This window comes from Sus scrofa, chromosome 7 (genome assembly GCF_054392235.1).
Source record: "Sus scrofa isolate SSC_HxYL_T2T_F1_AM1 chromosome 7, Sscrofa_HxYL_maternal_Yorkshire_Landrace_v2.0, whole genome shotgun sequence".
Classification (NCBI taxonomy): Eukaryota; Metazoa; Chordata; class Mammalia; order Artiodactyla; family Suidae; genus Sus; species Sus scrofa.
Window position 1 is genome coordinate 126,786,592 of NC_139389.1, and position 72,089 is coordinate 126,858,680.

Consider the following 72,089-nt stretch of genomic DNA (forward strand, 5'->3'; position numbering starts at 1 on the left):
ACAGGTAAAAGAACTGTGGGGTCCATTTGATTAGTTCAAGAGGAGTACACATTACCAGCAAGAGGTTGTGCATGGAAATAAAAAGGCACAGTTAATAATCTAGGACAATCAGGAGAGATTATGTAATCTTGCATCTAACTCATCTAACTCTTAAAAATAAAAAAGAGGCAGGAGTCTGTGTGTTGTCAGGGAAGCCTGAACAGGGCATTCTGAATGCTGGTGTGGGGTTGGGTTCCCTGGGGATGTGGTTCAAGGTTGTGTGTGCAAGGTTTTTCCACGTCTAGGGCAAATTCACTTCTGGCATGGTGGAGTGACGTGACCGCCATTATCTTCTCCTCAATTGCAAATAAAGAGCTGAACAAAATGGACAAAAACAATTATTTCAGTGCTATCGAAATTCACCAAAGGCCCACAACAAACAGATAAGTGTTTGTTCATGAATAGTACTGAATTCTGTGTAAGAACAAAGTGAGGAGTTCCTGTCGTGGCTCAGTGGGTTAAGAATCTGACTAGTATCCGTGAGGATGCAGGTTTGATCCCTGACCTCACTCAGTGGGTTAAGGATCTGGTGTTGCCTCGAGCTGTGGTGTAGGTTGCAGAGGATGCTTGGATCCCACATGCTGTGGCTACAGTGTAGACTGGCAGCTGCAGCTCTGATTCAACCCCTAGCCCAGAAACATCCATATGCCATGATGCAGCTGTGAAAAAAAGTACAAAGTGAGCCTGTGGCATCCTCTTCTGGGGCTGCTTCCACCCCACTCCAGCTCTTCTGGTGGGTAGCGGGGCTGCTGTTGCCAGAGCAAACTCACTTGGCTTGGAGCATTGTCAATTACAATGATGGTATCAGTGACGAGCAAAGTGTGTGCGAGCCTCATGAGGGGCAGTGGTTCTGCAAGCCTGCAGTTGTGTTTGGAACAGTAGATGGACTCATAGGTCAGCAGGGGATTAAACAGGAAGTCTCAAGAGGTGTGACAGCTATAGGTGACTTGATGAGCTCTCTGCATATTTCAAGTTGAAAGGAGGCTCTGTACATGTACAATTGAGATGGGAGCAGGCCCAAATTACTCTCATCTCCCTGGCCTGTGGAGAAGCAAGAGAGAAAGTGGAAAGCAAAATATGGTGGTGCTTGAGATTAGAATGGTTTCATCAGCCTCCACACACAGATCCATCAGCAGAAAGTAGAAACTTTATTGGCTCGAGGTGTTTAAAAACAATTTCTGACCAATATGTGGTTGGAAAATAAGCAATATAGACACCAAGGTGACCTCTAGAAGGCAGGTTTAAAAACAAAATAAAGAAAATCTGAGAAGAAACATCACTGGTCATAAATTTTCAGGGGAAACACACATCACAGATTCAGTCCAAGCAAATTACTAAACCAACAAAAACAAAAGCCCTCAAGAGGGAAGAGTCAGGATCAAGAGTTACTGCTATGTGCTATCTAAAATATCTAGCATTCAACAAAAAATTATGATAAATGCAAAGAAAAAAGAAAGTATGACTCATACTCAGGAAAAAATGTCAATAGAAATAGTCTCTGAGAATCCTCAGATGTTGAATATAGCTGCCAAAGACGTCATAGCAGCTGTCACAATTACATCAAAAGAATTCAAGGAAACTATGTTTAAAGAATGAAAGAAAAATATGATGACAATGATACAACAGACAGGGAATCTAAATAAAGAGATAGACATTATTTTTTAGTGGAAATTCTGAAGTTGAAAGTATAATAACTGAAAAATTCACTAAAGATCTCAATAGCAGATTTGAGAGGGTAGGGAAAAGAATCAGTGAACTTAAAGCTGGAAAAATGGAAATGATCCCATATGCACAGAGCTAGGAAAATAAAAAAATAGAAAAATAAATAAAACAGAGCCTCATTGACCAGTGATGCAATATCAAGCATACAAATATAAGTGTAGTGAGAGTCCCAGAAGGAGCATAGAGAGAGAAAGGGGCAGAAAAAAATATTTGAAGAAATACTAACTGGAAGCTCCTCAAATTTGGTGGAAAAACAAACTACAAATCCAAGAAGCTCGAAGAGATCCATACCTAGATACCATACTTAAATTGTTGAAAGGCAAAGGGAATATCATGAAAGGAGCAAGAGAAAAAAATAACTTATCACATGCAAGGGAATAACAAAACAATTAATGGCTAAGTTCTAGTTAGAAACAATGGAGGGAAGAATGCAGTTGGGTGACAAAGTGCTGAGCGAAAGAAAAATCTGTCAACAAAGTCTAGCCAGCAAAACTACCCTTTGAAAATGAAGGTGAAATAATAATATTTACAGACAAATAAATACTCAGAGAATTGTTGCCAGAGAAATTCCTTTACAACAAACACTAAGCAAGTCCTTCAGACTGAAAGGAAATGACACCAGATGGTAACTCGAATCTACAGGAAGAAAGGAAGAATGATTAAAGTGGTAAATACGTAGGTAAATATAAGATGCTCTCCATGTATTTTCTCATTAGTCTCTTAATTTCTCTAAATTACATAAGATTTTGTAAGGCAGTAAATACAACAACGTGTTCTTGGGTTTATAACTTACACACACACAATATATATGATAGTAATAGCACAAAGGAGGGGAAGGAAAGGAAATTATATTGGTCCCAAGTTTTTATATGTTACGGAAATTAATTCTCTTTTGAAGTAGGTCATGATGTGTATTGTGATCCCTAAGCAAACAAAAAGAACAAAATTTCAAAGAGGAATTAAAGAGATGCACTAAAAAATTTGCTTAACTCAAAAGAAGGCAATAAAGGAGGAACAGAAAAGCAAAAAAGCAAAATGCCATATATAATTCCAAACATCAATAAATCCATTAGTTGTGTATGTACTAGACATTGTAGTTAGGTGTAACAGGTTGTCAGGCTGAATAAAAAAGCAAGACCCATCCATATGTTATCAACAAGAGACATAGCTTAGATTCAAAGACACGAATAGGTTAAAATGATGGGAAACATTATCCAGGATAGTACATATTCTGGTCAACAAAATAGGTCTAACAATGCATTTATAAGGTAGAAATGACAAAAAGTATGCCATCTGACTATGACACATTCACAAAAGAAAGAAATCTGAAAAAGCCATAAATATTTGCAAAATAAACAACACACTTCTACATAATTCATGGCCCAAAAAATATTACAGGGAAAAGTAAAAATATCTTAAACTAAATGAAACAAACAAATAAATTAATATATCAAAATCTGTGGGATGCAACCAAGGCAGCTATTAGAGGGAAATTTATTACTTTAATACCTATATCAGAAAAGGAGTCAAGATAATTAAATGGGAAAGGATTAATAGTTTCAATAAGTGCTGTTGGGAAAAATTGAATATCTATATGCAAAAAATAAAACAAAAAACACATCTTTGCCTCTCAACATATACCGAATTCAACTCAAATAGTCTATTGATTTAAATTTGTGTTAAAAAACAAAACATTTCTAAAAAAAAAAAAAATTATCTTCATGATCTTGGTTTAAAAAAAAACCTGACACCAAAAGCATAAATCGCATAAGAAAAAATTTCATAAATTAGATTCCATTAAAATTTAAAACTTTGGTGCCTTAGATATAATAAAAATGAAACATCTAGGTACACACTGGAAGAAAATTTTTAAATATATTTTATTTTTTTTAGGGCCACATCTGTGGCATATGGAGTTTCTCAGGCTAGAGGTCAAATCAGAGCTACAGCTGCCGGCCTGCACCACAGCCACAACAACGCCAGATCTGAGCCGTGTCTGTGACCTACACCACAGCTCATGGAAACGCTGGATCCTTAACCCACTGAGCAAGGCCAGGGATTGAACCCGCAACCTCATGGTTCCTAGTCAGATTCGTTTCTGCTGCGCCACAATGGGAACTCCCTGGAAGAAAATTTTTGAAAAATATATATCTGATAAGAGACTTGTGTTCTGAATATGTAAATAACTCATAACTCAATAATAAAGAGACAAACAACCCAATTTAAAAATGGTCGAAAGACTCTACACTTTACAAGAAGATATAAGAATCTTCTAATAATCACATGGAAACGTGCTTAGCATCATTTGTCATTAAAATGCAAACAGAATACATGGTGAGATAACATTGCATACCCATTGGAATAGCTGTAATACAAAAGAAAATACCAAATGCCAGCAAGGATGTGGAGAAACTAGAACCCTCACATATTATTGCAGGTTGAAATGTAAAATATTGATCCCTGCTACAACATCAATGAACTCAAATTATTACAGTGTAGTGAAAGAGGCCAGACTCAAAAGGCTACATACTATAAGATACCACTGATATAAGAAATCCAGAAAAGCTAATTTTTTAGAAAGAGAAAGCAGATCAATGGACAGCTGAGAGTAGCTACTAGGTAGATTGAAAGTGGGCTTGAGGGTATTTTTTGGTAGTTTTGAAATGTTCTAAAACTGGATGGAGGGAGGTCATGTTGCAGAATGTTATGAATGAACTAAAAATCATTGAATTACACATGTACAATGGGTGGATTTTATGATATGCAACCTGCGAGCTCAATAAAGCTATTTAAAAAAAAAAAGAAAGAAGAGCAGTGGCAAAAAGCTTTGTGGGAAAGGTGATGAGCCTGGGCTCACATGGACCTGAAGGTCAATATCAAGGCTGTGAGACCACCTTGAGCAAGTTATCCATCTTTCTGAGCCTTAGCTTCCTCCTCTGAATTGAAGGAAATAGTATTCCTTTCGCAGATTTTTCTGAGAGCTTGATGAGTTAAAGTACGGATGCAGTAGGCACTCAGTACATGATGCCCTCCTGGCTGACACCTGACTTTCTATGGAGCTCTGAGTCCCCTGGGGCCAGACACTGTTCCCTGTGCCTGGAACCCTGTCCCCACTCTTTCTCCCTCTTAGGCTAACCCAGCTCCCAACCACTCTTCAGGATTCAGTTCAGATCTCTCCTTGAGAAAGCCTTTCCTGACGGCCACCTCTCTCTCCTTCCACCTAGGCTCTGTGAGCTCCTAGCACACCCTGTGCTCACCTCTCATCATGATGGCTTGCAAAAATCCTTGGATTCACTCCTTCCCACCCTGTGAAATCTTTGTGGGAATAATCTGTACATAATTCATGATTCTCTCCTTTGTGTTGGCACACAGTAGGTACACGAACATTCAGTAAATGAACACATGAGCACATATTCCCTTGAGGGACCCTAACTTCACGGAGAAGCCTCCATTCCCTCCCAAGGGTCATCCCTCTGCCCTATGAGGTGGGCCCCTTAGGGCACTTTGCTCGGGGAGCAGGTGCTGAGCTAGAGTTAGAGGAGTGAGGGGCTGCAGCTTCCAGCCATCCCTCTGCCTAGACCCCTGTGTGCCTTGTACAGCAACAGTGGTCACCCCAGGGCTGAATGGTACTGACTGTCACACTTGATCTGCAGTGTCTCATTTAACACTCACAACAATCGGCTGTATTATTACAGTTTCTGTTTTGGAGATGTGAATCCAGGCTCAGAGAGGTTCAGTCACTCATCCACAGTCACACAGCTACTGGTGGAACAGAACTGGGGCTTACACCCCCATCTACCTGACACCATGACCATAATCCTAACCCACAGTCCCCTGGCCAGTCATCTCCTCTTTCTGGTAATAGATCCTGGATGAAAGGGGTCGTGAGCAAACTTTCAGATATAAGGGCACTTACAAGTTCTTTGAATGCTTCCTCTCATTTTCAGTAATTGCCTTATTTATCAAAAAACAGCAACATCAGCCTCCTTTCTTAAGCAACTTTTATGTTTTTAAGTTTTCTGGTATAGAGAGATTTTAATTTTTGGCTTCAACTAGTAAATACAACCTGCAGTATTCCATTTTAAAGCTGGACCTTTGAACACATTTTCGGTAGCATCTGCTGAGCTGGAGGGGAAGAGGGTAGAGGAGTACTGGAGATCAGCCCCACGCCAGGGATCAAAAAGGGAGCCCGCGAGAAGATGGTCCTGAGCTCTGAGTGGAATGGAGGATGCTGGCCACCCTGTGAGGGATGCTCTGGGGAGAACATTGCGCAAACGCTTACCTGTTCAGCTCCACTCCCGGCTGGGAAATGAGCTGGAAGGAAACACCTTTGTTGTTTGAAAATGTTCCCGATATGGAAACACAAAGAACAATGACATTGATGGCTAGCCTCACTGCGTGTTTACCCACACGAAGCCCCGGTGATGCAGGAGCCCTGGGTTTCCAACTGTGACGGTGAGCTGGAACCACAGACTTTCGGAAATCCTTTTCCCCTGAGCTTCATCCCTCTTGTCCCTGTGCTGTGTGACTATCCCGCTCTGTGGTGGGGGGAGGAGCATCCCTGAATGCCAGCTCCCCAGGCCCAGCTTCTGCTGGCCTCACAACACAGGTGGCCACTCTTTTCCAGGGGGGCAGTGACACCAGTTGGGGTGACTTACTGTACTTGGGGGGCTTTCTCAGGGCTTGTGCCCAAAGTGATGCTTTCAAGTCACAGCTATTGGTTCTCGTCCTCAAATTTAGTGAAGGGCTGTACTGAACCATCCCTCGTGGCGTCTCCCCCTCCCCCACTCCAGATGGTAAACTCTCAGGCAGGATCAGTTCCTCGTTGTACCCCCAGCCTCGGTGCCGTGCCTTGTCCACTTGCATCTGCTCAATTCACCTAAATGCCTGCACATGGATTCGCTGGGGCAGGCGGAGAAGCAACACCCACCCAGAAAAGTGAGATGTTCAGGGTCCTGCCTGGTCATGTTTCTATGATGCCCTTTAAAAGACTCCAGCACAGACATGAAGGGAGTAGCAATTATTTCATCTACAATCCAGGGACAGGTAATAATGGAAGGATCCTATTTACAATCCACACTGTAGGGGGAGTCAGCATTTGAAAGAGGTGGCTTGCCTTGCTCTGGATAACCAGCATAACACAAGGTTAATCTAGAACACTGCATCAAAAATCCACACTAATCAAGCCTAATGGACGGTTTTTTAAAAAGAGATTTTCCAGTGGTGAAATGACTGCTGTGGGAGATGCATGGATGGGCTAGAAACACTGTTTGTCTCTGTATAAAGAACTTGGAAAAGACAGCATGAGGTCGTTGGCACATCTGACGTGGTGTGGGACATTGATGCCCCCAGAATCGGAAAAGGAAGGAACCAGAACTACGTGTCTGCCAGAAGGGGATGGGGAAAGTGTGGCGGGCGGGGGCGGGGGGGGGGGAAAGTGGTCTTTGACTGACATCCCTGTGGCTGTTGCACCATCTGTAGCTCCGGCTCTGGAAATCAGAGTATGGGAGTCAGGCCATTGCCACCGCCCACCAGCAGGGAGGAGGCTGAACTCAAGGGCTGAATGTACATGTGTGACAGCACCAGAGCCAGGAAGGCAGCAGCCCATATGGTAACCCTTCATTTTCCTGTTTGAGAAACTCAGCCACTTTAATGCCCACCTCTGCTCCCCCAAACCCAGGATCCTTTACTTGGCTAATAACACAGTACCTGTACCTGACCTTGATTTTGCCATTCTAGCCACAGAAATGCCCAGTTGTCCTTCCAACACACCTGCTCACTCCTGACTCGGCCTTTGTGCTTGCAGAAAACCCCCCTTTGTCTCATTGCCTTCAAATTTTCCCATTCAATGCCTTCACGCACCGAGTGTAACCTGCAGCAATCACGTTTATTTATAGACTTGGTTTTACAGTTGCGGTGGTGGCCACCCATCACTCCCCCTACCCTTGTAGACCCAGTTGGCCAGGGACATTCTGTCTGGTTCACTGCTGGCACATAGTAGGTGCTCATTATGTTTTTGTTGAATGAATGGATACATAAATTCATGTGGCCACTGAAACATCACATGTCAACCACCCATCCACTGCAAGTCAGCGGATAAATTATTGTTGGGTTAGGACCCTGGAGGCATGTGGGAACACTGTAGCCAGCTGAATCCACAACTTGGGTGTATTGAGTTTATCACTGTAATTCTGCAATAAAGATGACTGACTTAAATGTCACCCTTCCCAGGGGCTCCATGCACTGGAAATACGCCAACCCAGAAATATCTCATGAAACTAGTTATCTGGGATGATTTGCGGAAAGGAGCCCTGCTGGGGGTTAATGCGCTTTGGTGTGTGCCTGGGATCTCTGCTGCTTTTCGATGATTGAGCCAAATACAGCTCTGCCAGGGGCAGGCGGACCCTCAGGACAGGAAGAGGCCCATCCTAAGGTCACACGAGAAGCATCAGGTAACATGGTCTATAATTTGCTGTGCGTTGTCACCTTGTATTCGGATGACAGGGCTTTTTCCACCTAGAACATAGTCAGATTTCCAACTTTGCCTAGGAAGAGCATTGTCTCTGTGGCTTTGTTTATAATCAACAGCAGGAAGGACCCATTGAAGCAAATGGTGGGATAAGAGGGGCCATCCTTTGACTGGACTATGAACTTGGTGGCGGTGGCTGCTGTGGTCTGGGTACCCTCCAAGCTGACGTCCAGCACAGCCTTGTGGGTGGTCTGCCAAGGGAAAAACAAACACCAATAGCTCCCTTCTGACTCCTTTATTTACTGAGTTTGGGTGTTTTTCCTGGGAGTGGGGACACCCCCTCAAGAGACTTCAAAGTTATACCTGGCATTAGGTTGGCTTAGCCAATTACAGCTGTTGTGGCTTCTGGTCAGTTAGCCCCTTAAGTGTGGAGTTGAGTGGTTATAAATATAGATCAGGGGTGGGGGGAGGGAGTGGGATGGACTGGGTGTTTGGGGTTAGCAGATGCAAACTATTACATGTAGAATGGATAAGCATTCATTCTACATGTCCTATTGTACAACGCAGGGAACTCTATCCAGTCTCTTGGGCTAGACCATGATGGGAGTTAATATAAGAAAGTGAATGTGTGTGTATATGGGTCACTTTGCTGTGCAGCAGAAATTGGCAACACAGTGTAAATCAACTATAATTTAAAAAACACACACAAAGATTATAGACCAGAAAGACCTAGTTTGAGTCCCAGTTCTGCCACTTAATTGTTGCAAAAGTTATTTGGGTGCTGTGTGCTTCACTTTTCAAATCTATAAATAGGAGATCATAATTGCATGTCTCAGGAGTTTATCTAGAGTTAAAGGAGGTCATATGAAGCAAGGGTCATGAACTTGCTAGCAACGGTAATTGCTACAATTGTTGCATGGGAGATGTAGGTTAGGGATTACTGAATAGTGGATCCTTCCCTCTTCCTCCGGGGAAGAGTCATGTATTCCGTGGATCCTTCCCTCATCTTCCGGGGAAGAGTCATGTATTCCCAAGCTTCAGGGGGCCAGAGCACCCTGACGATGACAATCACTGTTTTGCACATGTGCAAAAAAGCGTATCATGGGGAAAAGTTCATTATGTTTGTCACGTTCCGGTGGGACCCCTTGGTATTCGTGCCAATGACAATGATCCTCTTTGGTGGCCCAGGGCCACTGCTGACCATTCTAATCTGTTGTCAAAATGAATTTTTAGACACGGGTGGACAGAGGTTGTGCAGGTAACCCACATGAGCTGAGGAGACGTCTCGTAAGAGGAAGGCACACTTGGGGTGATTTTTGGGGATCATGTTGCCATGTGGGAATTGGGCTTGGTGGTTTGTTTCAAGAGAATCACAGTCTAGATTTTTAGGTACAATATCTTACATTTTAGAAGGCAGTGCTTTTCCTTCCTCTTCCTTTTCTCTCCTTTTCTTTTCTCCTTCCTTCCTTCCCTCCCTCCCTATCTCCTTCCTTCCTTTCTCTTTCTTCCTTCCTTCCTTTCTTTCTTTTTTCTTTCTTTCTTTCTCTTTCTTTCTTTCTTTCTTTCTTTCTCTCTCTCTCTCTTTCTTTCTTTCTTTCTTTCTTTCTCTCTCTCTTTCTCTCCTTCCTTCCTTCCTTCTTTATTCCTTTTTTCTTTCTACCAGGTTCAACCCAACACATCTACCAGGCTCTCATGGTCCATGAGCAGCCACATTATGACCTTGGTATGAGCACAGAGGCTTCAGGGAGGAGGGGATGAATGTGGGGGAGGGGGCAGCTGCTTGTCTGCAGTGGTTTGGAGGCAGCAGCACTGCTGGCTGGAGAGAGGCCTGGTTCTCAGAGCACTGTAAGTGGACCTTAGGAGCATTTATTTGAAGAGGGATAGAGATCCCTGTGTCTCAGTGGTGCCGTAAAGCCACAGGCCTGGCACCCATGAGATCCAGCCCTGCTTCTGCTACAGAGAAGTCACTTTGGCTGTGGTCTCTGTTTCCTTACCAGTGAGATGAGGGAGCTGGACAGGCTGGTCTCTACAGGCCCTTCCAACTCATGCTTTCATGCAATATGCTCATTGACCAACTCACTTTGGAGACTTGCAGGGAGTCTCTCTTCGCCATTCCAGAAGAATCCGCACTTTTGTCAAAGGCATCCTGGATGCCCATCTTCGGCAGGATGGTTTCCAGGTCATAGGAGGCAGAAATGGAAATTTTGGGAAAGAACTCCTCTAACCACCTGTGGAAAAGAAGAAAGGACAAGGTGAGCTCACAGGCCCGTGGTGGCCATTCGGAGTGGTGAGCAGGAGACTCTGCCCTTCCTCCAAGCACTGGTTGCTGCTTGAGGCATCAACACATCCCAGACAACCAACCCATGTTGCTCTGGAAGTAAGCCTCTTGGATGCCCAAGTCCAGCTTTGAAGACACACAAGATGAAAAGTGGGCCCCTGATGAAGTGGGGACAGAGCTGAGAAAGGGGCCCAGCAAAGGTGCCTATGGCAGAGGTCAGTGGGAGGTGCTGGGCAGTGATGGGAGTGTGTCTACCCCCCAGAGCATGTCTCCCATCATCCTTCCTGAGACAAACCCTGCTCATCCCTGAGAGAGCAGAACCATCTGATAGAACTTTCTGTAAGTTAGAAGTGCTGTCTGATATGTGCTGTCTGATATGGTAGCTACTTGCCCTATATGGCTGTTAAGCAGCTTAAATGTGGATAGTGTCAAGAAGTAACTAATTTTGAAATTTTACTTAATTTTAAGAACTTTAAATAATAATGTGAGGCTGATGGTTCCTATATTGGACAGCATAGCTCTAGATTTTGGCACAGTTTTTTTTTTTTTTTCAAGTCTGTGATGGGTTTCCTGAACCAAGAGTGAAGAGCTCCCATACTATATGTCAGGCATTGTCTCCTATACTATACTCCTCTACTATATGTCAGGCATTGTCTCAGGCACATTCACCAACATTGTCTCCATTTTACGAGAGTAAATCTTCATTTTAGTGCTTTGCCCAAGGCCATGTACTTGGTGAGTGACAGAAATGAAAGCATGGGCATGTCGGATGAACAATATAAGCTCCTCATTGGTGGACTTCTTGTGACGTCTAGCACAATGGACAGCTCTCTTTTCCCTTCTACTGTCTCCTGCACTGGCTTGGCCATCTCCACCTTCTCTCTGCTCTGCCTGTTATTCTTTAGGGACCCCACACCCCCAGCCTCCATGCTGCCTCCTCTTCCTCTATCCAGCCCTGGTTGCAGTCTGAGTAGAGAAGAAACCTCTGAAACAGCATCCCTTGCATCTTTGTTAGTACTGTTTTCTTTACCAAAAAACGCCCTTCCCAAGCCTCTACGTCCTGTCCATCCTTGTGGCTCAAATGTGCCACCTCCTTGAAGCCTTCCTTCAACCCAGCAGAAAGAAAGTAATCTCTCTGATCAGAAGCTCCTCAGAACTCTGCCCACCCTCCCCTGGGACATTGACCTTTGTCTTTCTTGAAAGACAGTTATCCCTAATGCTCTCTTTTCTCTCCTCCTAGACTACAAGCACCTGGGAATGATGCTAACAATGCCAAGAAAATAGTGCTAAAAGATTGTGCATAAGACTTTGACATGCCTTTTTATCTTACGGTTAAGATCATTTTGGGAAGTTCCTGATGTGGTTCAGTGGGTTAGGAATCCAACTAGTATCTGTGAGAATGCAGGTTCGATCCCTGGCCTCACTCACTGGGTTAGAGGATCCAGCACTGGTCACGGATGCTGCTCAAATACTGTGTTGCTGTGGCTGGGGTGTAGGCCAGCAGCTGCAGCTCTGATTCAACCCCTAGCCTGGGAACTTCCATATGCTGTGGGTGCGGCCCTAAAAAAAAAAAAAAAAAAAAGAGAAAAGAAAAAAAAAGATCATTTGGATACTCTCTACAATAACTACAGAACAATAATAATAGTATTACTATTAACTAACAATTATTAAACGCAGTATCTCTCAGGCATTCTTCTAAGCACTTTATAAATAGTAACTTATTCTATCTTTTCAACAACCTATGAGTTTAATAATATTATTTATCCTCATAGGAGAGTAGCGATGTTTTGTATATATGTGTGAGTGTGTTTATGAAATAATTTTATAGAATTCCATATTGAATTGGCTGATAGAGTGAGATCTGTTAGCACAGAATAGCTCTGGTGACATATGCTTTTGTGATATATTAACTACACGACTTTAGGTAATTTACTTCTTCTCTTGGAGCCTCTAGTTCCTTATCTGTGAATGGTGGTGATAATGCTTCTCATCTCTCAGGTGATTGTGAAGTTCAAGTGAGAGCGTGTATGCACAGCACCAAGCTTACCATCCAGCATACAGCTGGTGCTCAATCTGCAGCATGATTATTCAACAGCTGTTGTTGGGGTCTTCTCCTCATCCTTGGATGCACACGATCCATCACCTGCCTCAGGCCACGGCAACTTGACACCCACCTCTTCTGGAGGGAGCGGCTCCACTTCCCCAGGGTCCTGGCTGACAAGGCCCATTCCAGCTCCCTCATCTTGCTCTGGCCAGGGAAGACAACGAAGGCCACAGTGTCTCCACTGTAGTCCATCTGCAGCACAGAGCAGTTCAGCTCTGGATCCAGCCCAAGAGCAAATTGCTCCACCTGGTGCATCATTGGAACCTGCACAGTGGTCCTCTTGCCCACCAGAAATGGGAAATTTGACTTGTGTATGCAGGGTTAAAGGGCTTCCCCCACTTGGCTAGCACAAAGAGAGAAGAGAGGTCTCGATGTCAAAGTGACATTGGGGAGGGGGAGACAGCAAGAATAGTGAAGTAAGGACCTCTGAACACTCCTTCCTCCAGAAAAGCCATGAAAAACTGCCAACAGTGGTCAGAATTCACTTGTAGAACTCTGAAAATTAACCAAATGCAATTTCATAAAATTGAGGAAAACATTATCAAAGAAAAACAGCTAAATCTTGGCAAGAACAGTGAGCCTCGTGGTTCTGTAACTTGACCTAGTTCCATTCCCCACTCCCTTTTGTAGCCTTAAAAAAATAATAGCCTGCATTTGCAATGAGATATAGCACCCTGGCAGCCATTGAAGGGAAAAAATACATTCCAGAAACCTAGAATAAAGTAGGAGGACCGACACTAACCAACTTCCAGACTTACTATAGAGCTACAATAATCAAGACGGTGTGTTACTGATAAAAGAACAGACAAATAGATCAGTGGAAAAGAACAGGGAACCCCCAAATTGACCCACATAAATACAGTCAACTGATCTTTGACAAAGGAGCAAAAGTAATACAGCGGAGCAAAAAAAGTCTTTTCACCAAATGGTACTGGAACAACAGGCATTGATAGAAACGCAAAAAAAAAAAAAAAAAAAAAAGAGCCTAGACACAGAGCTTACACCCTTGTCAAAAATTAACTCAAAGTGGATCACAGACCTAAATGTAAAATATGAAACTATAAAACACTCAGAAGATAACAGAAGAAAACCTCAATGACCTTGGGTATGGCAATAACTTTTTAGGTACAACAACAAAAACATGAATGAAATAATTGATAAGTTGGACTTCATTAAAATTAAAAACTTCTGCTCTGTGAAAGACAGTGACAAGAGAATGAGAAGATAAGCCAGACTGGGAGAAAAATATTTGCAAAAGATATATCTGATAAAGGACTATTGTCTAAAATATACCAAGAACTCCTAAAACTTAACAATAAGAAAACAAACAACTGGATTAAAAAATGGGTCAAAGACATTGACAGATACCACACCAAAAAAGTACGCAGATGGCAAATAAATGTATGAAAAGGTGCTTCATATCCTATGTCGTCATGGAAATGCGAATTAAAACAACAGTGAGCCACTATTACACATCTATTCAAATGGCCAAATACTGTAACACTGACAACACCAAATGCTGACAAGGATGTGGAGCAGCAGGAGCTCTCATATATTGCTGGCAGGAATGCAAAATGATATTGCCATTCTGGAAGACAATTTGGTGGTCTCTTTCAAAAACAAATACACACTTGCCATATGATCTCACAGTCAGGTTCCTTGGTATTAATTCAAAGGAATAAAAAACTATGTCCACACAAAAATTTGCACATGAATGTTGATAGCATTATTTGTAATTGCCCAAACTTGGACACAACCAAGACTTATCCTTCAGTAGGTGAATGGATTAAAAAGCTATGATACATCCAAGCATGGAGTATTAGTCAGAGCTAAAAATAAATGAGCTATCAGGCCACGGGAAGACAAAAAGGAACCTTTAATGCATATTACTAAGGGAAAGAAGCCAGTCTGAGAAGGCTATATACTGCATGGTTCCAACAGTATGACATTCCGGAAAAGGCAGATCTTTGGAAACGTAAACAGATCAGTGGATTCCAGGATTTGCGTATGTGCCTGGGGGTAGGGAGTGAATAGGCAGAGCACAAAGGTTTTTTGGGGCAGTGAAAATAATCTGTAGTATATCATAATGATGGATACATATTATTGTACCCTTGTTCAAATCCATAGAATGTAAAACACTAAAAATAAACTATGGACTTTGGGCGATCATGCTGTGTCAATGTAGGTTCATCAAACATACCTGTAACAAACATACCTCTCAGGTGCAGGGATGTCACTAGCAGACCTGCTCTATAAGAAATATGAAAGTGAGCCCTTCAGGAAACGATACTACCCAGTAACTTGAATCCCCATAAAGAAATAAAGAGCACCAGTAAAGGAAATTACATAGTTAAATATGGTATAAAGTATTTTTGTTGGTGTTTTTTCTCCTTTTTTTTTTTTTTTTTTTTTTTTTAGTTAGGATGGGAATCTGTGGCAAATGGAAATTTCTGGGCTAGGGCTCAAATTGGAGCTGTAGCTGCTGGCCTACCCCACAGCCATGGCCATGTAAGATCCGAGCCACATCTGTGACCTACACAGCAGCTTGTGGCAATGCCTGATCCTTAACCCACTGAGCAAGGCCAGGGATCGAACCCACATCCTTACAGACACTATGTTGGGTTCTTAACCTACTGAGCCACCACAGGAACTCCTCTCCATCTTATTTAAAAGACAACTGCATAAAGCAATAATGACAAATCTCTGTCAATGACCACACAATTTATGAAGATGTAATTTGTGACACCAATTGCATAAAGGAAATGAAAAGGAACACAACTATTTAGGAGAGGAATTTTTCTACACTACTGAAATTAATATTAATCTAAACTAGGCTGCCATAAATTAAGATGTTAATCATAACCATTATAACCGCCACTAAAAAAATAATTTGACAAAATACCAAAATAAATAAGGGGATTAAAATGACACACTGGAAAATATTGTCACGCAGCTCATCTGTGTTCTGCCTGGGATTCAAAGTCAGGTCTCAGATCCCATGACCCCAAACCCAAATCCCAGATCCCATGCTCTTTGCTTTTTGTGCTTCATAGGTTTATTTATTTGTTTTTTTAAGAAGCAAGACAGTGACACCAGATTGCAAAGTCCCCATCTAAGCTGCTAGAAGTGATCTCTGACCTCTTAGAGATCCCTCCCAACACCCTTTGTCCCTTTTGTGTAGAGCTAATCCTGTTCTCACTTCTCCCCATGGCTGGCTGTCCCCAGAGAGAGGCATTTACTGGTGTGTTGGTGTCCTTCAAAAAGAGGAAACCTGGAGCAGAAGGCTGCCTACAGCTGTGGTTCTTCAGACACCTCCCCTGCAACAGCCCCCAACCCTGGCCCCCTTTCATGGGCCTCACTCAGCAAGCCTTTGGCACTGGGAGGATTTTAGACTAAGCACCCTAATGGCAGTTGGAAACTCCAGCCGTTCTGGAGCAAGTCAGGGTTGGGCTTGTATCAACCCTGATCTTTACGATGGGCAAGTGGACTTCAGCGTCTTTTTCTGCTTTGTGACATAGGGACGATTATCTGTACCCCACAGAATTGTTCAGAGGATTGAAAGCAAAAAGATCACTGGCCTATGTCAGGCCAGTGCTAACGTGATAGCCACGTTTCCAACAGCCTCTTGGTTGAAATGAAATTTATGTAAATTGAGTAACATTTAATCATACCAAATAGGACTAAAATTGCAGGAATCTGTATCAGGAATCTTTTCTGCTGAGTGAGTGATTCCTTTAGGAAACTGCCTATTTAAATGCGTTCAGGACTTGTCCATGAAGACAACCCCCCCCCACCACATTGCCTCCTAGTTATTGCTCAATATCCATCCTCCCTGTCACAACCCAGATGTGTATTCACCACCTCGCCTCCCACTCACTCCCTGGCCCATTCCAGCCTGGTTTCTGGGTCCCCAGAATCACGACCAGCCACGAACATATCTAAGTTCTCATCTTATCTGACTTTCTAGGAGCCTCTGACACTGGAGACCACTCGGCACTTAGCCAGCCCTTCCCCCAGGCTCTGGGAGACCAAATTCTCCTGGATTTCTCCCATCTCTCTGTTCCTCCTCCTCATCCCCTATTTACTGGTTCCTCTTCTCCTCATGTTTCGGCGAGCTCCAGCATCCCTGCTTGGTTCTGGTGCCCTCCTCACCCTACCCCTCCTTTCTCCTCAGCTGATCCCATCACACCCACGGTTTCATTACTAAGAGATGCAAATCACTTATTATTTTCAATCTCCAGCCCAAGCCTTTCCTCTGGACTCCATATAGCTAACCACCTCCTTAATATCTCCTGATGATGTGGCAAAAGAACCTTAAGCTCTACATGACCCAAATGGGACTGACACTTTTTTCCCAAACACCACATCCCCACAAAAGTTTCAACCGAAACTTTCCTTTCAACATCTCTGTCCATGACGCCACCACTCACCTAGTTATTCAAACGTGGAGCTCATTCTTGCACCTCTTTCTTCCTCATTCCCCATGTCAACACATCACTTACCTAGTTGAAGTGTTCCAACAGCCTCCCATTTCCCAGAGTGGAGTTCTTTAGTCCAACCTGTAGAACCCAACTTCTTCATGCATCTGTGGATCTAACTTCATCATGCATCTCAAAGCTCCTTCTCAGATTAGGTCCAGCCATTCTGCGCAATTTCATGATCTTCATAGGCGGTGTCTGTCGTGCCCTACTCCTAGAGTCGTATCTCCACTCTCCTCACCAAATCTTCCCTCTAACTATTCACTGTTTAGGTCCTAGCTTATGATGCCTCTTTAAGGAAGCTCGCTCTGACTACCCAGATAAGGAAAATGCTATTAACTGTTTTTATGGTACCATTAACCTCTTTGTGAAACACCCACCATTGCCATAACTCCACATTTGTGTGGCTGAAAAGTTAGTGAATCAGGGAATTTCTCTTATTCTCCCCAAGCAGCACTGTTTAGCCGATAATAAGGGCTCCGTGTTTGCTGAATGAATGAATTGAAATAAATACAACTGGCAATTTACCTCTGAGGGTTGATACTGAGTAGAAAGGAGCAAAAGAGAACATTTTAGGGTCTTAATTAGGATGATTGTTACACAGGTATATGCATACATAAAAGGTAAGTTAAGTTACACTTCTGGCCAAGACAAAGTAATTGACATTGGACTTGTAAACTGTTGTAAACAGTTAGAAAACTCAACAAAATATATGAAAAAGTTGAGATGCTAAAAAAAGGAAACAAATCAGACACTGGACAACAGGGAAAGAAGGGAAACAAATGTGCTAAGTCCTATGATTGTTTCAATTTTAAGCCTACAGGTACTTTCTGTTTACAGGGAGGGGCACCCAAGGAGAACATGGTAGTTTTGCTGATTAGGAAACAGGCATCAGAGTTTGGGAAAGCTGAGGGAGCTACAATTTGTGCAGCAAAAATGTGTATTGGCTTAAGTTAAAAGCTAGGTGCTAAGCTCTGCATGCACAGCGTGAAATTCCACAAGATGGGCCCAAAAAGAAAAAAAAAAAAAAACAACTTCTGTGACGATGTAAGCAGAACAATTCTTAGAGCTCATATGGTGTAGGATGATATTTAGGTTGTGACCAATCAGAGTGAAGAGACCTCATTGAATGGCTGGGGCATTCAGTAGAGACCCCACAAGGGTTGCATCTTAATATTGAGGCTAAAGTAATGGTTTAAAGTTACTCTAGACAGCCTAACAAAGCCCAAAAATAGGCATGGAGGAGTTCCCGTCATGGCTCAGTGGTTAACGAATCCGACTAGGAACCATGAGGTTGCGGGTTCGGTCCCTGCCCTTGCTCAGTGGGTTAAGGATCCATCGTTGCTGTGAGCTGTGGTGTAGGTTGCAGACGTGGCTTGGATCCCAAGTTGGTGTGGCTCTGGCGTAGGCCGGCGGCTACAGCTCTGATTGGACCCCTAGCCTGGGAACCTCCATATGCCGTGGGAGTGGCCCAAGAAATGGCAAAAAGACAAAAAAAAAAAAAAAAATAGGCATGGACACACTAAAGCAGTTCAGAAGGTAATTCAGTTCTTTTTCAAAACTACTGTCAACACACCACAAAGGAAGACAAAACCCTGATCAAAAATCGTAATAACACAATGTCCAGCATCCAATCAAAAACTGCTAAATAGTCTAAGAAAGAGGAAAATGTGATCCATGTCCAGAAGGAAAAATCAGCAATAGAAACAAACCCAGACATGACTGAAATTGTGGAATTAACACACAGGAACTTAGAAACGGCTATTTATATATGCTTAAACAAGAAAACATTGATCTAATGTCAGAAAAAAACAAATAAATAAAAAAGAAGCAAATCGATCTTTTGAAGAAGGAAAATTTGGTATCTGAAATGAAAAATTCACTGGCTAGACTTACGAGAAAATTTCAATTGCAGAAGAGATCGGAAAGCTTGAAAATAGAGCAATAGGAACTAAGCAAACTGGAGAGACCAAACTGGTGTTAAAAAAAAAAAAAGAAAGAAAGAACAGACCCCAAGGATCTATGGGACAAAATCAAGTGGGGTAACATAGATATAATTGGAGTCTAGGCAAAAAGTGGGGGGAGGAGGACAGAAGCAGCTTTGAAGGAATAATAGCCAGAAATATTGGTGTAATTTACTGTATATAAACTATACCTAAGTGAAAAAGACTAACTACAATAAATGAATGCAGCCCTACCATGTCGCTCCCTAAGCTGTATAATCACACACAATTGCCAGTCTGCAATGTATGACTGGGTCACTATGGTGTACAGTAGAGATACTGTAAATCAACTATATCCTAATGAAAAATAAAATTTAATTAAAAAACTTGAATTAAATATGGAGCTGCAATAAACAATCTAACAAAAGAGATGGGGATTCAGCCACAATCATGAGTGGGTTAGTTTACTCAGGAATGAATGAAATTGGGGGAACGGAGTGGAAATGGAAACCCGTTTCACAAAGAGAAAGGATACCTCGGCCTGATGCTCTAATTGTCACATCTAATTACAACGTGGTGACCCAGGAGGGTGGGAAACACTTTCCTGGCTGGGCTGGAGCCAGAGGAAGCTGGCCATAGGACATGAAGCTCTTGCCTGGCTTTTCTGCACAGGATCCCTGTCTGGCACAGACTCAAGCTCAAAACAATATTTGTTGACTAAATGAATGCATGGAGGAATGAATATGCAGATAAAACTTTGGCGCCAGTTCTGTTATTTCCAATATGAGTGTCATAGTATTGTCCAAGATAGCAGGGCCTTGGGGGACTTCCAGAGCCACCCCATCATGGCACAAATGGGAAATGGAGGCTGGGGAAGAAGGTATTTGCATGAGCCCTAGAGTCAGCGTGCTGGCAGAGCGGGGCCGGGAGGCAGGCTTCGCCCCTGTGATTATCGTCGCCAGCACACCTGCCTATAACTTTCCGGTATGTGACCACAGGGATGACCTCAGCCTGGGCAGACAGGAAACCAGCCTGCTGGCACCCTGCGTGTGCTTGAGAAGCCATCTGCTCGGAAGCTGCACAAAGGCTTTCGGCATTGCGCAGAAGGTCAAGTTGGACCTTGTCCAAGGAGCCTGCCTACTCTGGCACTGTGATCTTGCAAATCTCTATTCTTGGCGGAGGTTAAGCTCGCTCCTCTTGTCAAGGACACCCAGTTGTGAGTATCTCCTGGGCTACAAAGATCCAAAGGCTGATCGTGCATCAGAGACCGTACAGGGCAGAATTCCAGTGGTGTCCTCTCCTCAGCGAGGTCGACCTGACCACCGCCAGCCCCGCCAGTCCCTGCAGTCACTCTGACCTGCTCTACGCGATGTGATGTTCTTATTTATTTGTTACTGCTAATGTTTATCATCTGCCTCTTTCTCCTTGCCTGGAACCCCCACGAGGGCAAGTGTTTTGGTATATTTTAATGATGTGTCTCAGCCTCTGGAATGGTTCCTGGCACAAGGTGGACACTTGGCAAATATTTGTTGGATGGATGGATGGACAGATGGATGGACTGATGGACAAGGTCCCAGAGTCCCAGCTCTGCGGCTCTTTAGCCATGGGATTTTTGGGCAAAGGAAGTTATCTTCTTGAGCCTCAGTTTTCTCATCTTTAAAATGAAATGGCAAGTAGCAGGATATAAGATTAACATTCAGAAGTCAGTTGCATTTTTGTATACCAGCAATGAAATATTAGAAAAGGAATACAAAAATACGATGCCTTTTAAAATTGCACCTCACAAAATCAAATACCTCGGAATACACCTGACCAAGGAGGTAAAGGACCTATATGCCAAGAACTATAAAACTCTAATCAAAGAAATCAAAGAAGATGTAAAGAAATGGAAAGATATTCCATGTTCCTGGATTGGGAAAATCAATATTGTGAAAATGGCCATACTACCCAAAGCAATCTACAGATTCAATGCAATCCCTATCAAATTACCCATGACATTTTTCACAGAACTAGAACAAACAATCCAAACATTTATATGGAACAACAAAAGACCCAGAATCGCCAAAGCAATCCTGAGAAACAAAAACCAAGCAGGAGGCATAACTCTCCCAGACTTCAAGAAATACTACAAAGCCACAGTCATCAAAACAGTGTGGTACTGCTACCAAAACAGACAGATAGACCAATGGAACAGAATAGAGAATCCAGAAATAAACCCTGACACCTATGGTCAATTAATCTTTGACAAGGGAGGCAAGAACATAAAATGGGAAAAAGAAAGTCTATTCAGCAAGCATTGCTGGGAAACCTGGACAGCTGCATGCAAAGCAATGAAACTAGAACACACCCTCACACCATGCACAAAAATAAACTCAAAATGGCTGAAAGACTTAAATATACGACAGGACACCATCAAACTCCTAGAAGAAAACATAGGCAAAACACTCTCTGACATCAACATCATGAATATTTTCTCAGGTCAGTCTCCCAAAGCAATAGAAATTAGAGCAAAAATAAACCCATGGGACCTCATCAAACTGACAAGCTTTTGCACAGCAAAGGAAACCCAAAAGAAACCAAAAAGACAACTTACAGAATGGGAGAAAATCGTTTCAAATGATGCAACCGACAAGGGCTTAATCTCTAGAATATATAAACAACTTATACAACCCAACAGCAAAAAAAACAATCAATTAATGGAAAAATGGGCAAAAGACCTGAATAGACATTTCTCCAAAGAAGATATACAGATGGCCAACAAACACATGAAAAAACGCTCAACATCGCTGGTTATAAGAGAAATGCAAATCAAAACTACCATGAGATATCACCTCACACCAGTCAGAATGGCCGACATTAATAAATCCACAAATAACAAGTGCTGGAGGGGCTGTGGGGAAAAGGGAACCCTCCTGCACTGTTGATGGGAATGTAAACTGGTACAGCCACTATGGAGAACAGTTTGGAGATACCTTAGAAATCTATACATAGAACTTCCATATGACCCTGCAATCCCACTCTTGGGCATCTATCTAGACAAAACTCTACTTAAAAGAGACACGTGCACCCGCATGTTCATTGCATCCCTATTCACGATAGCCAGGACATGGAAACAACCCAAATGTCCATTGACAGATGAGTGGATTCAGAAGATGTGGTATATATACACAATGGAATACTACTCAGCCATAAAAAAGAATGACATAATGCCATTTGCAGCAACATGGATGGAGCTAGAGAATCTCATCCTGAGTGAAATGAGCCAGAAAGACAAAGACAAATACCATATGATATCACTTATAACTGGAATCTAATATCCAGCACAAATGAACATCTCCTCAGAAAAGAAAATCATGGACTTGGAGAAGAGACTTGTGGCTGCCTGATGGGAGGGGGAGGGAGTGGGAGGGATCGGGAGCTTGGGCTTATCAGACACAACTTAGAATAGATTTACAAGGAGATCCTGCTGAGTAGCATTGAGAAATATGTCTAGAAACTCATGTTGCAACAGAACAAAGGGTGGGGGAAAAATGTAATTGTAATGTATACATGTAAGGATAACCTGACCCCCTTGCTGTACAGTGGGAAAAAAAAAATGAAAAAAAAAATGAAATGGCCACACGAACTCGAAGGGCTGGGGTGTCAGGTGTTTGGGAAAGCACGCATGCAATGCCGGGCTCATCAGAGGCATTTAGTCAGGGTTGGTTACATCAATGTCAAACTCATTCATTCGCCTGTGAGGTCCATCCGTCCACAAACAGGTGGCCTGGTGAGGCTTCTTAGAAGCAGGAGTTGGCCTTTTCTGGAAGGATGAGTAATACATTGAAAGGAACTGGTGGGAGGGGGAGTGTTGGGAAGAGGAGTGGGGAGCATCCCGGCAGGTGGGTGTGGGAGCAGATGCAGCAAGGCGGCCATGCAAACCCATGTGGAGATGTGGGCAAGGACAGTCCCTGCGATAGGCCTGCCAGGCTGGCATGTGGCCTTCCCTCCCAGAGAAGGGGAGAGCTCTGGAGGGGGCTGGCCGTGTCTGGAACCTGGGCAATGGCTGGGGCAAACTTTCTTTTCAGCAAACACATACTGAGCATGCTCTCCATGATACGCAATGGCCTGGGCATTGGGGACACAGGGACACCAGTCTGCTGCCATGGGGACACTTATAACACGTATGTTTGTCTGGGTCTGCCTCCAACTAAACGCCTGCTAAAGTTCCCCATAGTCCTTCAGTTAAAGACCAGCATCTCATGGACTTCTATGGTGGTGCTGTGGGTTAAGGAGCTGGTGTTGTCACTACAGTGGCTTAGGTCACTGCTGTGGTGCAAACTCAGCTGCTGGCCCCGAAACTTCCCTATGCTGTGGGTGAGGCCAAAAAAAAAAAAAAAAAAAAGAAAAAATGTAACAAACAAACAAATGACCAGCATTCTCCCTGTGGCCCACAGGGGCCCCAACCTACTCCTACAGCCTCATCGCCCACCTCTTCCTGCCTTACTTTGTCACCCTGGCATAGTCATGCTGTTTCAGTTCCTTGTCCCTGACACCCTCTCATCCCTGGAGCCTTTGTACAGACTGTCCCCTCTGCTAGGTACAGTTTCCCTCTGCTCCCCCCACCCCTTTTCTTTGCGTAGATAAAATTTATTTCTGTAGTGAAAAATGAGAAAAAGGCTGTGATGGTAGGACATCATGTAGAAAACTAATTAAGACCTGCAACAGTCAGTTTAGCATAAAGTTATTTAAAAGAAAGATGAATAAAAGCACTAGAGAGTAAGCTGAATTTCTATTTGAAAGACAATCAGAGTTTTATATATTAACTACATGAGGAAAAATACACCCATATATATCTATTATATATCTATATATGTATATATATATATTTTTTTGCTTTTTTAAAATAGTTCTGCAGGTACAACATATAGAGGTTCCCAGGTTAGGGGTAGAATCCGAGCTGTGGCTCTGTGGTGCTGCCTGTTTGGACAGTGGTTGGGGGAGGTCATGATAATGGGATTAGATTAGAAAGGTTGTGTGTTCTCAATGCCAGTGAGGCCACCTGTCTTCAGCCCCAAGTCCCTGCTGGGTCTGTGCAAGGCAGATTTTCCTCTCAGTTCCCAGAAGGATTAGAAATCCTTCCTATGAAGAGGATGTTATTCATACTGTTGTCGAAAATCGTCAGCAGAAAAGGTCTGTTTATCTTGATCTTTAACCGTGTCTGCATGGGCAGGACCTCCATTCCGGAGCCCGCAGCCCCCTCCGCACCTTGCTCATCCATCTTCAGAGCAGCCTTGTGTATCACCTGCGGGAAACAGGAGTGAGGTCAATGCTTGTGAAGCCCTGTGGAGGCCATGGATAGGTAAAGGGTGGCAAGAGGCCCAGAGAGGGAGAGGCTTCAGCCAAAGTCACCCAGCACAGCAATAGCTTGGCAGGTGCCAGCCGCTCCAGGGCTCCTGGCTTTTCTGCTGTCATGACCAAAGGCCACTCAAACATTAGCAGATGTATTCATTGTGAGGGGAAAATTGAGCAGGGGGACCTTCAGCTCTAGGCAGGGGGTGGGGCTGAGAGCGTGCATGGTGACAAGGACAGAAAGGGTCTGCTGAGTTTTAGCTGATGGAGGGGAGGTGGTGGCATCCTCGGCCCAAAGCCTCCAGCCCCCACCACCCACCTCTCATCCTCCTGACGGAACAGGAAGAGGGGGTCAGACTGCAGGGTAGCCATTGGAAATGACTCAGATGCCACATCTACCCAGAAGGCCTCAACGTCTGGGACTATGTGAGGGACACTGGGAAATTGATGGGCTTCGGTGAAACAGTGATACATTTAATTCCATTCTATAAAATGCTAACAATTTTACTGGCAAGCCAACGGCTGATGTTTACATATAGAACCACAGCGAGCAGCGCACCTAACTTTGGAAGAGAAACTCACTAAAGGCCTATGGGAAAGGGGCAGGGCCATGTGAATGTTTATGCAAAGTCTGTGATGGGAAAAGTTAAAAGTAATATAATTTTGTTAGCTGGGCCTTTCTTCCTCTTGCAAACTGAAACATAAATCTAGGTGAGGGCCTCTGTCAGCTCAACCTGGCACCTCAAATCCCTTCTAAATGTGCTTGAACTTCCCTCTTAGCCCCAGCCCATCCCCCATTGCCCAGGACTCCAAGCCTTCCCACCTCCCAGCCTTAGGCCATGCTGCTCCCCCTGTTGGAAGATCTCCCCCACCCAGCACCCTTCTCTGGGCTTGTTGAAATCTTCACATCCCTCACCCCCACCAATGCCATTTGAACCTGAAAGCAAGGTTGCCAGAAAAATACAGTCTAGTTAAATCTGATTTCAGATAAATGGATGAAAAGTTTTAGCATAAGTATATCCCATGCACTATTTAGGATATACTTAGACTAAAAAAATTCCTTCACTGCATATCTGAAATTGAATTTCACTGGTGCTCTGTATTCTATCTGCTAAATCTGGGCACCCTATCCCCCTTGGGATCCTCTCTGCTCTCCACCAATAGGCAGATGCTGTAGACCCTGCTGTAGACCCCTGGTTGAGGGGGGGTCTTTTGCTTGCTTATCTCTAGGTCACATAGATCATGTTCCCAGCTTACCCCTCACAAGACTGTGAGGCCTTTGAGAGAGAGTCTTGGTCAGTTCTAGGCCTGATGAATGTTTCGGGACTCCATCAATTGTTTGTTGCATGGACTCGACTTCTAAAGTAGGGCCAGGAGATTGATATTTCTGATTTTAAAGACTAGAAACAGAGGTTATGTGATTTATCCAGGATCACATGGCTTTTTAGGGGCAGGGATGGATTTGAGCCTGGCCTGATGGGGAGGGGTAGAATCTTGGCTTGGACAGCTGCAGTGACATCCAATGACAGTGGCTCTGGCTTGGGGCCAGGGACAGCCTCCTGTGCTGGAGGGGGCAGCATCTGGACCAGCAGGCTTACCTTACCCACTTTCAGGCCTTCATGAGGGGAGATCCTGGTGAGATCTCCGTGGTCCTCAAAGATTTTGGTGACACTCAGGGAGGAGAGAGTCTTCTTCAGGTCATACTGACTGGAGATAGACAACCTGGGCACGGACACTTCTGTGACACTGGGGAGGAGAAAGTGACAGAGGTGAGCAGCAGGGCCCTGCCACTTCCCCGGTGGGCCTTAGGACAGATGATGGAAGAGGTTTTCATCTTCCCATCCCCTGAGGTCTCAGAGCTTCTCTCTCCTCTCAGGATGAGGGGAAACGGCAAACCTAGGACCAGGTTTTAAACCATCCGTGCTCAATTAAAAAGGGAAGGAGTTTCTAGGCAGATATTTCTGAGTAGTGAGAGGAAATAAGATCCAGTGCATTCATGGGGAGATTGGCTTTAAAGTGGGAAGGCAGATGCTAGAAAATGGGTACATATTACAGTAAACATGTATACGTGTGATGGGGTGCCCAGACTGGGAGCAGACCCTAGCGCTATTTACCAGGAAAATGGATATTTCTCAGTCATCAGCAGTTTTGTGCCTCCGATACGTGGAGCTTTGTATTTGCCTTTGGGTAAACTGAGCCTTTCCTCTGGAGACCCACCATGGCAATCCTCAAATTACACAAAAATCAAAGCAGGTGTCTGTCTCCCAAACAAACAGGTGTGTTCAGGCTGAAGTCACCCAAGGCCTAAATTCCCAGTGTTTTTTGCACAGACAGGAGTGTGTCTGGTGGCTTGGTCACTTCTCCTGGGGAAGAGCTGAGTTTTCAGCCTCCCCTAGAACACACAGAAGAGCCCTTTCCTTCCCCCACAGAGGACGAGTGCAGTGGTTGGGGGACTTGGCAACTTGTCCTTCGGACCACAGATGAGAAGGTAGGAACATGGGCCTATCATATTCTCAAGCAACAGTTTCCCCTCGGGAGCCATGGGCAAGACCACTGCCCTGCCAGGGGAAATGGAGTTTTCCCCAAGGGGTGGGCATTCCTGCTCTCGGTCATCCTGGAGCCAGAAGTGATGGGGAGGCAGGATCTCAGCTGGGTGAGAAGAACACTCCTCTCCATGGCACTCCTGGCAGGGCCTAGCTTCAAGGCCTGGAGATGCTTGGAGCAGTCCTAGCACAGTGGGAGAGGGAGACCAGAGGCCAGCTGGGAGGGCGTTTTGAAAAAGCCCCTGAAAGCAGCCTGCACTTGGACTCAATGACAAGCCACCTTCATGCATGGTAAGTATCCCTAGGCCCAGACTTGCTGGCCTGCAAGAAATCTCAAAAGGCCCATCCCACACTTGTGTGGAGGAGCAAAGGAAGGAGGGTGAGCCCCTGTCCTGAAACCAGAGAGAAAGCGACAGTCTCCCAGGAATATCTGTGCATGGTTAGTGGTAGCCTTGTGGTGGTCTCAGCTCTAGCAGCGGCAGAGGTGCTGGGTCAAGGGAGCAGGAAGCACCAAATGCTGGCACCGGAGTTTCAGCCCATAGGAAATTGTCAGAAGTCACTTGGGGATGGTGATGGGTGCTCTAAGGATTCAATGCCAGCAATCCAACCGCTGGGTCTCAAGCCACCATGATTTGAATACTAAAGGAGACAGGGTCCTCTAGAGTCTTTGTCTCATGAAGCTGGGACTTCTGGGTGAACTGAAGGTGGAGGACCTGGAGACCTTCCCACCTTCCACCTTCCCCTTCCATTCCCTCAGTCCCCTGGGGAGATCTCCAGAACACCTTTGTGAACATAAAACTCTGTAGAGCACAGGCTAGACATTGTCAGTCCTATCAAGGGCATCTCCATGTTAAGAGAACACATACCTTCACTTTCACCCAATGAGCTGCTGTCCTGGGGTTCTCACCTAAGGGTAGGAGGGCCAGATTGCAGGACACCTGTCATTCAACAAGCCTGAGGTTCAAAAGATCTGAGAACCTTGCAACTCCACCTCTTCAACAGTTGGAAGGGGAAGGAGAAAGGACCTCACCCTTGTGAGGGCGGGGGGTGACACCATGCCTAGGCACATTTAATTCTCTCAAGAGTCTTACGAAGTTGGCATTGTGATGGCTGTGTCACAGATGAGAAGAGTGGGTCTCAACTAAGATTGGAGCCACAGTAGAGTTTTGAACAGAAGAGTGACACGCTCTTGTTCAGGGCCTAAAGTTATCCTTTTGTCTGCTCTGTTAAGGATCTGCTTTTGGTGGTGAGGGTGGGAGTAGAAATTAATGCTGGGAGATCATTTGGAAGCTAGTTAGTGAATGCAGTAGTCAGATGTTGGGAGTCATAGAGATGGTGGGCAGAGATCAGACCCCAGATATATCTTAAAGTAGGGCTACTGAATTCCCAGATTGGAACCCAAGCTCTTCTTTCTGCCTCAGGGGCCAGTGAGGTCCCTGGTTTGCAGCAGGGAGGATCAGGGGGTGTTGTGTAGAGCCTGAGATGTAGCAGCCCTCTTGGCATCAGACTCCATTTAGCTTGCTGCTTTTCCATACCTACACCAGCCCCCACCAAATAGTGACTTTATCTAAAGCATTCAGAAGTAGAATTTCTCTCCCAGGAGCTTGCAGCTAAATCTGGTTATCTGAGATGCATTCTGCAAGTCCTTCAAGGGTGTGTACCCATATGCAGGAAACTGCTGGTTCAGTTACCACCCATGGATAACTCATCTCAGTCCTAGCATCTTCTCTGCTTCTTAGACCCCTCCTCAGCTCCTGACAGCACGTTGGGTGGGAATGACAGAGGTTCTCAATAAAGACGTTTTGGATGGAGAATGATGGCAAGGTCAATGTGGAAGAGAGGGGGCCAAGGACACCATTTCTACCCAAGAGGAAGCTGCCCATTCCACCTCATAGACCCACCACCTCTCCTGGCTGCCACAGAACCAGTCTTAGCTTGGCAGGTTTCAAGGCACTGTGCACATCTACACTGACACCAGGTCCTCAGGACTTAGCTCTAATGATGGTTCTCACCTTTCCCAAGAAAAGCTATCACTAGGTAAGGGCCTGGGAGGGATTCTGGCGGCTGATCTTAAATGTTCTAAAGAAAAGTATTTGCTGTCTTGGGTTCTTCAACAAATATTAATATAACTTACTTGGGGCACACTTCACTGGTTTTGTTGTGACACCACAGTTGAAAACATTCTAAGTACAACGTACAGCTCATAGCTCCTTTTCACACAGCAGGTGTCCGTCCTCACAGTTTCCCTCTGCCTAGGGTTTGGTCTCTCCTTCCATAAGTATAGCTATTCAGCCTAGCACCAGTGATACCTACTCCATGAAACCCTCTCTGACCACCACTGCCCACCACGTTTTTGCTTCACCCTCTGCACTTTCACAATGTTTAAGCATCCCCCTCTGAGACCAAGAATTTCACTATATTTCTACAACTTCTTTTTCATTTTACTTCCTACCAAAATATAAGTTCTTCATGGAGCCTAGAATAGGGCTTTTGCATGGGGATAAGAGCTCAGTATATCTGGGATAGAAGCAAAGTCATTGGGAGGGAAGGGAGGAAGATGGAAGATGCTGCATATTTCTGCTTTACCTCCGATTGAGTAACTTTTTCCATTTGGCAAAGGTGTTCATCCCCAAGGCTTCCTCTACATTCTTCATTTCGCCCTCATCAGGAAGAATGAAGAGTGCTGAGAGGTTGCCCTTGAAGGGCATTTCCAGGACAGTGCAGGAAAGCTGTTCATCATGACCAACTGCATACACGCTGCTGTGGATCATCATTGGCACCTTCACTGTCCTGTTTCCTTCCAGAATGAAATCTTCCTCTTTAGTTGCCTGTGGGTCAAACTCATGTTTCCACCTGGCTTAAGATCAAAGAAGGACAAAGTCACATGGGTGTCCTGAGGGAGAAGAGGTTGACTGCATCTGGTTAACTACTGAGTCTCTCTCCACTTGGATTTAAAGAAAGGTTTTGGATACTCTGGGATGTCAGAGCAGGTCATCAGGAATACTTGCCCTCATGCTATGCCCTGAAGACCTTCTAGTGAGATGGGCTTGGTCCAGATGATCAGTTTCCAAAGAAGCCAAGACGAGGGCTGCTGAGCTGAGAGAAGAGCTTCAGACTGCCCTAAGCCCACGTGTTCCTGAGGCTGAGAAAACCTTTGGATTTGGTTACATAAAAGGGAACTGGATTACACTTAATGTTGGGTCTAATATGAGTTAAAATTTTCAAGTCTAGTCTAAGCCAGCCCTAGAGGAGCCACTCTCATGTGGGACTAGAAAAAGATTAATGTAACTGGCTATTCTTGGGAGTGTGCCAAAGAGTGGTGAACTCCCAAAGCTGGGTGTTGGGACCCCTCTTTTTTGACCCTGAGGACTCTTTGATGCCATTGGGCATGGACTCAGACCTTGATTTTTTAACACTTCCTACCCTCAGTAGGGTAAGAGCCCCCAGTACAAGGCTCTTAGGACCAAGTCCTCTGGATTTATTGCTCCTAGAAGGATGACCTTAGACAAGTGTCTCAGTCTCCCTGGGCTTTAGTATCCTTATTTGCAAAACAGGGTTATTGATGGGAATCTTCGAGGGCTGCTGCGAGAATTAGTAGGGAAAGGCAGCATGGCTCAGTGACTGTGTATGGTGAGTGTTGAGTGGATGCTAGTCATCATTAGCATCATTGTTGCTGTTCTCGTTATAATCTAGGGGACATAGAGACTTTGGGAAATTCCTCATTTTCCCTTCTTCCCCGATTTGAGCAGACTTGAGATTTCAGTCTACCATTATGACTCCTTTTTCCCTTAGTCATCAATCTCCTTGTTGATTTTAGGAGAGCTGAACTTGCATGTTCAGAATCATATTTCTGATAGATCAGCAATGATCTTGCCTGGCCTGAGGGATGTTGGCCTCTCATTTTCACCTATATTGGCCAACCTTTGTGTGAATGTGTGTGTGTGGTGTGAGCAGGTTTGCATGGTGATGGTGGTGGATGAAGCTTGGACTTGGGAATATTTTTCCACCTTCTTTTTCAGTGCTTCACCCTCAGACTTGGGGAATCTACATCATGTGGTAGGGAGACTAAGGCGCCTACAAATGTGATCATGATCTCCATCATCAACACCATCACCATCCTCGGTGTCTACTTGGAGTGATGGAAAGCACAGCCATCATGGAGTTCCCGTCGTGGCACAGTGGTTGATGAATCTGACTAGGAACCATGAGGTTGTGGGTTCGATCCCTGGCCTTGCTCAGTGGGTTAAGGATCTGGCATTGCCATGAGCTGTGGTATGGGTCGCAGATGCGGCTCAGATCTTGTGTTGTTGTGTCTCTGGCATAGGCCCGTGTCTACAGCTCTGAGTAGACCCCCTAGCCTGGGAACCTCTATGTGCTGTGGCAAGCAGCCCTAGAAAAGGCAAAAAGACAAAAAAAAAAAAAAAAAAAAAAGAGAAAAGAAAAGAAAGCACAGCCATCAGGTCAAGAGAAGCAGATTCTAGTCCTGACTTTCATTGGCTAGCATTGTAACCTTGACTAAGTCAATTAATATCTCTCTGAATTTTGCTTTCCTGATCTAAGAAATGGGTAAAAGAATGTCACTCTAACCTCTACAGCCAATGTTGTGCTAGGATAATCAGTAATAATAAAAGTGTACATATGGAGAATAGACTTCAAAAAATCCATTTCTCATACATTTCCATCTTGAATTTCAATAACCTCCCTATGAGCTATGTATCAAGGCCCTCGTTTTTCAAATAGGAAAAATAGGATTTTAAGAGACTAATTATATGTGAATTCAAGGTCACAGAGCAAGCAAGTAGACAGCCCATGTTTTTAATACAAGTCTACTAGTCATCCTATCATTTTTGTGTTAACATGCCCTTAAGGCTTACCTTGAAAGAAAACATAATTTATAAGAAGGATCAGAGTGCTAGGGTCTATTTTCTTGACCAGGTTGCTAATTTTCCCCTGGGTTTTCTGATTGACGTAGTCATTGATCTGCCTCTGAGCATTTTCCAAGTTCCGGAAGTTGATGGGAATAGTGTCTGCCTTGTACAGGTTCTTGACATCTGTCAGAAATTTCTTCTGTGGCTTTAGCTTCTTGTCAATAAACAAGGCATTCCCAAGGCCCAGATCATGACCATGGTTTCTCTGGTTCAGCCTGTTGATGAGGTAATGGAAGCCTTCATGAAGATCTTTCTCAGGCATATTCCTGAAGTTGAAGCCTTGCTTGATCTCAGCCAGGGTGGAGTCCTGTGCACCCAGAGTCAGCATGGAGAAAGCCACAGAGATGCTCCAAGGGGAGAAGAAGATGTTCTTGTTAGAGTTATTGCAGGACAGCTTCTTGTACAGCCTGAAGCCAAAGTCTGTGTTTCGCTTTGCAAGCTCCTGAGCTGCCCTCCTTCCCTTCCCCACTTGGTCACGACTCACAGCTTCATGATTCTTGGGAGAGAAGTTGCTCTTCAGAATACCTTCCACGGTGAGGAGGCCAGCCAGAAGCAGGCCCAGGCCCAGCGTGGAGTTCATTTTCCTTGGAGATTTTCCTGTTAAGGAATAGAGTAGAAGTTAGAAGACAAGAAAACAAAAGAAACCCTTTGCCTCTGTCTTATCCACAAGGAAGACCAGATGGAAGAAGGAATACAGTAATCAGGGTGTGCTGTGCATAGCAGTTTGTAAGTGCTTTGACATCCATTATAGCACTTAGCCTTTGCACTCACCCCAGGGACTAGAAATGATTGAGTAAATGAGAAGCCTGAGTGTAGAGGACAGTTCTTGTAAGTTCAGTAAGAATACAGTATGGGCATTTGAGTCAGGATAAGCCATCAAAATAGTCCATGCCCCTGCCACACTGATTGGTTAAGGAATGAGAGGGTGACCAAAATCAGATCAATCAGTATCTTTCTTTGAAAACACAAAGTCCTCTTACCTCTGGGGTGACAGGCTTAAAGGTAAAGCTTTGGACCTCAGTGTGGACATGATATCCACATGTAGAAGGAAAGATGAGAGAGAGCAAGAAGAGAGAGATGGAAAGAGAGAAATGGGAAGACATATCTGGTGACATCTTTGGAGTCCCTGGATTGAACTTTTCCTGAAACCCATCCACTTCTTTTAGAGTTGGCTGGTTTCAGTTGGTTTTCTTTCCTTGCAACCAAACAATCCCAGTTTGCAGAGATAAAATCATTTGTCTAAGATTACATGGTACATGGTTGGTAGACACCTACCCCAGGAGAATCCAAGTCTCCATGTTCTCCGTGTCCCACACCCTCTATGCCAGGTCCTGTGGATGCAGCTGCCATCATAGCAGACATGGTTCTTCAGGGAACGTGTGGCCCAGTGTTTGAAAATTCTAGTAGATAATACCATTGTCTCCCATGATACTCTTCCATCTGTCTTCCTAACAGAATTTCACTTTTTTTTTTTCAGGTGTTTACCCTTCTCTCCAACAGCCCAGGTGTCTCAGGGACAGGGACCCATCCCTAGCCCTAAGAGGGACTCTGAATGGGGCATGGTAGCCTCAAGTCCTCCACTAGTGACCGGTTCTGAGCTGGGACTAATCCAGTCAGTGTGCAGCAAGTTTCTGCCCTGAGAGTGGTCAGAGAGCGCCATAGGCCGTAAGTGACCCAGGGAGGGTGTTTTTCAGGGCTCTTTGTTGGGATGCTGCCATCATTCTCTGAATGTCCTGGCCAGGGGGGTGGAGCCCCCAGAAACTACCACAGCCCTTTGTCCCATGAGGGGAGTGACCCTAGGACAAAGCCAGAATACAAAGAGGATGCATATAAGAGCTTCGCAGAGAAACTGGAGCTGGGGCCCCAGAGTGAGTTTGCCCGGAGCCCACTGTACCCGAGACTTCCAGGGATGCTCATGTGAATTCTGTGGTCAGTTACTTTAAGGCAAAGCACCCTAACAAACACAAGTTTTTGTTTTTGTTTTTAAATGCTGGGACTACCCGTCCTGGCTCTGATTTCACGCTTCAGCCATGTGACACTGTGAGAAGACTTTCCCTCTCTGAGCCTAGGTGATCTCCTAGTATCTTTCACCCCTCATGACACATTTTTTTTTAGTAAAAAATAAAAATAGCTAGTGATGAACCAGAGCTGTAGGAGCTGTCCGAAAATAGTTTATAGAGGAGAAGATCAGTAAAATCCCTGAGGTTGTTTCAGATAAAAGGAAGAAAACGGAAAGAATTCAATCTCTCAGGTTAGTGAGCTGGATGGTTCAAAGGCTGCCTGGATTAAAAATAGAAAATGTATATATGTATACATTTACATGTACATATATATGTGTGTGTATATATATACATATATGGGCACTTTGCTGTGCTGCAGAAATTGGTAGAACATTGTAAATCAACTATAATTAAAAAAAAAATAGAACAAATGTTTTAAAAGTTTCTTGTGTTTAGAGTAGCTGGCATGCTCTTTTGTGCATGCTATTTCCCAGTGCCTGGGGGTGAAGACGTGTAGACACAGCAGTTAAAGAGCTGAGAGAACATTCTAGCAGCAGGGTGACCAGCCAGGTAAGATGCAAAGCGGCAGAGCGACTTGTCCCCGGAGCCCAGTGCAGGTCAGGGCAGGACCAGGCCGAACTCGGAGCGGGGAAGGGAGACCGCACAGATGTTCACACATTCACAGTCTTCAGGGCCGCCCTGTCAGTGACCACTAAACGATTTTTCCTTCACCGAGTTTTGGGAATAAAATGGATTATGGAATCAGAGCTTTGGGTACTGGCCTTCTCCTGCTTGTGTGTTGGTTAGATGGCTCAACATAAGCCTCTTTACCCTCCAGAGCCTCAGCGTCTTCATCTATTAAATGGGGGGAGGGGTGACACTTGGCCTCCTCCCCTCTAGATGCTGCTCATCAGCTCGCCATCCCCACCCCTTAGGTCACAGTTCACACCCTGCCAGGCCTCAGCTACCCCCACCTCTGCAAGCTTGTGTCACAGACGTCCCCACGGCCTCCTGCCCAGGCCCTCTGAATGCCAACCGCCTGGCTTTCCTCCCTCTAAACCACCCACATGATCCCCATTTCTAGACCTTTCCATCTGTCGTCAGAGCCTAAACTGACACAAACTCGTCAGGTGGGTACCAGTCCCAGATTCCTGAGAAGGTTAATTTTTAATCCCATCAATTAACATAGCCAAGGGACTGGTTATTTCCCAAATAAATTGATAGATTGCCCAAGCTGAGCAGTTCTTTGTGCATGTTGATTTGGGAGTGGGGTGTTTGGCTGTCACTTGAAATAAAATAAGTAAATAAAATAAGGAAAAGAACAGGCTAGAAACCAAACTCTACGGACTACACATGAGGCAGATAAAGCTATAATCAGAATTTCAACACTTCTCCAACCACCCTGGTCCCACGTTCCTTCACAATTTGCGAGAATAATTTTCTTCCCTTATAAGGAGATGAACTAGCACAGACTCAGGAATCATTTGTCCTAAAGACAGATCGAAACCAGGTGTATTCCAGGTGCAAACCCTTTGCACCAGCAGTGCAGATGCCTTAGGTCCACACCCGGGAGGGGGCTTATACATGGGAGGGGGCTTAGGGCAGTCAGTACCGCTTTTACCGCCCCCACCTTGGTCCTGCTAAGCCCAGTAGTTGGAATTATCTTATCACAGCGACTAAGGGGTGGGGGCAGTGAGATACAATAGCACTTTAAAAAATTTATTTTTATTTATTTTTATGGCCGCACCCACGGCATAAGGAAGTTCCCAGGCTAGGGGTCGAATTGGAGCTGCATCTGCCAGCCTACATCACAGCTACAGTGACGCAGATCCAAGCTGCATCTGTGACCTAAGCCATAGTTTACGGCAACGCTGGATCCTTAACCCACTGAGAAGGCCAGGGATCGAATCTGCAACCTCATGGGGACGATATTGGATTCTTAATCTGCTGAGCCACACTGGGAACTCCCATGACAGCACTTTTAACAACAATAATAATATTTGTAATTTTACAAAGTGCTTTCATACGTTTTCATTACTAGTCTGAGGAAACAATATACCAACAAGTAGAGCACACGCAGGATACACAAGAACTGCTCCATGCATAACAGTTTGAGACCACTGACTTCAGAGCAAAAAGACCTTCCTACACCCTCCCCAGGTCACCTCTCTCCTGACCATCTGCCATCCCATCTCTCTTCCCTGTGATGCAGCTGACCAGCAAGAAGTTCCTGTGGTGTCCATCCTCAAGCCAATGAGACTAAAAAGTTTAGCTTTGGAGGAGTTCCATCCCCAAACACTTGAGCCCTAAGAAGTGAGCATCCACCAGCTGGCAGCCCCCTGTCCACAGGTGTCCTGCCCCTACCCCCCTGCCAAGGACACTCAGGCCCTCCAAGACCCTAATTCTTTCCAGAGTTTTCCACAGAGTGCGCAGTACTTGGATACATCGGGAAGGGACTTGAGGGACTTTTCCTAAAGATGGCATTGGCATCCCCAAGGACCAGCACAAAAGCCCCCAACCCCGGGGGACATGCTCTGTGGTCCACCTGCTCTAAGAGATGGCTATTGCTTTAAGACGAAGTCACTTGGGACATATTAGAAGTTATTATTTTTCAAAGCAACTTTAGAACGAGGTTGTAGTAAGACCCTTCCACTTTCCCCTGCTGGAAGTGAGAGAGGTTCCACGAGAAAAATAATCAAGTGACTACTGCAAGGGACTTTATCCTCCTTCCTGGGAAATGAAGAGGATGGATCACAACCCTGTCTTCTCTATATTACCCTTGAGAGTTCTGCCTTTATTCTTTTTTCCCCATAATATTTTTATTATATTTGATTTACAATGTTCTATCAATTTCTGCTGTACAGTAAAGCGTCCCAGTCACATATATACATTCTTTTTCTCACATTGTCCTCCATCATATTCCATCACAAGTGATTAGATATAGTTCCCTGTGCTATACAACAAGATCTCATTGTTTATCCACTCCAAATGCAATAGTTTTTAAGATATGTTTTGAGTCCTTGCTATGTGCCAGGCACTGGGGCACTAGAGCAGTGCCCAAGAAATGGTCCATGCCAATGCTGTGGACTGGCCCACAATGTCTGCTGGAACCTATGCACGGTGCTCTCTCCTCAGAGGCAATGCCCACAGCCAGCCCCACAGACTTCAAATCCTCCAGCACTTTCCAGCTCTTTACCTGGCCTGCTCCTCCTGCTTCCAGAAATTTCTATAAAGGGGGACACATGGATTGAAAAGGTTGAATGACCATCAACCTCAGGCCACTTGCGCTCTAAAGGGGAACCCGAGGCCCAGAGTGGACTAAGGAGCCATCCAAGGTCACAAAGTGCATTTTGATGGATCAGAATGTGAATCCAATCCATTGAGGCAACTCTGCAAAAAATGCATGAAACGGCTGCTTGGCTTTGCTTTCTCCATGAAATAGTAGATTGGTGGCTATGGCTTCTGTCTTTGGGGGAGACAAAGATACACAAACCGCTCACAGACAAGGCTGACCTTGGCCAGAACTATCGGGCAGGGGCAGACCCAATTTGGAGGGACCCCCTTATCTCTGTAGACAAGTCCCACCCCAATACCTACTAAGGTTTTTCCTCTAGAAAAGCACTGGAGATAGACATCCAGGATGCCCAGTGCCCTCATCAAAAGAGGGGTTTCCCAGATTTGTAACTCTTCCAGAATTTTCTTCTAGACATCCACCCTGGAACTTTCCTATATCCTCCTGCAATCCGAAGCAAACTTTGTGTGGAACAACCAAGAAGCACTTGACTTTTTCAAAGGAAGCATTTAACCTTTGCAAAGGGAAGGTATACTCACAGTACATTCAGGAGCAATCCACGGAGCCAGCCAAATGGATCTGCTTTTCTTGCTTTATTATTTATACTTCCATGGCCTCTTGGAAAAGTAGACCGAAGGCCAATAAAATTAGCTGGGCTGATTGGGCAGGTAATGGAGGCTCCGGGAGCAATGGCCCCATCGCTTCTTCCGGGCTTCTCCTCACCCCGAGGCGGCTGTGTAATATTTAGGCCACACCCACCTGGGTGTGGCTTCCCTAGTGAAGTCCGTTCATATCTGTTGCAACTACTATATTACCCAATCACACTAGCCCTGGAACTTGGAGTATTCTACAGGTAGATCAGCCTGTAGACGTGATGTTGACTATGCAACCCAAACATCACCTCTGCCATCAGTGGGAAGTGGTTGACTCTTGAGTTTCCTGGAGTCATGCTCTTTATCCTCGATTTTTTTTTTTTTTTTTTTTTTGCTAATTTTTTCCAGTACCTTGCAGTTGTCAGTTCCATCACATTAGCTCACGTGGAGTCCTTTGGGGGAAGAGAACTCAGAGAGAGATGAACAGACAATTAAACACATAGTTTCTGATAGGGGCAACAGGAATAAAAAATTCACATCAAAGTTTGGGATCATACAAGGAAAGTACTAATTGTTTTTCTGATTGCATATTTGTTATACTAGACTAATAAGATGAGGGTTGGTTTTCTCCTCCCTCACTTTTCTGTATTTTCCGAGGTGTCTTTAAGAAACAGATATTATTTTTTATTTTATTTTTACTTCGGGACCCATTACAGCCTTTATTCTTTAAAATTTTTTTATTAAAGTACAACAGATTTACAATATTCTATCAATTTATGCTGTACAGCAAAGTGACTTAGTCATACACATTCTTTTTCTCATAAAGTCTTCCATCATGTTCTATCAAAAGGGGCTGTGTGTAACTCCCTGTGCTACACAGTAGGACCTCATTGCATATCCATCCTAAATGTGATAGCTTGCATCTACTAACCCCAAACTCTCAGTCTACCCCACTCCTTCTCCCTTCCCCTTGGCAACCACGAGTCTGTTCTCCATGTCTGTGAGTCTATAAGAAACAGGTGTTACTTTAGAATTAGCTTTTAGAAATTAACTCAGGCTTGGCTGGCTTTAGGCTTATCAGAGGGCAGTGATGGTATCTAACAATGTTTCAGACCCACTGACCCTGGGAAGGAAGCGCATTGAGTCCAACAGACCTATTTTAATTTAATGGACCTGTTTTCATTTCTGCTTTCACTAATGAATACTAATGAGCAGAAAAATCATTCATATATTCCTTTCCCATTTTATAATAGGTATTAAATGACCATAGCACCAAGAGTTGTGGATAGTGTTTTTCTTCCTTCGAGATGCCACTTAACAATATATATTTATATTTTATTGAAGTATAGTTAATTTATAGTTAGTTTCAGGTATACAGCAACACGATTTGGTTATACATGCACATACGCTGTTTCTCTTATCTCTTTTGACTATGGCTTATCACAGGATATTGAAGACGGTTCCCTGTGCTATATAGCAAGACCTGTTGTTTATTCATTCTATATACAATAGTTTGCATCTGCTAATACCAAATTTCCAATCCATGGGATGGTGTTTTTGGCAGAAATGACTCTCCTCCCCAGAGCCACAGGAAACAGATGACCTAGTGGTGATTTCTGGAAAAGAGATGACGCTGGCTCTTTCCTGGGCTTGGTTCAGCCTGGGCTACTCTCACAGACCAGATCAATCGGGCCATGGGGACGTGGTATATAGAGCTGCCAGAATCAGGAAGAGCCTCCGAAAGGGGCCCTGAGCACCCTCCTCTTCCCTCACCCAGGGAGGTGGGCCCATGGTGTGACCAGATGAGGAGAGGGGCTTCCCTGTAGGGCTCTGTTCACTGAGTCCCTGACAGAAGGACAGGCTGAGGGGAGGGTGCGAGTCCTGTGGTGGAGGCTGAGAGCAGGCCAGGCAGACACTGACCCAGAATCCGTGCCTGTGCCCTCGTTTGGAAGGGAAGAACCCTGCCTGCTAATGACAGGGTGAGGCCTGTGTGAGTCTGCGAGCCGCACCCCCAACTTGCCCCAGACACGCTCCACTCTTGGGCAAACTCCCACTGGGACGCATGGGAGAGGCCAGAAGGGACAGCGCCAGCACGGGTAGGGGTGCCTGCTGAGCCACATGGAGCTGTGCCGGGGTTGCCCGAGTGCAGACAGTGCCCAGAGGCCAGTAGGAGGGTAGCCAAAGGTAGGCTGGAGGCCAGGCCAGGCACTAAATCTCCCCTACCTCAATGGGGAGAAGGGCACTTGGAGTCTTCCATCAGCCAAGGTTGCCTTGCAAGGGTGGATGTGGGCAGGATGCATCAGAGAGCTGGCTCTGCGAAGACAAGCCCCGGTCTAGCACCATTCAGGGGCCACAGCCTGGACTTGATGCTGCCCTGACTACATCTGTGGATGGGATTTGAGCCTGGTGTCCATGAAGGACTGGGAGTGTAAAGATGACAGTCTAGTCAGGAGGATGCTACAGTGAATTGATGGGCATGAGGCAGTGGCCTGAAGCTGGCAGTGGCCAGAATATGTTTTTACAACATGGCCATATGGAAGGGTGAGAGGGGACCAAGGAGTTTCCAGTTTCACCCTTGCTCTTTGGTTTTCCAAGATGCTGGGGCAAGTGAGAGGTCTGGAAATATGTTGGTGACCATGTCACACCATAACTCCAAGAGCTCAAGTCTGGTGGGCACAAAGGAAAGCATAGAGATATAGACAAGTTTGGTAAAGTGTGGCGTATAGGCATCTCTGAGAGGTGAGATACCTATACATACATGCAAGAAGCACCTGATCTCTCCTGAGGTGCTTGGGACAGTTCTATAGATGGTGCAATCTTGAACTGGGTTTTGAAGGATGAATGGGAGTTCTTTAGGTGAAAATTTAGGGCAATAATAGCTCAGCAAAGATCTTAAAGCCCGGGGAAAGTGAGTGAATGGTCTAATGCCTCTAGAAAATGTGACTTTTCATTTCTTTTCTGAAAAACAGTAGTAGTCATCTTAGCCTTGGGAGCATATGAGAGTCACCTGAGAGCTGTAAATATATTCATTCCCTGAATATTCCTCCTGAGATTCTGATTTGTTGATCTGAAGCCACCTAATATGTGAAAAAGGTACATCACAATTCAGTGGGGAAAGGATGGTCCTTTCAACAAATAGTGCTGGAGAGTTTTAATATCCACGTGGGAAATGGATCTCATCTCATTCCACATATAAAACTAAATTAAGAAATCATAAACTCACATGTGAAAGGGACTAGAATTAACCACGTGAACTGCTGATACTCAATGATATTTTTACCTTGACCACCACAATTGTCCTAACAATTAGTCTTCTAGAAGAAAATACTGTAGAATATCTTTAGGACCTTAAGATAGGCAGACGTCTTAAATGGCACACTAAAAGTATTAGCTGTAAAAAAAAAAGTGATATATCAGTCTTCATGATTAAAATTTCTGTTTACCAAAAGTCATCTAAGAGAGAGCAAAGGCAAGTCACAGAGTTGGAGAGGGTATATATGAGACATGTGTCTTTTAAAGGACTAATACTATCTGATTTTTAAACTTTCTACAAATTACCAAGGAATAGACATCAATGTAAAATATAGGCAAAGACTTAAGGAGTTACTTCACCAAAGAGGTTATCAAACAGGCCAAGAACTACCTGAAATTGTGCTCCAAGTCATCAGTCACAAGGAATATACCAAAAACAAAATAAAAAACTCAACACAACAAGATATCACTATCCACCCAGTGGAATAGCTGAAATTAAAGAAGACTGACAACTCCTGAGCGTGGAAAGGTGGAACTCTCTTACATGGTTGATGGGTGTATAAATTGGCATATGCACTGTGGGAAATTGCTTGGCAGGATCCATTAAGCTAAACCTAAGCTTACTCTTTGACACATCAATGTACCCCAGCGAGTATATCCAACAGAAATGAGTGTGGGTTCACAAAACACACATACTTGAATATCCGTGGCAGCCTTATGTGGTAGCCCTAAAGAGGAAGTGATCCAAATGCCCGTAACAGTAGAAAGAAAGAAAAAAAAGATTCTAGCTACTATCCCAGATCATAATTTCCATTCCATGGGTGAGCCCACAATTCTCTGTTATTCATAGGATCCCCAGTTGATGCTGGTGATAGATCAAGAGTGTGAAACCCTACAGAGTCCAAATCACAGTAGAACACATTCAAGTGGACCTCCAAGCAGTAAAGATGAGATGAGAAAAACATAACTTTATTCATTAAATTAAACTCTAATAGGCGTGTAATAGATGATTGATTTTAAAAGAAAACAAATACTTATCATTAAAGAAATTCCCCAAAAGATCCTAGGTTACCCCACAGAGGTTTCAGTACAAAACGTTGAAAGTCTTTCCCCTCCAAGTTTCAGCAAATTAGAAAAAGAGAGATATACAAATATAAGTCATAAAACATTCAGGAAGCAGTGTTCCTGTCATGGCTCAGTGGAAAGAAATCTGATTATCATCCGTGAGGATGCAGGTTTGATCCCTGGCCTTACTCAGTGGATTAAGGATCTGGCATTGCTGTGATCTGTGGTGTAGGTTGCAGATGTGGCTGGGATCTGACGTTACTCTGGCTGTGGCGTAGGCTGGCAGCTAGCCTGAGAACCTCCACATGCTGTGGGTGTGGTCCGAAAAAGACGAAAACAAAAAACGAAAAAACCAAAAACCCCAAACATGACGACGACAACAACAAAACATTCAGGAAACATTCTGTAAATAGCAAAAATTTTTCATCCAAGATGACTTTTTTTTTCTTTTTAGGGCCACACCTGTGGCATACGGATGTTTCCAAGCTAGGGGTCAAATAGGAGCTACAGCTGCCAGCCTGTGCCGCAGCCACAGCAACGCAGGATCAGAGCTGTGTCTGTGACCTATAGCATAGCTCACAGCAATGCTGGATCCTTAACCCACTGAGCAAGGCCAAGGATTGAACCCACATCCTCATGGATCCTAGTTGGGTTTGTTAACCGCTGAGCCAAGAAGAGAACTCCCAAGATGACATTTTGAAACGATGGAGAAAAGGTAATCAATTTTATATGTATTGAGAAATGGAGAAATCATTTAAAAATTAAATTAAAATTAAATTAAATTAAAATTAAATCAAGCTTTTGGCACCAAGTAAACCTCAGAGAGAAAGGTAAGTAGAACCATCCACCCCAGATTCCTTCCCTGGGGCAAAAGAACAGAGGTGTTGGTGCCCTGGCACTGCTGCTGAATACCAGCCACATGACATAGATGTTTGTGTGATGCCTGCCCCACTTTCTAGGAGCAGGCTGGGAGTGGGCAGCTCTAGGAGGTCTGTACATGGCCCTGGGCCTGCGTTCTGGACTCCAGACCTTGGTCTGCAAAATGTACTGGGTGACTGAAAAAGCCATCGTTTGTCCTGACTCTCAGTTTATCCACATTTTAAAGGGGGCCAGGCAGATGCACAGGATCAACGGTTGCCTGAGGGGGGGCTAATATCTTGGAAGTCGTCTTGAAATGATGCCGCACAGGGTTGACAGAAGCTGGTACCTTAGCAGAAATCCTTGAGTGTGCCTTACAGTATAGCAGATAAAAAAACAGCTTGTTAAAAACCCCTCTGTTTGTAAACTGCCTTCACTGATTAAGCTGTTTTGTCCCCACCTTCTTTAACTGTATACCTTCAAATTTCATATATATGTAATATATCACAAGATTTCCTAAGCGCCCCTATAAATAACACTTCTGACGGATGGGTCTCTATAATAATGGGGTGCTTTAGTTGTTTTAGAAGAAACTGGAGTCAGCTCCAGTCAGTTCAAGTTGGCCAAGACTGGTTGGGACCACTAACCCCAAAACTGGGCCTGTGCATATGTCTGATGAATGACCTTTTGATATCAGAGGGCCAGAAACTCTACCCTCAGATCATGTTAAATGCCTACATTTTATTATTTTATTTTATTTTATTTTATTTTATTTTATTTTATTTTTTAGGGCTGTACCCACAGCGTATGGGAGTTCCCAGGCTAGGGGTAAATTGGAGCTACAGCTGCTGACCTAAGCCACAGCCGTAGCAACACGTTATCCGAACCACATCTGCAACCTGCACCATAACTCATGGCAACACCAGATCACTGACCCACTGAAGGAGGCCAGGGATTGAACCCAAATCTCCATGGATACCAGTTGGATTCATTTCTACTGTGCCACAATAGGAACTCCCCTTGGCTGCTTTTTTAACATGACCATGAAGAAGCATGTAACCCAGATATATCTGCAAAGAACACTGGTTACCTCACTCTTTCCTCCTGCCAATCCCCTTTCCTCATTCTTAAGGCCACCCTGCTTCTTTATCCCGTAAATAACCCAAACCCCTTGCCTTTGGGGAGGTGAATCTGAGACTTATTCTCCAGCTTCCTCACTTCACTGCTTCAGGAATAAACTCTTACTCTGTACAGACCTTCGCATCTCAGCAAGCATTTGGCTTGCTGTGTATGTGGCAAATAAGCCTGGTTTGGTAACAAAATTTGGCAAGTCAGCCAGGAGACAAGACCAGACATATATTTTGCCTGAGACTTATAAGGACTTTTGCTGGTACTGGGAACCCAGGGGTGGGTCTGAAGAGCTGACGGGACCAGTCATCCCAGGGACATCCCTAGGGTATGCCTTCCAGCTCAGCGCCATTGATCTTTGGTGCACAACTTCGCACTTTGTGGGTGAAAAACAGCTTCTGGTCTAGAAGACGTCTTTGGTTGAGTAATCTTGTTAAGAATGCCCATGCCTAAATTGTCCTGTAGTGTTGGCAAGATTACGGTTAGAGAGAGGCCTACCTGGCGAGATTTTGATAGAATCATGGGTTGGAGGTCCACTCTATGGGGAATAACACAAAAGGTAGCAGCTGCTGAGAGGCTCCGAAACGGGGTTAGTGTCCCTGGGATCCAGTTTCTAGTTTGGTTTATGTTTTGGCTTTGGGTATTTTATCTACTTCTGACTGTTTTATCTGTTAAGAATTGGCTATCTGGGTCTGAGTTTCATGGTGACTGTAGTCAAACTCCCATAGGAAATTAATGAGAGTCTTCTGACTCCACAAAAAAGAGGCACTGTTTTCTCTGGGCCTTCAGGATGCCCCCAGGTGATAGAGGAATTCACAGAAGTGTCAGAGCAACAGCTGGTGATGTGCAGTGACCTGAGAATGACCCCTTTTGAAAAAACATATCTTTTGGGGACTTCATTGTTCCTAGCAGCTTGTCTGGGGCTCATTTGCTGGGACTTTGTTGGCCTGGATAGTTTCTGTCAGCAATACTGTTAGGACTTAACCAGGACCCTTAGAAAGACTTTATTGCTGTGGCCATCTGGAGATGAAACCCCTCCAAAATGGGAAATAGTAATTCAGTTCCTTCTACAGCCCTTTAGGCTGCATTCTCCAAAATTGCCAACCTTTATCTGTGCGTCTACGAAAAGAAAGAAAATGGTGTTTTTGTTTGTTTGTTGTTTGCAATACTGCCTTGCTTCAGTACCTCTTGAAATCAGGAGAAGAGCGGTCAGAGAATGGGTCTTGGGTTATGATACCATTTTACAATTAGATTCATTTTGTAAATGGGAAGAAAAATGGGGTGAAATACCATATGTTCAATATTTCATGTTATTATATTAAAATAAGCCTGTGCAAAAGGAATGTAAGATTTTAGTTCAACAAGGAGAAAAGACAGAGAAACCTATTTTGCCTGATATTAGGGAAAAGGAGGATGATTTGCTGACTCTGCTGGCTCCTCCTCCTCCATAAGGTGATGCTGCTGCTTCTCTGTCACCCCTGTCCTGTGCCTTCTAGCTTATCCTGGTCCCCAAGGTCAAGAAATAGGAATGGTCTCGCCCTCTCATACCCATCAGGACTCTTGGTTTGGCCAGGGAGATAGGCCAGTCCAGGTGGGGCAATTTCTGTTAAGGCAGGTCCCTGCTGGGGGGAGTTGAGGCTGCGTCACTCCTCCTTTTCAATTCAAATCTATTCAATTGGAAGAACCACTAGGCAAGAGATGACCCACAGAGAGAGGAAAATCTTTCTTCATCAATTTTTGTAATGGACCAACCCAACCTTGGCAGATGTTCAAAATCTATTGACCACTCCTCTACTTCAGAGTAACTCAGAATGTTCCAGAAAAGGCTAGAGAGGAGGCAGATGCAGGCTTCATGCAGACACCGTAACAACTTGGTATGGGCTGTAGCAGCCTTAGCTAGACCAACAGCAGATCCTGGTTGGAATGTAAACACTAGAGATGGACCAAAATTTGGACATTATGGAGCTTGCATTCTTGAAGGGCTGTGGAAAGGGGTTGCCTAAACAAAGCAACTTGATTAAAGTACAGGACACTAAACAGAAGCCAAACGAAGATCTCTCAGAATTTCTAGAAAGAGGTTTTAAAGCCTATAGACGATAGATAGATGTAGATCCAGAGGCCCCAGAGAATTTGAGGATGATTTATATATCATTCATCGGACAAAGCGCCCTGACATACAGAGAAAATTACAAAAGATGGAAAAGCCTCTAGGAATGCCTAGGTCTCAACTTGCTAAAATTACTTTTAAAGTTTAATGACAGAGACCACTTTGGAGAGGGAAAAAAAAGAAGGAAAAATGAAACAGCAGGTCATTCTTCTGGTGGCTGGATAGAAGAGCCAGGCTAAACTGAGGTCCCCCAAGCAAGACCTGGCACAAGAGGGAAGCCATAGGCCCAAATATCCACCTGAAAGGGATATTTGGTGCTAAAATCCAGCCAATATGCACGAGGCAAGCAGAATGGACCCTGGAAAAGCGACTGTCCTATCTTGAGTAGGGCTCTTGAGGAAGGCAAACAACAGGTGGCCTGTCAGCTGCCTGCACTGACTGGGAATGACAGTGACCAGTGATGGGGCCTGGGGGCTCCTCTAAGTCCTGCTGAGTCCATCAACATCTCCCACATGGAGCTCTGGTAACTATCATGGTGGGAAATCAACTTTGGGGTCTTCCAGCCAATACAGGTGGCCACCTACTCGGCTGTAAATTCCTGGCTTTCTAGACTTTCTTCTGAGACTATGCTAGTAACTGAGGCATCTGGGGAAACCTGGATAAAGCCCTTTCCATGGCCCTTAGACTGTCAGATGTGGAAGACACATCTGAAGCATAGCTTTCTACATATTCTTGACTCCTCATAAATAGTTACATATAGGGAAGTTATATATGGGATTATATAATGTCCCACTCCTCTCCTGGGACTAGATTTATTAGCTAAATTGAATGTCCGGGTCACCATTGCACAGGGACATTAAATGGACAATAAAGCACAACCAGAGCAAGCTTGGATATTGCAAGCTTTGTTGCTCCAACCACAAAAAGAACAGTTTACAACCATTCTGGAGAAAATACTGCAGGAGGTGAGGTCAGAGGTGTGGGTGGATGAAAGGCCAGGGAAGGGGAAGAAAGCTACACCTGTTAGGTCAGCCTTTATCCTGGGGCCCAAATCCCATGTGTAAGATGGGACCCATTAAGAGAACACACAAAAAGCAGGATCCAGCCCTTGCTAATAGTCTTCGTTGAGTATGGTTTAATTGCCAATCACCTCCTAACCCTCCAGTTTTACCAGTCCAGAAGCCCTGCACAGATGGATACTGGTTTGTGAAGGGTATGAGAGCAATTAATCAATTACGGAAGATATCCATCTGGTGCTTCCTTACCCACACACTCTGCTCACTGCCTGTTGGTTCATGGTGTTGGACTTAAAAGATGCCTTTCTCTCTATACCTCAGAGATTTGAGCCCCAAGAATTGTTTGCTTTTGAATGGGAAGATCTTGACACAGAATTCAAACAACAGCACCGCTGGACAGTACTTCCTCAGGGATTTGAAAATTTCCCTACACTCTGGGGAAATTCTAGCAAAAGATTTGAGAGAGCTTCGACTAAATAAGAAGCCATACTCCAGTATGAGGATGATATTCCAATTACCAGTAAAACAAAGGACACCTCAAACCAGAATATGGTTTTGACTTTGACTTTTTAGCTAGAAGTGTCCAAGAAAAAGACACAGATCTCCCAGCTTTCTGTCAAGGATTTGGACTCTCACAAGAACAGAGAAACTTGCTCCCTGATGGAAGAGAAGCAATAGCCAGACTTGCAGTTCCCACTAGAAGGAGACATTTGAGGGGGTTCATGGAGAAGGCTGGGTTCTGCTGCATTTGGATCCTCAAGTTTGGATTCAGAACAATGCTCCTGTAAGAAGCTTTTAAAGGAGGGAACAATGAGCTTCTAGATTGTACTGGGGAATTTCAAAATGCATCCTAAGTGTCCCAGGGTCGGGTTTTCCAGATTTCAGAAAGCTTTTTGTCTTGTTTGTACATGAGAGACAAGTAGTGTTATCTTAAAACTTGGGAAGAATAAGGAGAGTTGTTTCATGTCCCTCAAAACAATTAGGTATTGTCCCCAGGGGTGGCCAGTTTGTCTTCTGGCTGTGGCAGCCACCCATGATCTTTTACGAAAGGCAGAAGAATGCATGCTGGGATGAACTACCATGGTACATACCCCTCACTGTGTACTTCCCTTCCTCAAACAGAGGGAGGATGCGGCTCTTGTTGACCTCAGGAGCACTGGGAAAATTCCGGGCTCTCTTATTGGGTGACACTCTGAAAGCAGCCCCTGCTGTAAACCCAGCCTCTCTACTTTCTGCTAGTGCTGAGGAACCTATGCATGGTTGCACTCAAATAACTGAACAAGTCTATTCCAGCCATCCCTACCTGAAGGACCTGCCATTGGAGAATCTGAACCTTGAGGTGTTTACAGATGGCAGCATCTTTATGGACCAGGGACCATTCAAGGCTAGGAATGCAGTAGTGACCCATCAGAAGACATTGAAAGCAGAAGCCCTTCCACCAGATTCCTCTATACAAAAGGAGGAACTAACAACCTTATGAGAGCCCTCCATCTGGGTAAGGATAAGCAAAAGTAACTATTTTCACAGGCTTCAAAGATGATTTTTCAGTGGTACATGCCCACGGGGCTATTTAGTGAGAGAGAGGACTGTTAACAGCATGGGAAAAAGAAAATTAAACATGCTAAATTGTGTTAAATTTGTTAAGGAATTGGCCGTTGTCCATTGTCCAGAGCATCAGAAATCAAATAGACTGCTCAAGAGAACAACCTAGCAGATTAGGCTGCAAAGCTAGCAGCCAGAACCCAAACACCTAAATCCCCAGTGCTGACCCTAACCCCCAATGGGAACATAAGATGCCACTCCAAGTGCTCTCCTGAAGGCTTAAAAAGGGCCAATGAGTGCGGATTTGACTAGATTCCTGACTGTTCTCAGGACACTGTAAGACATGTATAGACATGGTAAGGAAGGATGGATTTATCATAGACAAAGTCCTCACCCTTGAACACCTTGTGGAAGATGTAATAAGTCATACACATCAGAGCATCCACCTTGGGGGGATGCCACCCTCCGATGGATTCGGAATTTGCTATAGGACAAAACATGCAAAGTACTACTCAAATGTAATCCAGAAAATCATGATATGTGCCAAAAAAAACCCCACCCAAACAAACCCCAATCTCCAACCAGTTATCAGAGAAGTTCAAACTCGAGGTGCTGGATCCAGAGATGATTGGCAGATTAATAACATTGTGGTGCTGAGAGCCACTAGGAACCTCAGGTACTCACTAGTGTCTGTAAACACTTTTACTAGCTTTTCTCTGCCAGTCTAAAAAAGCCTCTGAGGTTGTTAAAGCCCTAGTGAAAGAAATAATCCCCAGGTTTGGGTACCTGTGTCTATTCAATGTGACAATGGAGGAGACTTCATAGCATAAATAGCTCAGGAAATGTCAGGAGACTTTGTTGGAAACTGTATGCTTCTTGGGGACCACAATCCACTGGTGAAACAGAAAAGATGAATCATACTCTTAAAAAGACTTTAGCCAGAATTTTTTCAGGAGACTAATTTAACTTGAGATAAGACCTTACTAGTTGCCTTGCTTTGGGTGAGGGTAGCCTCTAGGAGCAAGCTCCAACTGAGCCCCTGTGAAATGCTGTATGAGAGGACTTTCCTATGTTCCCAAATTGGTTTGGAGATCCTGAAAGAAGGTGAATTAAAGAATTAGATATTGGAGTTCCCATTGTGGCTCAGTGGAAATGAACCTGACTAGAATCCATGAGGATTTGAGTTCAATCCCTGACCTCGTTCACTGGGTTAAGAATCCAGCGTTGCCATGAGCTGTGATGTAGGAAACAAACTCAGCTCAGACGCAGTGTTGCTGTGGCTATGGCTGTGGTATAGGCAGCCAGCTATAGCTCCAATTCAACCCCTAGCCTGGGAACTTCCATATGCTGTGGGTGCAGGCCTAAAAAGACCAAAAAAAAAAAGAAGAACTAGATATTGCCGGGTATGAACAATCATCAGGAGCTATGTTAAATCTTACATATAAATTTGCTTCTAATAGGTTAATATTTCCCACAGATGTTTCCTTGTACCACTTCTGTCCTGGAGACTGGGTCCTGCTGAAATCTTGGAAAAATAATAATCAGCTTCATCCTTGCCGGACCAGAATTTATGAGGTGCTACCCATGACCCACTCCTTGGTGATGCTGAAGGGAGTTAAGCCACGGTTTCATCACACGTGAGTCAATTTGGTTCCACAAGAATAAACAGAACCACCTTGTTGTGTCTCCGGGAACACCACTGAGTAAAGAAACCACACCCTAGAAGAAGACGGTGGCTAAAATCATCCTAACTGTGGCTCGTTCCAGGTGTCCACCATTTGGCTTCTCCTCACCCCTGCCCTCTTATTCTTTTGAACCCTTGACTGCCTTGAAATTGCTTTTCAGGAAGGTTAAACCAAAATCTTAGATCAGGAAAATGTCCAAAGCCAACTGGGGTTCTTACACCCTAGTCACATTTTTTAAAAATAATTGGTTTCTTTCTCATACTTTACCTTTTCTTAGAGAGTGACTGTGTATTTACTGGTGCACTGCAAGAATTGCACCATTTTCTTTGCAGTTGCCTGATAAGTAACCCCACAAGCCTCTTGCCAATTCATCTTTTAGAACAGTTTCATTAATAATCATGATGATATTAAGGTAGAGTTTCCTTTTTTCTGATTAATTGTTCCATCCCTGTGTATTATTGGAAAGATAATTCACTTATGAGAATTTCCCAATCTTTGGCAAAAGCTGGAAACTTTCTGAATGTTGGATATGCCATCAGAAAGTCCACTTGTACATGAATATCAGGACCCTTTCGTAATCCCTGTGACAAACTTCACTGGTAACCGAGCATTAACTTCAGTTACTTTGACTAACCATCAAACACACATCACAGAGGAAGGCTATGCCTCTTTGCTTCCCTATACCCTGTATCTACCTATCTATCTATCATCTATCTTCTATCTCTCCTCAGTCACAACTAAATTCACAAGAAACCTCTCAAAAATCAGGAGTAAATTCCTTTCAAATCTTCCCATAATTTCAAAGGAAAGTTTCCCTGAGTGCTCTAAGTTAACATCTTGGTTAGGTAATATCAGAGGCCAAATACTTAGATCAGGCCAGATGGTATATGCTCCACCTGATTATATTTTGTCCATGGATTTGATCAACAGTGAGCCTATAGCTGCCTAGCTCCTTGGCTTATGCAAAGGTCCTATCTTTGGGGCTATATGACTACATAGTGAGACCCAAACTCAGGTGAGACCCAACTTTTTCCAGAGTGGAAGAAGTCCTTCAATTACTTGCCTGCCTCTCAAGAGGATACAACTGACCTTTCTCCAGGTGAACTCTGTTGCCCCGGTGGGGCATGTAGCCATTGGACACACAGACACACTCTTACTGTGGGGGGACTTGCCAGTGAAACAGCACAGAAAATTGCTGCCCAGCAGAAGGCATTAGATTCATTGGCGAGCATTGTCCTAGACAATTGGTTAGCCTTAAACTATTTTTTAACTAGCAAGGAGGAGTCTACACAACACCTAATACAATATGTTGCGTGTCCATCAACACCTCAGCAGATGTGGCAACTCATATAAATAAATTAGGCAATAGGCTACTTAGCTACAAGTCTCTTCAGAAGAGCCAGGTCCAGACTGGTTTTTAGGTTTATTCTCTTGAATTCCTTGGGGAATAAAATCTATATTCCAAAGTTTATTAAAGTTTGGTTGTCACTTCTCCTTCTAATTGAGTACTTGATTATAAAATGTGTTATAGGCTGTTGCACTAAAATGATGGACCAAGAGACTAAAAATCTTAATTATGCAGATCTGAAGCCCAAGGCTCAAAACAAGGGAATATTTTCAATGAGTGATGGTTTCAATGCTCAGATCCCCATGGTTTATATCCCTCTTCAGCAGGAAGCAGGCAGAATGGCCATCAGCCCTCTTCCCTCAAGGTTGAGGACTGATCCAAAGGAAGAGGGGCCTGAAACCATGCCTCCCAGGGTTAACAGGAACTGGTGCCTTAACAGAAGCCCTTAAGTGTGCCCTATAGAACAGCAGATAAGGGAACAAAAGCTTGTTAGAAACCCTCTGCTTGTAACCCGATTTTACTGATTGTCTGTCCCCCCCCCCTTTCTTTAATTGCATACCCTCCAAGTTTCATGTTGCTCAGGTAATACATCACAAGACTTCTTAACCACCCCTATTAATGACACCTCTGATGTATGGGTCACTTACTCGTAGTGATGGGGACTTTAGTTGTTTTCCAGGAAGTTGGAATCAGCTCCTGCCCAGTTCAAGGTGGCCAAGACTGGTTGGGACCACTCACCTCAACACTGAGACTTCGTAGGTATCCTGTGAATGACCTTATGATGTCAGAGGATTGAAAAATCTACCATCAGATCATGCTAAGCACCTCTAGTTTTGAACATGTATCCCATGAAGAAGCATGTAACCCAGACAAGCCTTTGGGGAACATGATGACCAATCACCTTTCCCCACACTTAAGACCACCTGCTTCTTTATCCCATAAATATCTCAAGCCCCTCACCTTTGAGGATATTGATCTGAAATTGGTTCTTCTGTTTCTTGCTTGGCTGCCTTGCGAATAAACTCTTTCTCTGCTACAGACTTTGGCATCTCAGAGTTTGGCTTACTGTATCAAGCAAAAGAGCTTGGTTTGTTAACAATGTTGTCAGTCGGACTATCTGTGTGGTTCACAACTCAGCATTGTGAGTAACGTAACCACTCAGCATTGCTTCTATTGTGGTTGTGGCTCGACCCCTAGCTCGGGAACTTCCCTATGCTGCAGGTACGGCCACTTGTTTAAAAAAAAATGTTGTCATTCAATTCCACTTTAAATAAAAGATTTCCAAGTAGGGAGTTCCTGCTGTGGTGCAATGGGATTGGCAGCACCAGGACCCAGGTTTGATCCCCACCCTGGCACAGTGGGCTTAAGTATCCAGTGTTGCTGCAGCCTCAGCATAAGTTGCAACTGTAGCTTGGATCTGAACCCTCACCCGGAACTTCCATGAACTGAGGGGTGACCAAAAAAAATTAAAAAAAAAAAAAAAAAGAGAGAGGGAGACCTAAGTCTAGCCAGAAGTTAGAGCCTAGTATAGCAGCAGAATGACAGAAGATATAGGATATAGAACGTTTCAGAAAAATCTGCATGGGAGGAAGATTGCAAATGGCTGCCCCCTCTCCACACCCCATCAAAATAAAGGCTCTGATTTAATGTTTTTCTACACTTTAGGATAAGCCCACCAAATGTCCAGGTCTCAGTTCTAATCTGGGGAGGGTGGCTTAGCCCCACCACCAAGCAATTCTCTGGACACCAACTGAGTGTCCTACAATTCAACTCAATTCTGACACTATCCACCTAGAAATAGCATCGGGTCCCACAGGTTAGGGGCTCAGTCCCATAAGAAAGCACCCCCTTCAAATGCTAGTCACAAGTCCAGATCATCACTCATGCTTTTGATCAAGTGACTATAAATCAGATGTTCCATGACCCCTCTTTGGAGTGGATTAGTTTGGTAGAGTGGCTCACAGAACTCAGGAAATCTGTTTACTCACCAAATTCCTGGTTTATATAAAATCATACAACTGAGGAACAACCAGATGGAAGAGATTCAAAGGGCAAAGTTTGAGGAAAGGTCACAGACCTTACATGACCGCTCCCATATCCACTCTCCCCAAAATCTCCTGTGTTCACCCACCCAGAAGCTCTTGGAACCTGTCCTTTTGTATGTTTATGGAGGCTTGATTACATGATTAAATCATTGACAGGTGACAACAGATTCTACCCCCCAGCCCCTTTTCCCTCCCTGAAGGCTAAGAAAGTGGAATGGAAGTTTCCAACCCTCTAACCAAGAGGTCGGTTCTCCTGGCAAACAACCCCCCCCCACCCCCTCACCCTGCCCCCATCCTTAGGTTACCTAAAGGCTCTCAGAAAGTCACCTCATTAACAAGAGAAGACTTCTTTATTGATTTCATTGCAGGAAATTCCAAGGGTTTTAGGAGCTCTATGCTGGAAATCAAGGACAAAGACCAAACACTTATTTTTTTTTATTATAAATAACTATATTACACCTGACAATCTGATTTAGAAAATTGGGGTTCAGGGTAGTGAACAGTCAAGGAATATTTATAACAATGGCTTTGAGTTCTTCCACAGAACTGAAACCCCCAACGCATGGAAGATGTTGATGAAGCCGTCTTCATTCTAAAAGAAAGATCAGTGGAACCAATCCTGGGACCACCTAAACACCAGCTTCAAAAAACAATGCAAGCTCTCATCTGCCCGGAGGCTTATCAATGGCCCTATTTTTCACCCAAACTACAAAACCACCTCCCTCTCTTTCCCAATAGGGGCACAGTCTTTAAGGCATTAACCTGCTGTGGCCCCTTTGCCTGGCAAAGCAAAAAGCTATCTTTTCCTCCTTCACCCAAAACTCTGTCTCTGCATTTCTATTCGGCAACAGTGGACAGAAGCCAAATTCCAGCAACACCTTCACTTCTCTGCTTCATTGTTTCCATCCAGTCAATAGGATCACAGAATTACCTGCTTTGCCCACTTCACCACAACGTTAGCAATGCTATCCAATGCAATGGTCAATGTGAAGGTGGTAATTTAATAATAATTATGAATAACAACTGTAATTAATAATAATAGTAATAACGGACAAGAGGAACACCTGATTCTGCTCTTCCACGTCACGCACTGCTCACCACCTTCATCTCCAGGCATCTAGAGGGGGGGTGTTGGGGGCTCAACACTGCTGGAAGGTCAGGGGCAGGGCTGTTCTTCCCCCGTCAAATGGAAAATTCTCTACATAATGGATCAGGCAGCGAGAATCAAATTCTAAAGATGGTCAAGGTCTGTGAGTCGCTTCATTAGCACAGGAAAAGAGGTCCCTCTTTGCATTACTACCGGGTGTTTTATGTACTACTGTGCAGTCCAGGATGTGAAACACTCACCACTTCCGAATTCTTAGAAACGGAAGAAAACAGAATGGCTGTCTACCTTAGACCAAGGGAAGGGTCAGGTCACAGGGCTGGGAAAGCTGAGCTGTGTGGGTGAAGGAGAGAGGAGGAAACCCCCAAGACCCTACATCCTTTCTCCAGCAATGCTCCATGCAACCCCACATGGGGTCTGGGACCAGCCCCAGGCCATGTAGGAGTGAGGAGAGAAACAGCTGGGAAAGTGGTCCTCACAGTTCACCCTATGGATGGAAGGAGGTGCCAGGCACATAAGGAAAGTGGGGAGAAGGGTCTTTTCATGCATCTATGTTTCCAGTGCTTCTTCCAAGATGAGAGAAAGCAGGTGAAAACCATGCATGGGCTGATAAGAAGGTCCCCTTTATTTGAAGGGTATGCTGTCACCTGGCTCTTGCATTGGCCGATATCTAATACTAGATAGTCCTTTTTACAGAGACTCTATAATCTATAATCCAAGGTAAAATGAAGGACAATTACTTTGGAGAGAGAAGATATTGATTTGAAACTTATTCACACTAAGATATAAATGACTGATATCCAATACCATTAATGGGGCAAGGAAAGAAATGGTAGAGCCTCAGGAATCTAAAGCAGGAGAAAAAGACTTCCTAATGATGAAAGATCAGAGAATAGGGAAACAGAGGGGTGGAGACCAGAGGATCGGATTTGGAGACAGAAAATCTGGGTACAATCTCCACATCTGCCACTCTCCTGCCACACAACCTACTCCACTCCCTTCACCTCTCAGGATGTTGATTTCCTCACCCGTAAAACTCGGGAGATGCTTGAGAAATTCCTTGGGAGGATCCACTGAATTAGTGCCTGTAAAAGACGCATTATAAACAATTATCATCTCTGAACAAGCTGTTTCTTGACTTTGGGATTTTGCGTGGGTCCTTCAGGGCTGGACCATCAGCTTTCACATTCTTCTCTTCTGGGATGAATTAAGAAAAAAGTTATTCAGCTCCAATTCGACCCCTAGCCTGGGAACCTCCACATGCCGCGGAAGTGGCCCAAGAAATGGCAAAAAGACAAAAAAAAAAAAGAAAAAAAATTATTACGTGCACAGTTCAAAAATCCGTGTGCTAATTAAATTAAAATCTAAACACCTCACAACTGCCAACGCTTTCCAGATAGGTCTCCAACTGCCAGCGTAACCTGACCGATGATTTCTATGTCATTTCCAAGGCTAAAAGCAACCTCTTGCTTCAAATGACCAGCCTAGTGGTTCTGAAAAGGGTCAGACTCCCATGTGGCTCTGAAAAGGGTCAGGCTCCTGGTGCCTCCTCAAATCTCACAACATCTCTGTGCCTCAACTTGTTCTCCTGTAGAATGGACATCATCCCATCTCTCCCTTACTGTTGAGATCCTCCACGCAAAGCCCTTGGGTTGTGCCTGGCAATGGAGACACTCTGTGGGAGCCAGTCTCATTGTTGGGTTATTACCATTATTATGCATCATTTAAATTATTATTTTATGATGCCACAGAAGGCAGAGCATTTCCACATCTTGCCACACCCATCCCACCTCCTGGCCTCAGCTGTCTCCCACCTGGTGCAGTCTGGTGGCCTTGGGCATGCTGGGCTGGGCAGGAGGTATGTGCCATTGGTGTGTGGGCAGGGCCGGATCAGAGTCAAGGGGCTCTTGGCAGCTATAACTCACCTCCTAAGTATGGCTGGCAGAGGTGGGGAGCAATGTTCTGAGCTCAATGCTGAGTGGGGTGTGGGGAAAACTGGGCAGGCTGGGGCAGGGTGGGGACCGGGATGGGTTCTTGGAGGTGGCTCTGAAGGCTTGATTTGGGCACAGTCACGGGCTGGGTCCACAGGGGTATCCAGGAGGAGGCCTGTAGGTGGGCCCAGATATTCTCTGAACCAATGCATCTGATCCCCAGAACTCGATCTGGGCTAATGTAAATACTTAGGGGCACCGATGGAAGTGCAGGGTGAAGGGGATTCTGAGGTGGTGGCAGCTGCTGGCTGGAGACAGGCAGGGGGTAGGGCTTTGAGTCCACAGTCATTTGAGTCAAGGCTTCAGTGGCCACTGGGCATGGGGGCTGGAGTCTAGCCCATGGGGTGGCAGTGGGGATGGGATAGGCAGGGGAACAGAAGATAGACTGGGTGTCAGGACAGGGAGCAGAAGCCATAAATCAGGACTTGGAAGGCTGCTCCGATGACCTGGCCTGCTCCCCATTGCTCTCCTTGGCCACCAAGACTGTTCATCCCGTTCTCACTCTGGCCGAGGGGCTTCTGACCTTGTTCTTCTCTCTGGGCTGTGGGTTCCTGCTCCACCTCCTTGAGTTGAAAGCATTTCCTGCTGCATTATTGGATCCACAGCCTTCAGTGCTTCTGAAAAGGTGTTCTTTCACCTGCCTGCTAATTTCTGCGCTGCTGGTCTTGGAGTGTTTGGATACCAGCTCCTTGAGTACAGAACTTGGCACTGACCACAGCTGTACCCCCAGCTCCTGGAACAGCCTGGGTGCTGGAACTGTGTGTGCTGTGGGCATGGACCCACATGGTGTTGGGGAAATTGAGTGAGGCTGGAACTTGAGTCAGATGCTGGATGTGGGCTCGGGAGATGGTAGCCTGGCAGAGAAAGGCTGTGTGTTTTGAGTCAAGCAGACCTGGTTTGACTAACAGTCGCTGCTACTGGCCAGTTGCTTCAGCCTTGGCAAATTCCTACACCTCCTGGAGCGTCTGTTTCCTCACCTGCACAATTCAGGGGAAACTGCCCACTTCCCGGGGTGCCTGGGAAGAGGAGAGAGGAACGCAGCTCCACGGAGCTTGCAAGTAGGAAAGGTCTCAGCTCACAGCATCCATAGCAGCAGGAGAGACTGGGTGTCAGGAAGGCCTGGGATGCGAGGGTCTTGACATGAGGCTGCTAGAAACTTCCACCTGCCTGACATTTGTACCGGCTTGTGTGCTGGCTTCATTCTCTTTCTCTCACTCTCTCTGTGCAAACTGGTTTCCTCTCTTATCAGCTGGGCTTCCTTTGCGGGCGGTGGTGGGGGGGCAAACCGAGGTGAATGATGGGAAATAAAGGCTTATGGCAGGGATGAGTTTCCCTAGGCTTCTGGAAGCTGGTGAGAAGTCTGTAGAAGGTTCCTGCATTTGGCGGCCAGCCTGGGTCACTGTAGGTCAGTAGGGCGGGTGGCTGAGGAGAAGCCCTGGGCATGAAGTGAGGGAGGACGAGGATGGCTCAGAAGCCACAAGGACAGACCGGAGCATCTATCTGGCTCTCAGCCTGGAGGACATGTCTGCCTGTGGAAGGTGCTGGTGCCCCCAGCTGGTGGGGACATGGAGGTGCCAAGGGAGGGGACCTGGAGGTGGGGGCAGGAGGAGCTGCTGGTGGGGAAGCAGCTTCATGATGACGGGGAACCCTGGCAGGAGACGCACAGCAGCACCTGGCACCCACTTCTGCCTTCCAAACTTTGTGGACACTTCTGTAGTCACCAGCCCTCACCTGGAACCACACAGGAAAGGGAATTCTGGGAGTGTGGTCCCTTCCTAGCTCAGCTGGCACACCTAGCTGGAACTGTCACTCCCAACATCTTCCCAGGTGTATATCTTGCAGTTTCTGCCACCAAGACAGACGGCCTTAGCTCTCCCAGATCCAAATCCCTAATCCCAAGTTCCAGACCCTCCCTGCTGTTATAGCTATCCCGCCCTGGACTGCACTACGGGTCAGAGTAGCACAGGTGATAAGATGCAGCTCCAGCAGGCACCTGGGGTGGGGATGGGGTATCCTTAAGAAGGACAGGACGGATGAAACTCTCTGTGTCACCTCAGGTATTACACACATACTCACACACATTAAATTAACACGGTAGGATAATGTGGGGGGAAGAAACAGGATTAAGGGGGGGGGGTAGCCAGGGTGCTGGCCATCAGTGTCAATGAAGTTGACATTTGGGGGCATAACATATGGCTTTCTGGGTCCCAGCAGCCAAGGACCATACATAGCATCCCAGCATCCTTGCCTGCACAGCTGCCTCCCTCCCTCCCTCTGCCCTGGCACCCAGGCATCTAAGCACAGGGATGATGTCTAACACGACTGGGCACCCCCTGCAGGGCTATCACAGCAGGAAGCGCAAGAGGCTTTGGGGGTGGACGGGGGCTCATTCTGAGCTCCATTGTCTTCTTAGTTACCATCTGTCTCCTCAAAGGGAACAGGGCAGCCTTCTACAGGTTTCTTTCCTACTGCAAGGATTTAACCCAACTTTCTGGTTAAATCCTTCTTTAGCCTTCATTCACTTCACTCAATCCGCAAACATGTACGTGGCACCAACTGTGTGCTGGGCCCTGGGACCCAGCAGTGGGCTAGGCTGATGTGACATCCTTGTGAAGCTGAAATGAGAGTCAGAGAGGGACTCGCATCTCCAGAGACCCAGGGTCATGGATCTCCAGGATCACTAGGATCCCGCTGGCCCGGGGCGTCTGCACACCTGGGGGCCCACTTACCTGTGTGTCAACTGTTTTCTTTTTTCCACATTGGATTGGGGCTCCCCTTGCCTCCCCAGGACTGGAAGCTTTGCTTTTTCTCTCGCCTGAGGATGAGTGATTTCCCAGATTTAAGAAGGTTGCCTGCAGAAGGGGCCCATGGGCTCAATTTGGGTGTGGAGCGGGCTCAGTTTCAGAAAAAGGAGCACAAGTTTCTGACCTTCTATCCTCTCTGATGCCAGCCAGACATCAGCCAGGAGGCAGGCAAGGACTGGTTACTCAGACGCTGGGGGGCCTCCCTAATTAGCCTGTGACATCTCAAGGCTCCCCAAAACAGTTCAGGCTGAAACACAGCATTGGAATGTGTGGAAATGAAGCCCATGAGTAGATTCTAAAACTCCGTGGTCCCTGGCTGGGAGGAGCCAGTTGGCAGCGATGCTCAGCAGCCTCCCTGGGGAGCCCATGGTGCTCCGCTGGATGATGGAGTGGGGAGAAAGGAAAAATAGTGACAAGAGAGAACAATGTCATTGCATCTAAGCACAGGCAAAAAGAAGGCAGGCTGAAAGCATGGGCCACAGAAAGTCTATCAAATCACGTGTCAAAAACATCCCGAAGTACGTAACTGACCCGACAGCCTGACGTCTGATGTTCCAGCCTTAGGGCTTCATCCTCCTGCGGCAGATGATGCTTTAGAAGGGAAAGAACATATTGGACGTCAGGCTAACCTGGCTGTAGCCCTTCTTGGCTGATGTGTCTTGACAGGAGAGTTAGCCTCTCAGGCTTCATTTCCATCTGAAATATTTTTCCTATTCCCTCATAGGGCAGTCATGAAGAATAACCATGGGAATATTGAGTTTAGGGCTTGGGGAGTTCCCATCATGGCTCAGCGGTTAATGAACCTGACTAGTATCTAGGAGGATGCGGGTTCCAACCCTGGCCTCACTCGGTGGGTTAAGGATCTGGCATTGTTGTGAGTGTGGTGTAGGCCACAGATTCAGGTCGGATCTGGTGTTGCTGTGGCTCTGGCATAGGCCAATGGCTACAGCTCTGATTAGACCCCTAGCCTGGTAACCTGTATATGCTGTGGGTGCGGCCCTAAAAATATTTTTTTTTTTTTGTCTTTTTGTCTTTTGTTGTTGTTGTTGTTGCTATTTCTTGGGCCGCTCCCGCGGCATATGGAGGTTCCCAGGCTAGGGGTTGAATCGGAGCTGTAGCCACCGGCCTACGCCAGAGCCACAGCAACGCGGGATCCGAGCCGCGTCTGCAACCTACACCACAGCTCACGGCAACGCCGGATCGTGAACCCACTGAGCAAGGGCAGGGACCGAATCCGCAACCTCATGGTTCCTAGTCGGATTCGTTAACCACTGCGCCATGACGGGAACTCCCCCTAAAAATATTTTTTTAAAAAAAGGGAGTTTAGGGCTTGGAAGTGATTTTTATCAGCGACCACAAAATGACAATTAGTCACAACCTCCTAGGCTTATTGTGAGAATCGATGAGATCATTTACCAGATATTGTGGTTTTATTCATTGCTTTATCCTTAGGCCTTGCACATAAAAGACATTCAATAACTAACTGCTGAGTAAATTAAAGAATGAAGAAACCAATGAATGAATGCTATTTTCTTATTAAAATCCCCCTGCCTAGGAAAGAAAATCCAAGTTGTAAAAATAGCAACAGGTAAGAAATGCTGTGTTGAAGTGTCAACACCTACCATCCCCCATCCCCTCGATCCACCAACTAGTTCTCCTTTCTCTGCACTTGAGAAGGGCCAAATCCTTAGCCTTCTTCCCCCATCAACAAGCCCTTCTTGTCTTTACACCCTCCCAGGATTGGCTTGTAGTACTTACTTTCTGTCCACCTGAAATTCTTACTCATCTTCAAAATTTAGTTTCAATATCATTTATTCCACCACTTCTTTTCTGAAGCCCCTTCCTCTTGCTCTCAACCCTGTGCTTTTCTGCACTGAGCCCATGGTCCTGAGGCTTGTTCTTATCACTGCCTGTATCTCAGTGTAGAAAAGTTACTAATTTCCAAGGCCATCTCCCCATTGAGGATACAAGAACTCACCTGTCCTCTCTTTCTCCCTCCCTTCCTCTCTCTCTCCTTCCTTCCTTCTTTTAAAAAAATCCTTCTTCCCTCTCTCTCTTTCTTCATTCTTACCTTCCTCATTTGCTCATTTTCATTCATCTATCCATGCATTTTCTCCATACCTGGCATTAGGAATACTATAGTTCATAGGCCACCAGACACTTGGTCCTCAACCTCATAGAGCTTGTATTATGGTGGTGATGATAGTGGTGATCGTGATGGAGGTGGTGGTGGTCATGCTGTTGATGGTGATGGTGGTGACAGCGACAGTGGTGGTGGTGGTGATGATGTGATGGTGGTGGTAGGGGTGTTGGTGATGATGGTGATAGAGGTGGTAGAGGTGGTGGTAGTGATGGTGATAGAGGTGGCGGTGGTGACGATGGTGGTGGTGGAGGTGGTAGAGGTGATAATGGTGATGGTGGTGGTAGTGTTGGTGGTGATGGTAGTGTTGGTGGTGTTGGTGATGGTGGTGATGATGGTGGTGATGGTGGTGGTGATGGTGATGGTAGTGGTAATGTTGGCAATGGTGGTGGTAGTGTTGGTGATGGTGGTAGTGTTGGTGGTTATGGTGATGGTGGTGGTAGTGTTGGTGATGGTGGTAGTGTTGGTGGTGTTGGTGATGGTGGTGGTGGTGATGATGGTGGTAGTGGTGATGGTGGTGATAGTGTTGGTGGTGATGGTGGTGATGATGGTGATGGTGGTGGTAGTGTTGGTGATGGTGGTAGTGTTGGTGGTGATGGTGATGGTGGTGGTGGTGATGATGGTGGTAGTGGTGATGGCGGTGATAGTGTTGGTGGTGATGATGGTGGTGATGGTGATGGTAGTGGTGATGGTGGTGGCAGTGTTGGTGATGGTGGTAGTGGTAATTTTGGTGATGGTAGTGGTGATGGTGGTGGTGATGGTGGTGGTGGTGGTGATGATGGTGGTAATGTTGGTGATGGTGGTGGTTGAGCAGACAGTAAACAAATCCTTATGCTAATAAATATTTAATTATAATTTCTGGCCGACAAAAATGTGTTATGTTCCCTTTCCTCTTCTTAATATTAAAATACATTTCAACCTCAGGGCCCTCAGCTTTGACAGGTTCTCAATCATCTGTCCTTGAATGGGGAAAGATTCTGAAGGGAGCCAGGTAGTCTTTGACAGACAGGTGGGAGAAATAGCCGAGGGTTTCCAGAGAGGGACAGGGGATGGAAAATGGGGCTCTCAGTGTCCAAGATAGGGAGTCCCCTCCCTTGGCCTGCCCTCCACTACCATTCATTTAGTCTCTCATCCACTTACAGGTTTTCACTGACCATTTCTTTGTGCCTGTCACTGTGGTAGCCTCCAGGGACACAGCACTAAAAAAAAAAATTCCCCCAGGTTGCTACAAAGGCAGGTTTTTCCTAGACAAACACAACAGCTCCCCCTCCTTTTATCTGGAACCCAGTGGGAGAAAGGTCTGACATTCACCTCTAAGTTTGCTATGCCAAAATTTGCCGATCTAGATAATTAAGTCCCCAAACATGGAAATGTAATAAAAGGAAAAAGATACAAGCACGTAATTGCTCAATGAACCATTTTCTCCAGTGGCAAAGGAATTGAAAAGACACCATGGTGCCTAGGGTGTTTGAGAATCTTTGGTGTTTTTGGCTTGGGCCAGGGAGGAAATGAGAGGGGGGGAGAAGCAGACCAAGGGGATCAGGCAGGCAGAAGCCCCTCTGGGGATCAGGAGTGCCACTTTCCATGAGTCTACCCCAGGGCAGGTGCAGTGGGCACAGGAGACGTTGAGCACTGCCAGGTAATCTCCAGGTTGGTGCATGTCACCCCAATGCCTTTTCTCTCCACTCTCTCTCTAATCGAAGGGATAAAGTGTGTCAGCAGCTCTCATCTCCCTCCTGGAGGGTGACAGCCACAGCCACAGGGATTTCTTTGGAAGATGAAAGCTCCCTTCTGTCTCTGGGGGATTGTGCTAGAAAACAGATTTTTGGATTTCTTGTGATACCGTTTCTTTCTCTCCTTCCTGGCAGTTTCAAAAGAGATGCCCTAAGCCAACATTCCCTTGAACTTCTCTTTCAAGGGGACTTTGATTCTGGAGTCATTGCATAATGTTGCTTTCAGCCTGGGGCCCAGCCTCCCACCCCCAGCCTGCCTGGCTGACCTGTTCCTGTTTCCTAAGAAGCCCCTAGAGGAATCTGCTTCTCTACTTCAGGGCTGGGTTTCCAAAGAGAAAGTAAAGGCATCTTCCATCGTTCAATAAATATTCTCACAGCTGAGCTTTTCTTATTTCACCACTCCACCATGTGTTGGCCTCTACCCACCTTTCCAGAAGCATCACCGCTAGCCCTTCACAGGTCCACACTGTAGCTAAGCACTGCATGTTCCTTCTCCCAAACACCCTCCCCTCAGATCCCTATAGCTGTCAACAAATAGACATTTCAAGTCAAATTCCACCACCTCCAGGGAGCCTCCCTGACTCCTAGCAGTTAGAAGAGGCTACACCCTTCCCACCCCCACTTACTTGACCTGTGCATTTCCTAGGGTGCAGATCACAGGGTGTTTGGTGCCGGACATTTGCTCACTGTCCTGGTTTCATCTCCACCCCTACCAGCATCCTCGACCCTATGAACATTTGTATCCAGTCCATTCCTGGAGGACGTGGAGATTCACTGCCCTCAGCCATGGGGCTGTGGTCAGCAGACAGAATCCATCTCGCCTTCAAGGTGTGCCCTTTTCCAGGGAAGGCTGCATCCAATGACTGAGCAAGGTGGGGATTCAAAGGCCCAGCCACTTCAGCTCAAGACGGACAACCCTGTTGAACAAGGTTCCCCCCTTGAGCTCAGGGGTCGGCCAAAACTTTGTGGAGCTGACCCTGCAGGTCCCCTTTCCCATCTGACCCCTCCTGCTTCCTCTCACTCTTCACCGGCATTGATCCCTACCAAGCATCTTATACCCCAAACTCCAACTTAGCGTCTGTGTCCTGAGAACTCAGCCAGCAGCGCTGGGCTTCCTCCTGGGCATTTGTTCTTTCATTTGTTCTTTCATTCAGCAAAATCTTGATCCAGTCCTAACCATGCACAGGCACTGTTCTGAGACCTTGAAATGTGGCAGCAAACTACGTGGGACTTAAAGACTCGTGGGGAGAGAGACTAGAAACAAGCAAATAAACGAAGAAGACAGTGTAAGAACTATGCGATTGGACAGGGAATGGATCAGAGAGTGACTTGGAAGCAGCTACCCTGGACAGAGAGGGAGGGTGTGAAAAATCTTCTCTGAGGAGGAGACATTTGAGCTGAGTGCTGAAGGTTGAAAAGGAGCCAACCATGGGAATCAGCTTCTATCTGGTTCTTTTTGTTTAACTGCCTCCTGCCCATCTCGCCACATGCTCCCAGGACCCAAGGGGTCAGTCCTTCCTACACTCCCCTTCCTGTGTTCATCTTGGTGGTGGGGGGAGGTGGGTGGGATGGCCATCCCTGTCCACCAGCCACTCAGCCCAGATCCTTGCAGTCACCCTGCCACCTCCCTGTCCCTCATCGCCAGGTCCTGATGCCACCGATTTTCTGGGGCAACCACACCCCCCAAGCCAACTGCAGACTTCCTGCACCTGTCACCAGCTGTGGCAATACTCACCTGACTGGTCATTCTTCTCCATCAGTCAGCATCCTCCTTGCTCTTGAGGTCCAGATCCAGTGTCCCTCCTTTATAAACCCTCTGTCTGCCCCCATCCTCACCTACCCCAAAAAACCAAGCACTCCTAACTCTGGGATCACACATCACCTGGTATATTAATTTTGGGGGGCCAGAGTGACAGAGAATCTCAAACTGGGAGGCTTAAACAACAGACATTTATTCTCTCGAAATTCTCGAGGCTGCAAGTCTTAGATCAAGGTGATAGGAGGGCTGTGCTCCCTCTGAGATGCTAGAGAGGATCCTTCCTGTCTGGTTCCAGCTTCTGGTGGAGGCCAAACGTTCTGGATGTCCTTTGGCTTGAGGTTGCATCAGCCTTGTTTCTGCCTCTCTCACTGTATGACACCCTCTCTGTGTCTGTTCACATCATCTTCCCTCTGCAAATGTCTGTCTCCACCTTCGAATTTCCTCTTTTCAGGAGGATACAGTTACCTTGGATTAGGGCTCATGCTAAGGGAGTCATTTTAACTTGATTGCCTCTGTAATGATCCTATTTCCAAATGAATCACGTCCTGAGGAGTTACCCTTGTGGCTCAGTGGGTTAAGAAGCCAGCATCGTATCTGTGAGGATGTTGGTTTGATTCCTGGTGCTCAGTGTGCTAAGGAATTGGCGTTGCTGTTAGCTGCAGCGTAGGTTGCAGATGTGACTTGGATCCAGTGTTGCTGTGGCTGTGGTGTAGGCCTCAGATGTAGCTCCAATTCGACCCCCAGCCTTGGAACTTCCATAAGCCAGAAGTGTGGCCATAAAAATAAAAGAAAGAAAAAAGAAAAAAGAAAAAATTTACATCCTGAGGCATTAGGGGGTTGAGACTTCAACACATCTTTTCAACCCATGACATCTGCCAAGCTTCTACCTTACTCTTACATCCTGGTATCACCTTCTTCCTATGGAGCCATTCCCCTCTGCCATCCCCTTGCAATGAACAGATTTGCAGCATAAGTTTTTTTTTTTAATTTCTACATACATTTTTTAAACATAATTTTACATGCAATTTTGATATAAAAAACACGAAGTGGAAATGCTCTCTGATTACGGGGGAGGGTGTTGGAGGTTGGCGATAACCACCACCACTCACCATGACACCTTCACTAGCGGCCTTGAGGTCAGGATGCCATGAACCACAGCGGAGAAACACTGGCTGGACAGCAAGTCCCAGGGCAATGATCCTGGGCTTTGGCCAATGGGAATCCTAGGATCCCAGATGAGGGCCCTTATTCCTCAAGCCACTGCCTAAACATCAGCTTCAGAGCTGCCTCCCCAGATCACCTCCTGACAAGCTGTAACACCCTGCTTTCACCCTCCCTGTTCTGCTTTACCTCCCTCCCTTGCACTGTCCCCATACTTACTTGTTTGCTGTCTGTTCCCCTCTTAGTAAAATGCAACTTCTACAAGGACAGGCAACTCCTTGCTGTCTATACTTCAAGTGGCTGCAACAGTGCCTGGCAGGTGGTGCCTACTTAATATTTGTTGGACGAATGGATAGATGGATGGATGAACTTTTTCTTTCTGCCCCTTTATTGAGAAATACATTTCATACAACTCAATTTAATGTGTACGATTCAAAGGTAGTAGCATTTTCATCAAGATTGGGGAAACACAGCAGGTCATCATCATGAGATATCCTTCTCTGAATAAGACCAGACAAAAATACATACTTGATACCAGCATAACAGATATTAGTGTGTGGAAAAGAGAAAATCGGGGGTTGGGACTGTGAGACAAACATCAACACTGAGTTTTTTTTTAATGTACTATTTCTTATGTTGTCAGAAAATGCAGGTATTATACTAAGAAGTCAAATAATGTATATAAGCTGGTACTTTATGATTAGATATTAAAAGTCGTCATCTAATAAAATACTGCACATGCATGAAATTAAAGGGTAAACAGCTGAGGTTGATGCCTATTGTTTTTATTTGTTGAGCATCCCCTCATCCAGAAACTTCGGCTTTCTCATCTTGGGATGTTTATCATTGCTATGGCAGCTGCCACGATGGCCCATCATGTCCCCACACTCTGAATATGATTGATGGCGCCCAGGTAAGCTCCAGATACAAGCCGGGTCCACCTGAATCTGGATTCCGTATTAAGCCTCATCTAACTGTTTTCTGGAATAAAAGAGATGTGAACTTGGAGTTCTTGGTGGCTTTGCTCTGCCCCACGGACTGAGAGGGAATAAACCTGTGGGCTGTAAGAGAGAGACACAGGGCAATGACGATGACCGCGGAGGTGGGGAAGAGGAGGAGAAGAAAGAGAAAGAAGAGTGAGAAGGGGAAGAGGGAGAAAGAAGAAGACAGATTCAAAGCATCCAGGATGCTCACATCAGCGCTTAGGAGATGGGGAACTTACAGCACGTCACAAGGCTCTTATGATCTAATTTAGTCCCCATAGCAACCCTGTGAGATGGATCGTCATCCATCATTCAGATGGGGTCCGTAAGACAGGTCAGGCCACACTTGTACAATCACACAGCCACAGTTATACATTTTAATGTTCTATGCTAACCTTATCCCCTTCCTCTTCTACACACTTCCCATCCCTCCCTAGGACAAACACTCTGCAAATGCCAGTTAAGTTCAACAAGAGAGTTATGAGAGATGGAGACGGTTGATCCAAGATGGAGTAGGCTTTGCATATATCCAGCCCTTTACTAATTTAGTAACTGCTTGTGCCATCTCTGTGCTAAACTCGGGAGCTGCAAAGATGAGCGAGATGCCTTGCTGCCCTCAAGGACCTCCCAGGCAAGGAGGAGGGACAGATGAGGAAACAACAGCCAACAGCAAGGCAAGGAGGTGAGTGGGGAATCCAAATGGTGGGAGACCATGTCCTTACCCATGTGGACCCGGGGGAATAGAGGGAAAAACTGTCCTAGAGGAGATGACGGTTAAGGCGGGTCTTCCAGGAGTTCACTGGACTTAGAAAGGGATGTTACTGGGGAAGAGGCTAAGGGAAGGGAGGGTGATTCAGGCAGGAGAGCCAGCATGTGCAAAAGCACAGGGGTGGGGGAGAAGCTGGCACATTTGGTTAGAGAAGCTGTAAGGGGTTTAGTGTGTGTGGTTAGCAGAGTGAAGATGGAAGATGTAGAAAGTGCGGAAAGGTCATGGGGTGGGGGTGGTCCTGATGGACCTTGAAGTCAGCCTGGGAAGTGTGGATTTCATGGGAGTGCAGTGCCTGGGTTTTAAGAGAAAAGAATCAGGGTTGACTGTGGAAAGTACCCTCTGGCTCTTCACGAGTGGGATAAAGGCTGGAGCCCAGGGGGTAACCAGAGAGCTGGACCAAGTGGGTTCAAAGGTTACCTCCTTAACCTCGTACAGCCCATTGCCAGAAGGAACAGGCATTGCTTCTGCACGTATGTGAATGTCCCAGGGAGGGGACAGCAGTCTGCTCCAGGGTCAGAATCCCTGAAACACTTTGTTGGGGAAAAAATTTAAGTAGATTTGAAAATTATGTTGCCAAGGGTTTTTGAGTTTACAAATATGAGGACTTTTACAGGTGACGCATCTACATGGCATTTGGCAACAGCATAGCCCAATGACAGGAATGCTTCTAGATACCTGTTTTCAAACGATTTTCTACGTGTGAGGCTGGTTTTTGTTTGTCTTTTGAAAATGATTATTTTCTCACCCATAATTAAAGCCTCTTTTATAAAAGGTTTTATAATCAGAGACAGACTGTTTTGGGGGAATAAATTCACTTGGAAATGAGATCCTCTTCTTATTGAGGAAAAAAAAAAAAAAAGAAGGTCAACAAGTTTGAAACACCTAACTTGGATAAAAGGAAAAAATATGCAATTCATCTATAAGAATCACACTTTCAAGTATCCTACCTAACATAAGCAGAACATTTCTGTGTGGTATCAGAGCTTTTGACATTATTTCTTATCTTGTAAAGATTCCATCTGAGATATTCATCTTATAAAATTCATATTGACAATATCTTCCAAGTCAAGACATGAAAATATATGTTTTGTTAATATGATTATAATAACATACACTGATGATATGGTTTGCTTACAGAGGTATAGGGACAGAGCTTCATATGGAGTGCTACTTCTATAAATACATTGTGAATCCTTTGTATATTCTAGTCTAACAAATACTGCCTCTGTGCCTACACTCTTTTCCTGTAGAAATATTGTTTTGACTTAAGAAACAACATGGTGTTAAAAAATATATATTCTCCAGCACATCTTTCCTTTAATGCTTCACCAAAAAATGACAGCTTTTAGGCATACCTCATTGCTGAAACAAATCTAAGAATCTAGCAAACATCCCAATTTGAAACCTATTAGATTCAATACTGTCATCCAACTATAAAGCAAGACACCCACAGGAGGAATTTGTTTGATTCAAACTCCTGCGTTGGAGCTGCAGCAATGTTTTCTCTGGTTCATTAAACAGTATTTGCTGACAAATGAGTTCATTTTAGTTTGTTGCCATGTTATTTTCCATGCGCTATTTCAGTCATGTTTTGATGACCGACAGTATATGAACTTTTGTTTTCATTATTAAGAAAGATATCTAAAAAGAGGCATCTCCTGGGCAGCTGCTCACACTGCCTTTCTTGATTTGGATCCTGGCTCCATGGATGGGTTCAATTTGTGGATAATTAATGAGCTTTACACTTAGGATAAGTGCTTGCTTCTGCATGTGTATTACACGCCAATAAATCATCTGTAAAGAGATGTCTAAAAAGTGTTATTAAAATGAATAGCATTTTGTAATATAACAGATTGAAATACTCATGAGTTTAGACAGTGATGAAAAAAATCCAGAGAGGCGAGTTTTAGTTTTTAAACTGCTGGCTGATTGTAATGATTCCACCAGGTCAGAGCAGAACTACATCTGCTGAGGAGTCCATCTTCTAGACTTGTGTTCAGCCGCAACTAACACAAAACTTGACTGAGCAACAGCTTAAATATTTTCAAGGGACTAAACGGGGACTTATGGTTTGGCGTGATGATGGGAAGGGGGGTGCAAAGCTCTTTCCGTGGGAGTCCCAAGGACTTCCCTGAAGAGCTTGCATTTGGGCAGAGACCTGCAGGACAAGAAGGACCCACCTTGGAAGAGCTGCCTCAACAGGGAAAATAGGATGTTCAAAAGTCCTGAGGTATGATCAAGCTTATGGTGTTGGGGGAACAACAAGAAGGGTAGAAAGTCTGGACTGGAAGCAGTGAAGGGGAGGGTGGTGGGAGATGAGGCAGGAAAGTAGGTAGAGGTCCAGCTATCTGATGCCTTCTGGACATCAGAAAGACTCCAGGTACCATCTTACGTGAAATAAGAGGCCTGCGGACATTGGAGAGACAGAGCCTCCTCCTTGATCCTTTACCTTGGGAAATATACCCAACGGTGATGCAGGGAGCACCATCAGTAGTGTTCACAGGTGAGCAACTGCATCTGGGATGAGGGATGGGACATGGCCAGGCTGAGCAGTGGTGAAGATTGAAGTCAGAATTAGTGTCCAGCTTCAAATCCTCCACAGAGGAAGGTCAGCATGGAGGCAGCACCCGTGGAGACGGTGCACCTGTACAGAACAACCTGAGCAAAATCGAGATACAGTTGCCCAGCACCTCCTCAAAGGCAGAGTTTGTTGGAGGAGTAATTCTGGTGAGCCTTTTCCATCCTGTAACCAGTAAATGAAACCAGAAAACCCATCAACACCTGCTGATCTTCAGACACATTATCCATGCCGTCTCGGGTACTCTAAATGCATCCTGGTGTTTGTTTATCTGTGTTACAGTGAATTGATTCAGAAGACTTAGGACTTATAAGAAAATCCTCTCGGGATTTCCCGCTGTAGTTCAGAGGAAACGAATCTGACTAGTATCCACGAGGATTCAGGTTCTATCCCCGGCCTCGCTCAGTGTGCTAAGGATCTGGTCTTGCCATGAGCTGTGGTGTAGGTTGCAGACGCAGCTCAGATTCCTCTTTGCTGTGGCCGTGGCTGTATCTCTGATTTGACCCTTAGCCTGAGAACTTCCATATGCCACAAGTGTGGCCCTAAAACAAAAAACCAAAAAAACCAAAAACCAAAAAAATAAAAACCACCTCTTTAATGGAATCTTTTCTTCCCAGTCTTCTGATCATCTATTCTAGAGTCAGCAAAAAGGCTGAACCTCTGACTACCTGGTTCTGCACCCATAGCAGACGTGACTGGGCGATCCTAGGACTCACCTACAGAGCTCAGCCTTTCTCACCCCCAGTGCTCTGGCAGCTATAAACATCTGATCGGGAGGAGTGCCAAAAGGCAGTATAGTTATTGCCCATCTTCAGACGTGGAGGGGCTGATTCAATCCAGTTCAGCCAATTTTTCCTGAGCACGTCTGCCAAACTCAGAGAAAGAAAAAGAGATGAGATGCTTTGCCCTCCAGCGTAGGTACTTATAAATCTTTATCCCAGTGAGTTTTGGTCCCATCACCACATCCTATAACTAGGGCGGGAGGCCATCCTGCGTTGAAGCTATCCCTCTCTGTCCTCAGGTTACTATCTATAAAGCGCAGCGCAGTGGCTCTTCCAAGGCTGGATCATTCCTGGCACGGCAGGCTGTCCTGCGCACCAGCAGTGGCCCTGGTCTCTGTCCGCTAGATGGCAGTAGCTGTCCCTTCCTCAACCGTGACAATCCAATGTCTCCAGCTGTCACCAAAAGTTCCCTAGGGGGGAAAATCCACCCCCTCCCAGTTGAGAATTGAGGCACTAAAGCCTCTTTCAGCACCAACACTGATTCTCAGAGTGTCTCAGGACGCAGAGAACTCAGCAGC

At 45.2% G+C, this 72,089-nt stretch overlaps 2 protein-coding genes across 2 annotated transcripts; both read right to left on the reverse strand.

Annotated features, from left to right (window-relative positions):
- Positions 1–8,277: 8,277 nt before the first annotated feature.
- On the reverse strand, positions 8,278–32,430 carry LOC146401900 (serpin A9-like). Its single transcript, XM_084970470.1, is given in 5 exon segments — positions 8,278–8,481; positions 10,311–10,458; positions 12,683–12,917; positions 12,920–12,955; positions 31,782–32,430. Coding segments are annotated over 5 exon segments (1,257 nt in total). The 5' UTR covers positions 32,416–32,430.
- Positions 23,914–31,024, reverse strand: LOC106504546 (serpin A12). Its single transcript, XM_084970319.1, has 4 exons — positions 30,943–31,024; positions 29,494–29,764; positions 25,963–26,110; positions 23,914–24,317 (listed from the first exon to the last, which is right to left on the reverse strand). Exons 1-4 carry the CDS (start codon positions 31,022–31,024, stop codon positions 24,126–24,128), a joined length of 693 nt encoding a protein of 230 aa, XP_084826445.1. The 3' UTR covers positions 23,914–24,125.
- Positions 32,431–72,089: the final 39,659 nt, after the last annotated feature.

What these genes read in the sequence shown, in the direction of transcription:
- LOC106504546 (XM_084970319.1), bottom strand. Translation starts at nt 31,024, where the DNA reads ATGGTGATGGTGTTGATGATGGAGATCATGATCACATTTGTAGGCGCC. An exon ending in ACATGATGTAGATTCCCCAA is followed by an intron (nt 29,765 to 30,942) that starts GTCTGAGGGTGA and finishes TTTGATCTTAAG; the next exon opens with CCAGGTGGAAACATGAGTTT. An exon ending in AAAAAGTTACTCAATCGGAG is followed by an intron (nt 26,111 to 29,493) that starts GTAAAGCAGAAA and finishes TCTCCTCCCCAG; the next exon opens with TGTCACAGAAGTGTCCGTGC.